We start from the raw sequence: 72,089 nt of genomic DNA on the forward strand, positions 1-72,089 counted from the left end.
AGAAATTGTATTCCCGTGTTTGGTTCATAGGAATTGACAAGGAAATATACAAGGGAAATTAACATAAGTTATGATGAAGGGCTAAGATTGACTCACTAAAACTATTCCCTTCCAACTCCCACCCCCTCCCCGTTAATAAAATGGTGGGAGTTGAAGTCTCAAGTCCCATGACTATTTCCTTATGAACTCCCAATCCCCTCAACCAAACAATAGATTTGAAGTCTCGTACCCCTTCAATTCCCATTCCCTAGCTCTAACTACCCCCAACCAAACACGCTATCAAGGCCGGGCTTGGGTATACCTGGGGTCTGGTGAGATAGGGTGGGAGCCGTCCGATTAGTTTCGAAATTTGTGCTGCAATATGTTGGTGTTGTGGGCACGGTGTATGGATCGAGGATTGCGAGAGATGGGAAAACGGGAGGTGGCAGCAGCCAGGCGGGGTTTAGGATCTATCACTTGGCGCATGTTTGGTTGCCTTTAGGCCTATGCAGCATCTTTTTGGCGCCGCGTTGTTTGGTTGTTTACATATACTATTGAGCTTGCATGACACGTTTCTTAAAGCATTTTTAGGTCTGACTCATTGAAAATATCTTAATCGACAGTTTCCAATGAGTTAAGCCCAACCGATGCTTTGTAGCGCACATGGGTGGCTCGCTAGGAACGTGATTAAGTCGTCCTCTTCCTCCTTCCTATCATGGCGGTACCTCACAATCTACCTCACCTTCCAGCCCATGAACCACTCCTCCGCCTCGCCAGCCGTCGAACTCACCCGCTTGCGCGCCCGATCCGGCCGCTGGGCCCGCCACGGCCGCAATGATCGCTGCGTGCAAGCTAGTCGACGTGCCCGTTGCCGCCGCGCTACATCACCTAGGTGCTGCTCCTCAAGGCGCATCATGCCGCAGGGTAGCTCACTAGAACGCCACCGCCTTATCGGTCGTCGAACTCGCCCGCACGCGCGCCAGATCCGGCCGCTGGGCCCGCCGCGGCCGCAACACTCGCTGCGTGTGAGCTGGCCAAGGCACCCGTCGCCGCCGCGCTACATCACCTGGGTGCTGCTCCTTAAGGAGCATCGCGCTGTGGGGAAGCTCATGGGGGCCGCCGCCACATTGCTCTCCATGGTGGTCCCCCGCGGAGGCGGATGGCGGCGGGCCGGACCGACTCCGACGCCGATGCGACACCTAGGAACAGCCCCGCGCTGCACACCAGGTTATACAGCTTCCTCGGTGCCTCCTCATCCTCCTTTCCATGCTCCTCCTTGCCGCCGATGTTGCCGCCCGCGCCCAAGGCTCGCACATCGTCACGCTCCCCGGCCTAGAGGTCGTCAAAGGCCTCTTTTTTGCCGCTTACTCGTCTTGGATGCGCGCCCGCACCGCCTACCTCGGTCTGTCCATGTGGTTCCTCACCAACGCTTGTGTCGTGTTAATCCTCTGTCTCTGCTGCTTTTGGATCGAGCTCGGGAGAATCAAGCTCGTGCCCAACACCGCCGGCAAAGGCTCAGACGACGTCGAGGTCGGCATCCCGGAGGATTTCCCCATGGTGCTCATACAGATTCCAACCACGAGAAGGAAGTGAGCTGCACAGATATACTCCCTCCGTTCCAAAATAGATGACCCAACTTTGCACTAAAGTTAGTACAAAGTTGAGTCATCTATTTTGGAACGGAGGGAGTAGAACGAATTTCCACTTCACTTCCTATTTTTTCTGTGCCTGAAGGTGAAATCAAGGTTATGGGAATGGTCGTCGAGCGCCCTAGCCGGCCACCTTCCTCTCGACGTCGGAGCCAGGGGCAGCGTGACCGGGTCACGCATGAGTTGAAGCGAGATCGGACAAAGGAAGTAGGACGGCACCTCGGTGGGAGGCGCACTCAACATGTTTGAGGAAATGACCTACCACAGTCCAACAAGGTCGCCGACGTGCTCGGCACTTTTCGTGCCGTCGTCGAGCTTCCAGAAGACTGCTTTGGCTGCTGGTACACCGGCGCCGACGCTCACGCTGTGGTTCCCTCTGTTGTAGTCGCTCTGCACGTACACTACAATCTTCCTCTTCGGTGTAGTTGTTAACTCCTAATCACCATGCATGTATGTAACCAAACATTGGGTGAAAATTGCTTTCCTATGACAAGACCCCATATGCAAGCAACTAAACAACACGCCAATGTCATATTTTACCCTGTATTTTCTAAACCAGGCCCTACTCAGCCTGTCCCTTTTTCTCCTCCCAACCATGCTCGGCTAAGAAAGTAACCAAACACGCCCTTGAGCATGGACTGATGCAGGACCAAGCCCCTTGTGTCTGATTTTCATGAATTCCAGATGTGTTTGAGGATGAACACGATGAGCACATGGGGAAGTTAGGCGTAATTGAGTACACAGGACATCACTACTGCACTTACATCCAAAGTCCTCTGCTAGCCTGCTATACATACTGAACCAATTACTAGAGCTCGCGCACACCAGTTAAATTACCAGGTATTTTCCTTGGTAATGATTCCGATGTTCATGAGAATATGATGCTGCTTAAATTGGATACATTCCAATTACTAGAGCATGCGCATGGACAAGAAAGATGAACATTGGAGTAGGATCAAGCATAGAGACGAAGAACGCGCGAGGGAACAAGAACGGAGTTACCAGTGAAGTTTTCAATACTTTGAAGTTACCATAATGATATATGAGGGCATGGACGAAATATACAAGATAGCCTTTCATAAGTTTCGTCCATAGCTTATTGTAGGTGTTGCGCTTATGTTTAGGCCAGATTCATGTAATTTCAAAATACATTTAAAATGTCGTTTTCAGAGTCTGTGTTAATAGAAAAAAATACTTAGAACATAATTTAATTCCACCTTATCAAGGGTGGACAAAATTCCCCTATGTACCCCCACTTTGATCAGTAAGGTTTTCCTCCTCAATTCGCAATATTCGGATTACAATCTCAGTTTATTGTTTGTTCTTTGTTTGTGTGCAGGAAACAGAGCCTCGTGGTCACGTTGATCGTGCTCCGGGCATGGTCAATAACCACTCAGAGTTGGTTTAGCGATTGCTAATGCGACGTCTTCGCACGTTCATAGTCGGATCGTTAAAGTTGACTTCTACCGAAAACTATAGATGCATCTCATCGAAACATCGGGACACCTTCGCTTCTATCAAGTGGTATCAGATTTTTGAGTTGCTCGGTGAGATTTTACCAGCTTTTCATAGTCTAGATCGTGTCTGCTTTCATACCTACAGTCCACGAAAAAGCCCCAAAAAAATTAGGGTTAGTTCATCATATCCAAACCAATCTGAGCCTTTTGTATAATCTTTAAAGTGTTTTGCTTTGTTGAATTTGCAGTTACATCGTCGTGTCGAGTTATTGGTCTTAGCATCTAGTACTTTAGATTTTTGAGTTTTGTTCACAGGTTGTCACGCCGCCGCCACACCATCTTCATCACCGCTGCCATATACCACCACCGCATATCTGCCGCCAGTCCGAGTCCATATACACCACCATATATATGCCGCCATCACACCAATCCGAGTCCACCTCCAACACATATATGCCACCATCACGCCAATTCGAGTCTAGCTCCAAAGCATATATACCACCAGTCCGAGTTTCACCAGATTCATCTCCGCCACCAGTCCGAGTTCCACCAGATAACATCTCCACCACCAATACTACTCCGAGTTGATTATTCGCTTCTATGTTATTGATTTCTCGATCACATCATACTATGTGTCGTGATCATGTCGGACTCCCCAAGTTTTGTACCACTCGTGGAAGAAAAATGGTTTCAAACTAAAAAACTATGCATGGAAAATTCTGGCTAGACAGTTTTTAGACCATTCATAAACAATTTTGAAATTTTTTGTTGCTGAGCAAAAAAATGGAAAAAAAGTGAAAAGAAAAGTTGAAGAAAAGTGAAAAAAGAGTGAATAAAAAGTGATTCAGAGTGTGCTTCTCCCTTGTTTACGTGGCGCGTCGTGATTTTGTTAGTGTTATAGGCTCGCTTCTTTAGAATGGTCTAGCTTAGGACTAGTAGAGTACCGTCATTGAGTGTTTATTCAACTTTACATTTCTAAATTGATTATTGATGACCTTTTTACTACCATACTGTAAGTTATCCTAGGTCCATGTACAACTACTTTGTGTATTTGACACCACCTGGCAATCGCTCTATCTAAAATTGAGAGTTTTGACTACAACTGTTGCAAATCACCATCTACTACTTGGTAAGAATGGGTAAGAATTTGTGATTCGCTTGACGTACTGTGATTTTCCACCACACCACATCCTATTAGTAGTCTATAGGACCATATTCTTGTGTGTTTCTATTTTTGCTAACCATGACAGGATCACAAGTTGATGAGCTAGACTGGGAGAACATGACGAATAAGGAGCTACATGATAAGTTTCAGCAAATGATGGGTGAACATGTCCAAGACATGATAAACATCTTTGGACAGACCATTGAGAGGATAGATGGCATTGAGAGACAATCGACACCAAGCTGGAGGCCATGTTTAATGAAGTGCTCGCGCGTCTACCACTGCTACTTGTGAGCTGCATTGGGATTTAAGGGTGAAGCAATATAGTAGCGGTCAGTATTTCCCTCAGTGAGAACCAAGGTTATTGAACCAGTAGGAGAACCACGCAAATCATAGTGAACAACAACTGCACACACAAGAGCAAATACTTGCACCCAACACGGGCAAGAGTGTCGTCAACCCCCTTGAACTCGTTACTTGCAAGGATCAAATCTGGTATTGGTAGAGATATAAATGAAAAGTAAAATAAAATAAAGAAAATTGCAGCAAGGTATTTTTGGTTTTTGTAATATGATAAAAGTAGACCCGCGGGCCATAGTTTTCACCAGAGGCTTCTCTCTCAAAACATAGCATACGGTGGGTGGACAAATTATCGTTGGGCAATTGATGGAAAAGTGCATAGTTTTGATGTTATTCATGGCAATGATCATGTATATATGCATTACGTCCGTGACAAGTAGACCGAAACGATTCTTCATCTACTACCATTACTCCACCAATCGATCGCTATCCAACATACATCTATGGTATTAAGTTCATGACAAACAGAGTAACGCTTTAAGCAAGATGACATAATGTAGACAGAATAAACTCAAGCAATATGATTGAACCTCGTTGTTTTACCCTTAATGGCAACAATACAATATGTGCCTCGCTAATCTTACTGTCACTGGGTGAGGACACCGCAAGATTGAACCCATCAGAAAGCACCTCTCCCACTGAAGATAAATCAATCTAGTTGGCCAAACCAAACGGATAGATCGGAGAGAAATACAAAGCTATAACGATCATGCATAATAAAAGTTTAGAAAAGACTCAATTACTTTCAATGAGTAATCTGATCATAAAGCCACAATTCACTGGATCCCAACAAACGACCACAAAAGAATATTACATTGAACCTATCTCCATGAAGATCATGGAGAACATTGTATTGAAGATCAAAGAGAGAGAAGAAGCCATCTAGCTACAAGCTGTGGACCCATAGGTCTGTGGTAAACTAATCACACATCTTCGAAAGGCAGCAAGGTTGATGTAGAAGCCATCCGTGATCGATTCCCCTCTGGCAAAGTACCAAAAAAGGCCTTTAGATGGGATCGCGGAAGAACAGAAGCTTGCGATGGTGGAAAAATTGTTTCGGGTGGATTTTTGTGGTTTCAGGATTTATGGGAATTTATATGCTTGGAATTAGGTCAAACGGAGCTGCATGGGCCCACACACTTAGGTGGCGCCTCCCTGGGGCCGCGCCATGTGATCTTGTGGCTCTGTCATATCTCGTCTGATCTCCTCCTAAAGCTTCTAGTGTCCCTTCTTGTCCAGAAAAAATCACCGTAAAGTTTTATCGTGTTTGGACTTCGTTTAGTATTGATTTCCAAAAAACAAAAAACATGCAGAAAACTGGAACTAGCACTATGTTGGGGAACGTAGTAATTTCAAAAAAAAAAACTACGCACATGCAAGATCATGGTGATGCATAGCAACGAGAGGGGAAGAGTGTTGTCCATGTACCCTCGTAGACCGTAAGAGGAAGCGTTATGACAACGCGGTTGATGTAGTCGTACGTCTTCACGATCGACCGATCCTAGTACCGAAAGTACGACACCTCCGCGATCTGCACATGTTCGGCTCGGTGACATCCCACGAACTCACGATCCAGCAGAGTGTCGAGGGAGACCTTCGTCAGCACGACGGTGTGATGGTGCTACCGGAACAGGGCTTCGCCTAAGCACCACTACGATATGACCGATGTGGATTATGGTGGAGGGGGGCACCGCACACGGCTAAGAGATCAATGATCAATTTGTGTGTCTATGGGGTGCCCCTGGCCATGTATATAAAGGATGGATGGAGGACCGAAAACTATAGATGCATCTCATCGAAACATCGGGACACCTTCGCTTCTATCAAGTGGTATCAGATTTTTGAGTTGCTCGGTGAGATTTTACCAGCTTTTCATAGTCTAGATCGTGTCTTCTTTCATACCTACAGTCCACAAAAAGCCCCAAAAAATTAGGGTTAGTTCATCATATCCAAACCAATCTGAGCCTTTTGTATAATCCTTAAAGTGTTTTGCTTTGTTGAATTTGCAGTTACATCGTCGTGTCGAGTTATTGGTCTTAGCATCTAGTACTTTAGATTTTTGAGTTTTGTTCACAGGTTGTCACGCCGCCGCCACACCATCTTCATCACCGCTGCCATATACCACCACCGCATATCTGCCGCCAGTCCGAGTCCATATACACCACCATATATATGCCGCCATCACACCAATCCGAGTCCACCTCCAACACATATATGCCACCATCACGCCAATTCGAGTCTAGCTCCAAAGCATATATACCACCAGTCCGAGTTTCACCAGATTCATCTCCGCCACCAGTCCGAGTTCCACCAGATAACATCTCCACCACCAATACTACTCCGAGTTGATTATTCGCTTCTATGTTATTGATTTCTCGATCACATCATACTATGTGTCGTGATCATGTCGGACTCCCCAAGTTTTGTACCACTCGTGGAAGAAAAATGGTTTCAAACTAAAAAACTATGCATGGAAAATTCTGGCTAGACAGTTTTTAGACCATTCATAAACAATTTTGAAATTTTTTGTTGCTGAGCAAAAAAATGGAAAAAAAGTGAAAAAAAAGTTGAAGAAAAGTGAAAAAAGAGTGAATAAAAAGTGATTCAGAGTGTGCTTCTCCCTTGTTTACGTGGCGCGTCATGATTTTGTTAGTGTTATAGGCTCGCTTCTTTAGAATGGTCTAGCTTAGGACTAGTAGAGTACCGTCATTGAGTGTTTATTCAACTTTACATCTCTAAATTGATTATTGATGACCTTTTTGCTACCATACGGTAAGTTATCCTAGGTCCATGTACAACTACTTTGTGTATTTGACACCACCTGGCAATCGCTCTATCTAAAATTGAGAGTTTTGACTACAACTGTTGCAAATCACCATCTACTACTTGGTAAGAATGGGTAAGAATTTGTGATTCGCTTGACGTTTAGCCCATTTGCGATTTGTAAGAATGTACATCCCATTTTTTAATTCTAATGAAATTTACTACAGCCCATTTACAGTTTGTTAAAGGTACAATCCAACTTCTAGTTAGGACAACGATTAATAATTTCAAACAACCGTTCAAAACAGAATTAAAAAAATCCCACATTTTGATGGGATCCGAAATATTTGTATCCGGAATTTCTAGTCAGCTTAAATATAATTTCGAAATAAAGTTGTATTACGTTAAAATCCAACGAAATATTGCGCGCGCAACAAGTAATGAAATTAAAATTTTCAAATTCAAAAAATAATATATTTTTCAAACTAATTACGTGTTTGGTGCATAGTAACTGTCCAGTTATTATAATTACGTCATATTTATTATTTCTTAAAGTCCATTTTATTGTTAAGCCTAATGCATACCTCGTAGGAAAGTTTGCAGCTCAGGGGGCGGAGAATAACAAGTTGACCCAAATATTGTGTACAACTGTCGGCCCAGTTGCATTGCTGATATTGAAAAAAAGCTATTTTTTATACACACATTAATTTTTTTTGTATAGATAAGGAACATTTTTTATACACACATTTAACAATTTTTAAATACATGATTAACACTTTTTAAAACATATTTTTTAGTCAACAGTGGGCCTACAGCGAGCGGAGGAGGTCACAATACACATATTTTTTAAATACATGATTAACACTTTTGCAAAAATAATTAGCCCACAACGAGTCAATTAGCTCCAGTCGGCCAGCTGTAGGCCGACTGGAATCCAATCGGCCTGCTGTAGGCCGATTAGGCCCAGTCGGCCTGCAGCGGGCGGATGGTGTATTGTTTTTGAAAAAAAATTACCAAGCGTAATATTTATGAAAATTAATAAAAAATATATTATTTAAGAAAAAATAGCGAAAAAGACCTGTGTAGTACAGTACAACCTAACATGGTTACTCAGCCCACATTTAGCGACGCCGGAAAGGCCCAAACAAGGGCTATGTATAACTTTTTGAAGTCACTGAGCTCAATTAATAACTTAAGAAAAAAGTTAGATTAGAGTGGAACCTAATTAAAAACTGTCACGAGCAAATAAATAATTCAACGGGTCCCACTTGTGCATGTGCGCGCGCGCGCGCGTGTGTGTGTGTGTGAGAGAGAGAGACCCATCGGCCGATGCTTGTAAATACATCTTTCAGCCATATGCATTGTTGATGCTCAGTAAAAACTTATATAGTTGACACAATCATATAGAACATCATAGCACACTGAACTTGCATACAAAATTTCACACACGCGGCACAATCAGGATGGAAGCAGTGGATCGCTACGGGAAGGGCTATGTTGAAACCAACGAAGTCGTACATAAAGGTTCATCGTCTTTATCAATGACGGGAAATATCTTGAATGTTGTGCAAAGAAAACAGACAGACAACACAATAAGTTCTCCTAGCATATTAAGTTGACGTACAACCCTTTCTAAAAAAAGTTCAGGTACAAAATTAGAACAGGTCACAATCAAATGTACTGGCATATCAGTGCTTCACACCCATAGCTCGGATTTAACTAGTGTCTGACAAGATTCAGTTGTTACCTCAAACTAGAGCACATCCAGGCAGCCAGCCCTACCTCTTCTCCCAAAGAAGCAGTGGCCTCTGCCGCGCGATGGAGTAGGCCCTGTGCCATCCATCGTTCCAAGCAACACGGGAAAAGTCTGACGTTGACTCCTGTAATGGACGTCGTCGACGGACCCTGGCACCAGCGGCGGCGGCAGGACTTCGATTGATGGATTGACCACTTCTTCGACATGCACGAACACTCGATACAGGTACATCCCTAATGTGGTCCGCGGCAGCCTTGGTGGCGACAAATAGTACAACCCCGGTTCCTGCACCGGTATCTCAACACCAATCACCTTCGGTATGGTGGATGGATTCTTCATCCATGCCATAGCCGTCAGAGCCCAGCTGTCTGGAGGAACAAACATACTTACGAGCTCACCTCCAAGGTCGTTGATAAGCTCGTTCATGGACTCGTTGTTCCAAGCACGCCGAGGCATGCCGTGGAGGTAAGCTTTGTTAAAAACTCAAGCTCAGAGGGCACCGAGCCCCATCCTGGGTGCCACCGATCAAAGCTCACCAGCGCGCCATCGCAGAACAAACACCGGGAAGATTCGAACACACGACTGCAGTCGAAAGTTGTCCGGAACCTGACGAAGAAATCAGCCGGTGGCGGACAGACTTCAACGAGCAAGTCACTTATTTGGATGCCATGCGCAATGCCAAGAGCTTTGACAAGGTCATCCGGCGAGACGGGAGGCCGGTCGCCGTTGATGGTTACCATCAGCACTTTGCCGACAAACTGGTCATCAAGCGCCGCCATGCCACTATTGAGCGACAGCACGCAGCGACCGAAGGCAGGACGGACCTCAGGATCTCCGGCTTGGAGATCCACGTTGACCAGCGACATGATAGTGCGCTTGAGTACAGGGAGTACAGGAGGGGGATTTGGGGGAACTGGAGTAGGAATCGAGATTCCAGAGGTGGGGGAGGGGCGGGAGACTGCGGATGAAAAGGTAGCATGAATTTCGAGCACGCGCCAATATGCTCTCGGCGCGCAAGCGCATGAAAACACTGGTGGCGCCCACATGTCGGCCTAAGAGTCCTTATTCATTATTTTTTGGAGAGCCCGACCTTTTTAAGGATCTTTTGAGAGCCCGGCCTGAGAGTCATAATTGACCTGTTTGGCATTGCGTTACTACTCGGCCCATATTCAACGACACCTCACTGGCCCAAACAAGTGTACATCATCGAAAAGACACCGAGCTCAAATTATATAACTTGAAAAAAGGAGATGTACTCTGAACACTGGAGAATGGTGATGCCCTCATTTAGCCCACCAGTAGTTCGAGATAATAAACAGTTCAAAACAACGATATATACAACATTCAAACACTGACTAGTGACTACTACTGACATAAACAGCAAGACATGATAGTTCATAAGAAGTCTTGCTACACCACCAAAACGCACCCATCTGCAGCGCTCACACTCTCGTGATCCAGACGAGAATGACATTCTAAACAGAAGCAACTATTACATAGTAAGAGTGACATAGACGAGGATGACCAAATTACAAGGAATATGCATAACAAAAGAAAGAACTACCCATCCAGAACCAGCAGCAAAGACAACAAAGTCATTCGAAGAGATGATCCAACACCATCATAATTTGCAGCCCCGCTTCAGCGACCAGTGATCCGGAGACACCAGTACTCCACCCTTTCGATGCAACAGCCCAATTACCTATCAACCTGAAGGCTCGAACCAATCACTGCCTGTCGTAATTGAGACATCCAAGGATCAAAGTTAATCCGGATGCCTTTGTCATTCTCACCTTCTTTTGGTTGCATGCTGTATCGTTGACAATCAGGGGAGTTTGCTCCCGAACTCCTAGGGCTCGCCGTGTAGACACAGTTTTCCATAGCAAACAGAGCCTCTCTGCCATCAAGGTCCTTGCCAACGGTGATCTCCTGGTTAATCGGATAATTGAGTCCGAGAAATAGAGAGTGTGAACCAAGGTTGTTTACCCGCCTCCAACTAAAAAATCCTAAAGGCCCCAACAAGCCGGTATCCTGCTCATAGACGTAACAACCACTGTCCGGATACTCACGTATTACACGGTGCTTGTATACAGTGGGGTTTTTGCAATATAACTTTTCCGGCTCATGTGTCCGAATGATCATCAGTCTTTTGCCGTCGTCTGATCGAGCGAGGAACCAGTTGTGCTTCCCTGTTTTTGGCAAAGGTGGTGTGATTACAAAGGGGAGTAACTGTAGGGACACTGCATCATATCAAAAAGGACAGGCATTGTTAATGTAAGATCAACATTGTTCAGAGTATGAGTAGGATAATGCAAGAAATGGCATTGATATGTCCCTGTTGGAACTGGGAGGAAAATACAGGGGAATGTATACTGGGTTCGAAAATATAGAAGTGCCATGCATGGTTATACTCATGTTATCTCGCAATCGATTCTTCACAGGAAACTACCATGTCATGCATGTTATGTAATCATGTTCTGTCCTCACAAACAAATTCTTCAAGGTAACTAACAGACTATGCATTGTTATATACTCGTGTTCTGTGGGCAAAATTTTTGTGAGGATATTATTCTAGCCATTGATTGTTGAAGGGCGAATATAGGTTTGTACACATGGTAAGCATTGCAGGATTTCACTACTTCCAAATATAGAGTTCTCCATATGCACATTTACTTCCCTAATGTATGGTTAGATGAAACCAACAGTGTGGTGCATGTTTCTACATCATGAAAATGAGGAAACTAACATGGCCATTGATACACACTCATATTTAGTAGTAGTATATAGATTACTGTAAAATAAGGATAATATCCATATATTCCTAACCGTTTGATTATTCAGGGTACAAATTGGCTGTAATGACATGGTCACAATCGCATGAATTAACTCATTCCAAATATAGCTGATTTACGGCGTCTCTAATACATTGCCATAGTTCTACTCAAATTCTGCTCAAAGAGAGATATGCCAATCATCACAAAAAGTTCAAACAGTGTCATGGCGTCATCATTAACATGAGAGGAAACAACTTACACGCGCCGTCCCAGCAATACATGGTGCCATTTGCTTTGTCGATCGCGTAGATGATGCCATTGTGTTCAATAGCATCACAGAAGTGTGTATCAGCTTTGACGATGATCCACTGCGAGCCGAGTTGTCTCTAGCTAAAGAAGGCACCGGCGTAAAGATAGGCGAGTCCGCGGTCGAACAAGGCAATTAGCTTGAAGTCTGCGTAATTCGCATGTCGTGTGGGCACTTGGCAGATTACAATCTTCTGCAAAACAAGGTCCGTCCAACTGACGTAGTAATCTAGATGACTTGGACCGCGATGGTAATACTCTATATAATCCAACGGAGGAAGGATAATCTCATGGGAGGTCTGGAAGTTCACGAGCACCAACATTTTACCGTTTCTCTAAAGGCAACCATCCAATGGGAGTTCATGTCGACCCAATACATACCTGCCAAGAAGTTTCGGGTGATGGTGATCGGATCGATGTCGAGGGAAATGATGTACGGCGACTGTTGGGGATATTACCACTGGGCGTAAACCGGCCTACTTGGGCCGGGTTAACTTCATAGTGGTATAAGCAGGTGAAGGCCCAGGGCCTATAGTCAGTCTAGAATCTGTAGCTGTAAACCGACCTGATGTATAACTTGTATTGTAAGTTAGGAATAGAGAGATACCGACCGGGATACGAATATGAACCGGCTGGGACTCTATGGACCGACGGGCGTCACCCGTGTATATAAGGGGACGACCCGGCGGTGGTTCAAGGGAGACAACAACAACTCGAGCCTAGGCAAAGCTTGTTTGCTCCCTAGCCATCGAGATCATATCAATTCCACCACAACTAGACGTAGGCTGTTACCTTCATCGAAGGGGCCGAGCTAGTATAAAACCCTCGTGTCTTTGTGTCCGCTTTAACCCCTTCAAGTAAACTCGTAGCGATGGCTCCACGACTAAGTCCTTTCGCTAGGACACCTGCCGTGACAAATCCACGACAGTTGGCGCCCACCGTGGGGCTATCGCACGATAGTTTGACGATCTTGGAGGGCAAGCTCAAGGGACTCGAAGGCTATGTAGTGGGCCAGATGACCAAGAGTCGTCGGGGCAGGATCTACATCGATGATGCAGGATGGGGTCCCGAGGCCGATTCGATCGAGTATGGGTACCGGGTCCCCTTTGGCAGCATACACGTCTTCATTGGCAAGATCGGTGAGCCTGGGCCTGAGGCGAACATCTACACCGACCCCGTCGAGACGGCTCAACGTGCGAGATCTACCCAGGTTAAACCGGCCATGAAGCGTGCCTTCGTTGGAGTCATCTACGGAGGAGAGCGTGAGGACGAATCAGAGCACGGTAACGAGACCGTCGTCTATTCCGGCGACGAGTCTTCGACCGGAGAGACCGAGTCGCTATACCGGATGCAAGACGATCAGGTGAGGGGTTGTTCCGATGGCGATAGTATTCCGGACCCCCTAGGCCAGATCAACCGGGTTGGAATATTCATGGCTGGCACCCAGGCGGCGAATTATTCTTCGACTGCCGCAGCAATGCTCTCCGGATCCGCAGCGGCAGCGGCAGCAGGGGCAGGAGGCCTTGTGCGCCCGCCGGTTCAAGTTCTGTCTGATCTGTTTGACGCACTAGCCGCGCTTATGACAGAGGACGATCCGGCAGATCAAGAGTCTCATAATGCAGAAATTGCGAAGGTGAGAGAGCAGATCGTGCAAGCCAAAGCGGATCTGGCAGCGGAAAAAGACCGGATGGCTGCAGAGCGGGCCGCTTTGGACGCACAGGCCTATAAACTCATGCTTGACCAGAATGCATCACAGGAGGTTTTGAAGCGGAAGCACAGATCACGCCTGCCGTTAGGGTTTGACCCCCGAAATCTCTTTCACACTCCAGGAGCTGGACCCAGTAATCCACCGCGGTATCAGGAGACAAACCGGATTGAGGCGCCAGGGCCAGGAGCGGCGGTCCAGCCTCGCCTGATGGACCCCCCTCGCCAAAATATTGTGGTCCCTCCACCGGTCCAGACGCCCCCGGGTCATTATTCGAATCCTATGGACAACCTTGTTGCGGCCGCCGCACAGTTAGAGGCCATCCCAGTCGAAGGGGATTCTCCGCAAGCAATAGAGACGCGCCGGGTTAAGGAGCTTCTCCGGGCCACGCTGATTCGGCAGGAGGCATACTCATACAGCCGTGATCGGGTTCATTCTACGCCCGTCCGAGCCGGAGCTATAGCAGGCGCATAGATGAACCGGCCATATCAAGCAATGCGCAAGGCCGTGAAGCGGCCCGTGGTGATGACCCGGCAGGTGGTATTGTCGATACTCGGGATGCGGTGAACCGGGCCCGGGCGCAAAGGGAGGCCGAGTTAGCAGCACAGGATAATGCGGGCCAACTCACACTGGTTCGCTCTGCCGGGCCATGAATCACATCCGCTCTGGGAGTGCCTTGCTTGGTCCCTGCTTTACATAATGTGCGCCTGCCCAAAGATTTCAAGGGTCCACGCAAGGTGCCGAATTATACCGCTGATTTACCCCCTGAAGCATGGATAGAGAGTTATGAGATGGCCATGGAAATGCTGGACGTGGATGAGGCCACATGTGCAAAATATTTCACCATGATGCTTGAGGGCACGGCTCGTACTTGGTTAAAGAGCCTACCGCCCAATTCTATCAGCTCATGGGCCCAGTTGCGGGCCCGGTTTATACAGAATTTCAAGGATACATGTAAGCAGCCCAAGTCCATAGTAGACCTGGCGGCTTGTGTTCAGGAAGAAGGAGAATCAACGACCCATTGGGTGCGCCGCGTTTCGGAAATTTTGCACTCATCTGACAGGATTAATGCTGACTCTGCGGTCTTAACTCTGGAAGGCAACTGCCGGTTTGAGCCTCTAAAATTGAAATTGGGACGCATGAAGCGGTTCTGTAATGACATGGGAACCCTCATGGCTGCTTTAGTGAAGTATGCCGATTCGGCCAGTACCAAGGATCCCGAGCTTAATGATGATGAAGCAGGGAAGGGAAAGAAGAATAGCAACTCCAAACAGCAGCAGAACAAACTAACGGGTCATGGAAACGGAGGCAAGCGCAAAGCGGACGGCAGCGTGGACTTTGTGGCCAACACTAACACACAGGACAGGGGGCAGCGGCGCAGAGGTAAAGCGGCAAATCGTAACGGGGCTCCCAATCCTAACGCAAGCCGTTTGAACTATTTGTTGAATCAGCCTTGCCCGAAGCACGGGACGAAGGAGGCGCCGGCTAACCATCTTTGGAAAGATTGTTATATCATGTAGGAGTTCAAGAACTCTGATGCTTTCCGGTATGATCACGGATCAGGTGGCGGTTCAGGATCCGGTTTCCATGGGCCGGATCACGATGGAGCTTCCGGTTCAGGTCACAATCACCAGAATAATCAGAACAATCAGCAGCAGCAGCAGCAGTCAGGTTATCAGTGCCAGCCAAAACAGTTGAACAATGGGCAATATCATGTTTTCACAACTAGTTTGGATAAGCGCGACCGAAAACTCCACAAGCGAGCGGTGAATTCTGTTGAACCGGCCTTACCACGTTACTTGCACTGGTCGGAGCAGCCTATCGTGTGGAGCAGAGAGGATCACCCGCCCCGGGTTGATAACCCGGGCCAGCTTGCATCAGTGGTAGACCCTCAGGTGGGGGGTTATAAATTCACCAAGGTACTCATGGATGGAGGAAGCAGTATTAACATACTATACTATGAGACATTCCGGCGCATGGGACTAACAGACAAGGATCTCAGACCGTCGAATACGGTATTCCATGGTGTTGTGCCAGGCAAATCTGCATATCCTGTTGGTAAGATAGCCCTAGATGTGGCCTTTGGGGACGAGCACGACTCCCGGTCGGAAAAACTAACATTTGAGGTGGTGAAGATCCGGAGCCCGTATCACGCCTTGTTTGGCCGGCCGGCTTACGCCAAGTTCATGGCGCGGCCTTGTTATATCTACTTGCAGCTCAAGATGCCGGGTTACAAGGGGACCATAACGGTTCATGGGAGCCGTAGGGTCGCTTTGGAATGTGAGGAAGGTGATGCGGCTTATGCAGAGTCAGTCTGTGCCACAGAGGAGTTGAAGTATTATAAGGACAATGTTGATCCGGCAGATATGACCCCTTTAAAGAAGCCAACTACAGAGCATGATTCAGATCTGAAGTTCAAATCGACAGCTGAGACCAAGCTTGTTGACTTCGTGCCCGGCGATTCGTCCAAGCAGTTCACTATCAGTGCCAACCTAGATCCCAAATAGGAAAGCGCGCTCATCGAGTTCATCCGTGAGAATCGGGACATTTTTGCATGGAAGCCGTCTGACATGCCAGGTGTACCGAGGGAACTCGCTGAGCACACTCTTAATGTGGATCCTAAGTATAAACCGGTGAAACAGTTCCTCCGCCGGTTTAACGAAGAAAGACGCAAGGCCATTAGAGAGGAAGTGGCCAGGCTTTTAGCAGCTGGGTTTATTATTGAGGTGTTCCATCCAGAGTGGCTTGCTAATCCGGTGCTGGTTCTTCAGAAAAACAGCACTTGGCGTATGTGTGTGGATTACACAGATCTTAACAAAGCCTGTCCGGCAGACCCTTTTGCCCTCCCCCGTATTGATCAGATCATTGATGCCACAGCGGGTTGTGAGCGTTTGAGTTTATTGGATGCATACTCTGGATATCATCAGATCAAGATGGCGGTTAAGGACCAGGAGAAGACAGCATTCATCACTCCTTTTGGAGCCTTCTGCTATGTATCTATGCCCTTCGGGCTCAAGAGTGCCCAAGCCACCTATCAACGGTGTGTACAGAATTGCCTGCATGAGCAGATCGGCCGCAATGTGCACGCATATGTGGATGATATTGTAGTAAAATCAAGGCAGAAGGAGACACTGGTGGATGATTTGAAGGAGACCTTTGACAACTTGCGAGCTTACAGGATGATGCTTAATCCGGCCAAGTGTGTTTTTGGTGTTCCAGCAGGCAAGTTACTGGGTTTCTTGGTGTCTAACAGAGGAATTGAGGCTAATCCGGAGAAGATTACGGCTATTACATCTCTAGCTAAACCGGAGTGTATCAACGATGTTTAGCGTTTGGCGGGCCGAATCGCTGCGCTGAGCCGGTTTATCAGCCGCCTCAGGGAGAAGGCTATCCCTTTGTACCAAATGCTGAGGAAGACAGACAATTTCGTCTGGAGTCCAGCTGCTGACGAGGCATTTGAGGACCTGAAGCGGCAGTTAGCCAATCCGCCTGTTCTTGCAGCTCCGGTCGACAAGGAGCCACTATTATTATACGTAGCGGCTAATGCTCGGGCAGTTAGCGTGGCTATTGTGGTGGAGCGCAAAGAGGCAGGCAAGGAATATCCGGTTCAGCGGCCGGTTTATTATTATCAGTGAGGTGCTGATTGAATCCAAGCAAAGGTATCCGCATTGGCAGAAGCTGGTCTATGGTGTTTTTATGGCCAGTCGGAAGTTGAAGCAGTATTTTCAAGGGCACCCCATCACAGTGGTCAGTTCAGCTCCCTTGGGTGATATTATACAGAATCGGGAAGCGACTGGCCGAATTGCCAAGTGGGCTATAGAGCTGGGGCCGCACGGACTGAAGTACGTGCCTCGGACGGCAGTGAAGTCTCAAGCACTTGTTGATTTTATCAATGATTGGACGGAATTACAGGCACCAGAGGAGAAGCCGGATCACACATATTGGACCATTCATTTTGACGGATCCAGACAATTGGAAGGCTCGGGGGCTGGAGTCGTATTAACTTCCCCACGAGGTGATAAGTTCTGTTATGTTCTCCGCTTAATGTTCCCTTGTACTAATAATGCAGCTGAGTATGAAGCCTTGCTCCATGGTCTGCGGATGGCTAAAGAGATGAATTTAAGCCGGGTTAAGTGTTTTGGTGACTCGGACCTAGTGGCTCAACAGGTGTCCGGCACTTGGGACTCTAAAGACCCGCTCATGGCTGCATACCGTCGGGAAGTGGATAATATTGCAGGTTGTTTCAAGGGTTATCAAGTGGATCATGTGGACCGTCGGAAGAATGAAGCGGCGGATGCTTTAAGCCGGTTGGGCTCTCAGCGTAAACCGGTTCCGCCTAACGTCTTTTTGGATGTGTTGCACAATCCGTCAGTCAAGCTCCCAGGTGAAGCGGATTTGGCTATTCCTGATCCGGAGTCCCAATTGGTGGCAGCCTTGCGTGTTATTCCGGATTGGACAGTTCCTTATCTTGCGTACATGACAAGGGGGGAGTTGCCAGAGGATGAGATTCTGGCCAGGCAGATAGTCCGGCGATCCAAGTCTATGACGATTGTCAATGGTGAATTACATCATTGCAGTATATCAGGGGCGTTTCAACGTTGTGTTTCTCCTGAGGAAGGCTGTGAAATCTTAAGAGAAATCCATGAAGGGGATTGTAGGCACCACGCTGGTTCAAAGTCTCTGGTTGCAAAGGCGTTTCGTCACGGGTTCTACTGGTTGACAGCGCATGCTGACGCGGAGGACTTGGTTAAACGGTGTGATGGATGTCAGAAATTTTCAAGGCATGCTCATGTGCCGGCTCAGGAATTGAGGATGATCCCAATAACATGGCCGTTTGCAACTTGGGGGCTAGACATGGTTGGACCTTTTAAAAGATCCAAGGATAAGAAAACTCACCTTTTGGTGGCAGTTGATAAATTTACCAAGTAGGTTGAAGCAGAGCCTGTCAGCAAGTGTGATGCAGCAACAGCAGTACAGTTCATCAAGAAGGTGATTTTCTGGTTTGGTTTTCCACACAGTATTATTACTGATAATGGTACCAATTTATCCAAGGGCGCTATGAAGGAGTTTTGTGAACGTGAGCACATCCGACTTAATGTGTCGTTAGTGGCACACCCCCAGTCCAATGGACAAGCAGAACGAGCTAATCAGGAAATCTTGCGAGGCATCAAACCCCGGCTTTTGGTCCCATTGCAAAGAACACCAGGATGTTGGGTTGAAGAGCTGCCATCTGTATTATGGAGTATCAATACTACGCCAAACCGGTCCACAGGATACACGCCATTTTTCATGGTCTATGGAGCAGAGGCAGTTCTCCCTAGTGACATCCGGCACGATTCGCCTCGGGTGGCAGCTTATGTTGAAGCAGACAATGAGACAGCACGACAAGATGCTTTGGACCTATTGGACGAGGAGCGTGATATAGCGGCTGCCCGTTCGGCGATTTACCAACAAGATCTTCGTCGCTATCACAGTCGCCGGGTTAGAACCAGAACTTTTCAAGAAGGAGATTTGGTGCTTCGATTCATCCAAGATCAAACGGATATGCACAAGTTATCCCCACCTTGGGAGGGACCTTTCATAGTCAGCAAGAATCTGCACAACGGGTCGTATTACCTGATTGATATTCGAGAGCATCAAGACTCACGTACGTCAGAGGAGGAGACCGGCAGACCGTGGAATATAGCTCATCTTCGGCCTTACTATACTTGAGCCATTGGCTCTATCTATGTACATATCATGACAATGTATATATTATCTTTGATATATTAAATCGGAGCTTCAGCTGAAGCGGGGTCTCTGTCTGTCTCATCATGCGAGGTTATACAGAGTGGTTCTGTTTAAAAGCGGCCTCCGGTTTACCCCTTGATATTTGTTTTTATATATCACTGGGAGCCTTGGTCGTGTCCGAACCAACGAACACCCTTTGATAGGCGACAACCACCAGATCATTTGGGGACTTGGTCAAGTCTGAACCAGTCACGCCTCTTGGTCGGCCTAAGGCCACAAAATCATTTGGGAGCATGGTCGGGCCCGAGCCATTGCTACGCCTCTTGATCTGGCATATATGCCACGAGTCATTTGGGGACCTGGCTGACCTGCATCATTGTCACTCCTGTTGGGGGCCTTGTTCCTGTCCGACCATGGTAATGCCATCTGAACATCTCAGTATAGCATATTTTTGCAAATGGTTTTCTTTATTACTTTTGCTTCCATGGTTTGTTCGTTTTTTGTTGGATTTCTTTATGTCAACAAGTATATTTCTTCCGGGTCAGCCAATGATTTTTGGTCCCCCTTCTAATCCGGAGGATTCTGCCCGGTTTACCTTTTCCCTGTTCACATCATGGAGTAACCAGGGGGCTCGTATTAAGTCAGTACGGTTTGTACGGGGGCTACTTTCTCCCTTTTTGACGGTAATGGTTTATAAAAATCACCGCTTCAGGCTTGGATAAGCCAGCTTTATACCCAAACATGGCAGTTCAAATTTTTCTGATTGCAGGAAATAGGAATTAAAGTTTTTCAAGCAAAAACTTCAGTACTTATGCACGAAGGCATATTCCAGGCAGAAGTTTTAACTATCCTATTACAAGGCAGCATGGTGCCCAAACAAAATCATTGTTTTTGTGGAAGGATGTTGCAGATAGTTCTTCAAACCGGCTTCCGGTTCAAGCCTGCTCCTCATCCTCCGCCGCTTCAGCTTCCTCGTCTCTACCCATTGGCTGGAAATCAACAGTGGTCCAGTCGATTCCCATTAAAGCTTGGAAAACAGCTTCTTCATGGATCAGGGAAGACGGTTCAATATCAGGGGCGTAAGTGTGCTTACGGATTGGAGGAATCAGATTCTCCGCTTCAACAGTTGGGGCAGGCACTCGCTTGTTTTGATTGTTATATTGCGCTTGATAATGCGTCAAATCTGCCTCTTCAGCTAACTGGCAAGCAAGAGGGCGCACTGCACGGTTTATGGCCCTTAAATCTTCTTCGTTGAACTCAGAGCCATCTTCTTTCAGACTGAGATAGCCTTGAGCTGCTTCCACAGGATCAAAGTCGGGCACCCATGCCTTTGCCCGGATTAAGGCATTGATGGCTCCGGTTCGGGCAGCGGATTTTTTCAGCTCCTCAATCCGGGCTGGAAGCATTGACAACTTGCTAAGAGTGTCCTGGATTAAAGAGGGCGCCGGGTTGTTGTGAGAAGCTGTGGTGATGATCCGTTGGGCTCCGGTATACAATTGTTCTACCAAGGTGTAGGCAGCTTTCAATTTCTTCCACACATCATTTCCTAAGTGCCCAATACGTGTGCCTACAACAAGATTGGAATGGTCTCAAACCGGACTTACGATACAGAAGATTCAAATTCATCACAGAAGTTACAAGGAGTTTACCAAAGATTGCAGCAGTCATAGAGTGTATTTGTCGCTGTACGGCCGTCAGTTCATCCACCACCGGTTTAAGGGCCGCTTCAGCATGTTCTGCTCTTTTGGTTAAACCGGCCTTCTCAGTGGCCCAGTCAGCCCGCTCTTTCTTGAAACTTTCTTTCAGCCGTTCCGCAGTGTTCAAAGCGTTGGTTAATTCTTGCTTGGTTTTATCTGTTTCAGCTTGCTGGGTCTTCAGGGCCTCCTGCAAATCGGCAATCCGGTCCTCCTTGATTTTAATCTCAGCCTGCATACAGATGGCATTTTAAAACTTTGCACAGGCGAGCCAAGAAATCGAAGTATCAACCACATAACAAAGTTATATGCCTGATACTTGGGGGCTAATGTACCTTCAATTTTTTGTATATTGCTCGATTACAAAGTCCCAAGCTCAATACAAGTATTCAACTTGGCACTTGGGGGCTAATGGCTATTTGATCAAGTTATGTTCTAAGGACAACTTTTTATTTTTTAGCCCCGGTTTGCTTATGCTAAACCGGCCCTCGAGGGTTATGCCGACGGATTTCAAAAAATATATATTCAGGATCAAGTCCCGGTTTGACCAAGGTCACAAACCGGCCCTTGGGGGCTACCGGGATGAATGCAATGGCAGAAAAGAAAGAAGGAATTTACCTCAAATTTATCCCTCATCATTTTGACCAGGCCAGCTTCACAGTCACGGCTAGTGTAAAGCCGGTTCAAATAGCCAGAGTGAAGATCTTGAGCATTCAGAGCGGCATATGTTTCTAATTCAACATTCCATTTTCCTTTGTTCAAAGGGGAAGAATCCTCTTTCATGGTATGCCTGGTAAGGGTGGCAGGATTCCCGGGTTCAGAGCGGCCTACACCGGTAATCACAACATCATCATCTTTTGACTCGCTGGTTTGGGTTGGTGCGGCCGTTTTGTCAGCAGGAGTGTGGGATTTCTCAATCTGGACAGAGCTGGCAGGCGGATCAGCAGATGCTGGAGTATTAATAAGACCTTCTTCAGGGATAATGTTGTCTTGCAGAGGAGGATCATTGGGGATATCTTCAGAAGTAAACATTTCACGATCCGGCGCTTGGTCATGTTCTGGGGCCACATTTTCTTCAGTCGCTTTATCCAGGCGGGCCTTCTTGCTTGGTTTCGGTTTAGCCCTGGAAGAAAAGATAAAAATTAAGGAAAAGTGTAAACCATTGCGCAGTATACTAGAAGCATATGTTCGGTTTAACTTACCCAGCAACTGTTTTCAAAGGTGGTAGCTGGGTGGCCGACGATTCACCAGATGATGAATGAGAAGTGACCTGATAATCGGAGTCGGATGGATTAAGAGGTTGACAGAAGAAACCCGCTTTACGATTTAAATCAATAAAAAGGTCGGAGACCTCGGAGCAGCGTTTTCGAACCGGACTATTTGGTAAACCGGCAGAGGTAACTACCTGGCCACTGTGCCGGGTTGTGCGGCGAGCTTCGTGTTGCTGGGTCTTCATAAGAAATTGGGAATCCAGATAAGCAAGAGGATGAGAAAATTTAACTTTCCGGTTTGCCCGGCGAAATTTTGGCAAAGGCAAGATTTCTGAATCGGAAGAGAGAATGGTTACCTCAACGAAAACCGCATTGCTGGCTTCAGCGTCATCCTGACAAATATCATCATCAATAAGGCGTGTAAAAAGTAAGCCAAGTGAATCAAGTTCTACCTCAAGATCCGGATTACCCACATCATCATCAATAGCTGGGTCAGAAGAAGCGGTGATTTTTCTCTTATGAGCTGGTTTCTTGATAACCTTGGTTTTGGGCCGGGTTGGCCGTCCTGCCTTCTCCGTTTTGTCTTGAGGAAGTTTTTTACTCCAGAACGGATTATCACCCTGGATCAGCAGCAATTAAAACATTGAACGTATAAAATAGTAAACCGGTTCAACAATAGAGCAATTGAAATATTACCGCTGGCGGTTTGTTAGTGGTGCAGTAAGGAAGCAGACCGGTTTGAGCACAGAGGTGCTCCGGTTCATTCAGCATCTTTTTCACAGATTATGTGACTTCGTCCTCAGGGAGTTGGATTTTAGTGTGTCGGAGTGGGTCATCGACACTATCAGTATACTCACACATCAAATTTGGGCGCCAGCTTAGAGGCAAAATGCTCCATGATATCCAGCAGCGTGCAAGGTCTATTCCTGTTAAACCATTGGCCATGAAGGCCCGGAGCTTGGACAGTTGAGGAGCATATTTAATTCTCTCCTTGGCGCTTAGCCTTTGTGGAAAAGGGTGAGTGTTGCTGAGCCGTTCTGGACGAAAGCCAGGCAAGGGATTTTCATTGTCAGGAGATGTATCCTTGCAATAAAACCAAGTTACGTTCCATTCTTTGGGGTGCGTATGGAGTTTGACGTGAGGGTAGGTGATTTCTTTCCTCTTCTGAATGGCCATACCGCCCAGTTCGGTATTAGGGCCGTCAGTGAATTCAGTACGGCGGTTCAGATGAAAGAGATCTCTAAATAACTCGACGGAAGGCTCCTCTTGAAGGTATGCCTCAGAAAGTACTTGAAAATGGCATAGATTGGTTACGGAGTTGGGGCCAATATCCTGTGGGCGGAGTTGAAAGTTGGCTAATACATCCCGATAAAATTTGGATCCGGGCGGTTTGAAGCCCCGGGCCATATGATCTGTGAAGACCACGACCTCTCCTTCCTGGGGTGTAGGAGGACATTCATCTCCAGGAACCCTCCAATGAATCGTGTCTTTGCTATCCAAAGCGCCAATCAGGACTAGATCGTTCAGCTGTGATTCTGTGACACGGGAGGGAACCCAGTTGCACTCGTACACTTGTTTGGCCATGACGAGATCTACAAGAAATAAGTGATCCGGTTCAAGAACATGCCGGATGAAACGGTGTTGATCTAATTACGGTAAACCGGGGGCAGTACCCATAAACCGGTCTTCTACAACGCAGCATCAGATGGATTCTGGCGGTTCAACCAGGGAACTAATGACATATATACCGGTCTAGTAATTTTTTCTCTATGGTGAAGTTAAACCGCCTGGCCTAAGCATCGGAAGCAATTGAAACTATGGATAACTGGTTATGCAGAAACAAGTTTCACAAAATTATGTTACAGCCGCGGATCTACAGCAAGCTCATAAAAAACAGGAAAAATTTCGAAGACTAAGGCGGAAACAGAAGTGAACTATCGAGCAGATATGTGCAGGAGATTTATGAGCTTGGATGAGAAATAGCAAGCGGATACTAAAGGGATCGCTATTAAGCACAGTAAAAGTTCACAGATGCATTCAAGGACAGAGAACAGCCATGAACACGCAATGAACATAGCAAGAACATGAAACCCTAAGAACAGATCTAGGTTAAGAAGGAGAGAAGACTTGCCGGGAACGGAGAAGATGCGGAAAGACGCCGCAACACTCTGGTACGTACAGGTTGATGCAGCGGCCTGAGACGAGGCAGAGGTCGACGGTGGTGGCGGAGCTCCAAAGCCGGCGACGTGAGGAAGAAGAAGAAGAAGAAGGGACGAGGGGGAAGAGAAAGGAAATGACCCTTCGGTCTTATTTATAAGGCAACTAAGCTAGGTCAAACGCGCGAATCCAGGAGCTGTCATTAAGAGGGCGTTATGAATTTCATAATGATGTCATGCCGGTTTATAGTAGCCAAAACTGATGACGTCATGCCGGTTTACAGCAACCAAAAATGATGACGACATGGAGATTTGCCAATTAACAGAAGACATCCAAGACGCAAGATGGTGTGAAGGATTGACATGAACCAGTTCAAATCAATCTGGGGCCTAATGTTGGGGATATTACCACTGGGCGTAAACCGGCCTACTTGGGCCGGGTTAACTTCATAGTGGTATAAGCAGGTGAAGGCCCAGGGCCTATAGTCGGTCTAGAATCTGTAGCTGTAAACCGACCTGATGTATAACTTGTATTGTAAGTTAGGAATAGAGAGATACCGACCAGGATACGAATATGAACCAGTTGGGACTCTATGGACCGACGGGCGTCACCCGTGTATATAAGGGGACGACCCGGCGGTGGTTCAAGGGAGACAACAACAACTCGAGCCTAGGCAAAGCTTGTTTGCTCCCTAGCCATCGAGATCATATCAATTCCACCACAACTAGACGTAGGCTGTTACCTTCATCGAAGGGGCCGAACTAGTATAAAACCCTCGTGTCTTTGTGTCCGCTTTAACCCCTTCAAGTAAACTCGTAGCGATGGCTCCACGACTAAGTCCTTTCGCTAGGACACCTGCCGTGACAAATCCACGACAGCGACCCACTACATACCTGCAAAGAAGTTTCGGCTAATGGAGATCGGATTGAAGTCGAGGGGCATCATGCACGCCTCCGTATCATGGTGAGCCAATCTCGCAAGACTAGATAGCAGCAAGCAGGGTGTCTTGAAAAGCTTAGGCCTCGCTTCGATGATGGCCGTGTGCATGTCCCTCGAGCATGCAGCCAGCCGCAGGGCGCTCAACATATCCATACACGAACAACAGGGGTCGAGGATGTCACTGGGGAGATTGCTCCAATCACGGCTCATATGGATGCTGCGCGGTTCGCGTTCGGCCATGGTGGAGTTTGGAAGGGGGCTTGATTTACGGGGGAGAAGGATGTTGGTGCTGGAGCGGCTAGCGAGGGAATAGTGTTACTGGGGGAGGCGAGTGAGGCGACGGTACACGGGGGCACAGTGAGATGGAGACGGAGAAGGAGATGGAGATGGAGTGGTGCTATGGGAGCGGAGAGGGAGACGAGGCGAGGCGCCAATGTGTTGTACAGCGGCGGTGACAGACTGCACTGTGCACAGGGTGAGGCTGACTTTGGTAACCCGAACACGCCGCCTGGACTAGTGTCAGGCGCAGGGTGTTGTCACTTCACTGTGAGGACCGGATGAATAGTATTTTGACCATCAAGTGTACCACAGTTGTACTACTACTACTACTAGTAGTAGGTACATGAGTACTCCAGTATTGTATAGCGTAAATAGGTCTCCCGTGCTAGCATGCTTGTTCACTTCATCGTTCAGGTATCATCCATATTGCGAGCAGAACCAAATTCTCGTGCATGCCCAATCAACGCTCTGCCGTGATGCATGCAGTGGTCATTCTGGTGCATCAAGGAAGGCATGCAGATCGTTCCACACTTGAGAAGAGGAAAAATGGAAAGGTAGAACGCGGCAACAGAGGAAGAGAACACTGGCTAACGAGGCAGGGAGGGGATCGAGCAGGAAGTTAATGCTCCACGCCTAAAGGTTTTGGGAAAACCTGATTTTCATAAGGTGACTTATACTCACCTAAACGGAGGGAGTATTCCTTAACCAGAGAATGTTGTGTCTCCCACTCACGCACTCAAAAAAAACTATGACACATTTTTTTATCTGTTTGCATAGGTCCCAGGATGGGCACGTACACGAACAGGTACGACTCATCAGTCTACCCGCATAGCCTTTTCGTTTAGTCTACCTAGCCGTCTAATCAACTGCCTGCACGCCACTTCAACCATTTACTTCCCCATCGGGAACCGATTCTCCTCGGCTTCTTCACCTCCCCTTCGTCTTCATTTGCATCCAAACCCCACCGCGTTCACATTGTTTTAACCTCTTTAAATAATCATCTACTACTTTAGTTAGACTAGCCATCTAATCCTAATTCTCCAAACCATAGCCCTCCGTTCCAGCGGTTCCAAATGGCGATAGAGATCGAGATGCAGGTTTTTAGCGTCCAACATGTCCTCGTGGAAGGCTCGATGCGCATAGTTTCCACCGTCACCGTCCACCCAAGGGTTGTTCGGCAGTGGATCAACAATGTATCCAACTCCCTCAAAAAGGTAGAGACGAGGGTCATCGGTCTCGACGCAGAGTACACGGAGCGTGCCCCTGGGAAGATCCAGCGTGCTGCCGTCCTTCATCTGTGCTTCGAAGATGATGTTTTGGTGTACCACATCATACACTCACCCTCCATACCAGGTGAGCTTCATGATTTCTTATCTCGGGAGGACGTATACTTCTGTGGGGCAGCCATCGAAGGGGACAAACAGAAACTGGAGCCGTACAAGCTTGATTTGAATAACATCGCTGACCTACAAACCAGAATCAAAATTCCTGTAGAAGTTTGTGATAAACAGACACCATCCCTATTCGACGTAGCAAATTTTGTGCTCGGTACAAATCTTCAGAAGGGTGACGAGACGGTGGCATTAATGTCGTCTGGATGGGAGAATTATCCCTTGACGTACGAGCAGATAAAATATGCTGCCCTCGATGCCCGTGTGAGTTTCGAGATAGCTGCAAGGTCCAAAGAGCTTGTTGCAAAGCCGTCTCCCACAGAGAATGAGAACAAGAACAAGAAGAAGAAGAAGAAGAAGAAGAAGAAGAAGAAGAAGAAGAAGAAGAAGAAGAAGAGGAAGAGGAAGAAAAGGCTACACCAGCAGGAGGGCATTATGGATGGATGAACTATTTCCTCTCTTGTAAAAAAAATTATTCCCTCTCGGTGTATATTGATATAGATGGACTATTTCGATGGTGTGCATGTCTTTGGAACAGAGTAGTAGCGTGGGTCTGCTTGACTATAAGGAACTATTTATCCGCATATATAGCTTTCTCTGCTACTCCTTCCAGTGATCGGTATGCAGTGCATGTGTCCGTAGACATGACAGCTTGTCCATGGAAGTTCAACTACGGCGACCATCACGTTTCATCTCGCAATTCCCACGACGCCTCTCCAACCCATGGCACCACGCCCCCCGACGTGCGCCTCACCCCTCTCAGCCGCACCGCCCCTCTGCCTTTGTGTGCATGACATGTGGGCCACCTAAAATGCGGCGAGCATCAATTTTCTACCACAGCCACCCGCGATTCCCACGACGCCGCTCGAACCCATGAAGCCACACGTCCCCCGACCTGCGGCTCACCCCTCTTGGCCCCACTGCCCCTCTGCCTACGGGAGCATTACATGTGGACCAGTCACCTATCGGGTCCACATATTATTGACTCAAAGGTAGGTGTAGTAAGGCACTGAAGCTCAGTCCCGACGGCCCTGAGAGGGAAATGTAACTCTTGCGCCAGGGCTTGTGGTGCTCCCGCAGCACGAACTCGTGCCAAACTCGAGATTTGTTTCTTTACTATACATGCACGCAACGATTTAATGGACATTGTAATCTCAACATGTGATGGGGAGCTCTAAATTTGAATTTGAAACTTATAAAACGAAAAGATTCAAAACAAATAAACTGGGAGAGAGGGAGTATATCGTAGGATGTGTCCCATACAAAATAAGTCCCCTGGTTTGTCACCGCGCAGATGCGGTTAGAAAGCAGCACAGGGTCTTCCTACTCGTACGGCAACAAATCGGCCGCAGACAGCATGGTCCGCCTTTGACCGCCATGTGCAAGGTTCGTGCTATCTTATTCAATCTCACTGTGGTTCCATCGTACCAATTCATGCGGTGGCCCGTTGCATGGCTGATCCCAATGTTGGACAAAGGTTCTACGGGAATGGTTTCACCGTTGTAAATGTTGTGCAAATTGATGTTGGTACCCTCCCGTACATATGCAAGCCAATCTCCACTCGCACCGAGCCTAACTTGTGAAACAGTGGGCAGGGGGAGAATTAGGAAATGGACACGGAAGTAGTCTTTAGAATGCATTTACTACGTGATCAAACTCATCTTACCTGCTCATCGGAGGAAATCCGAGTGCCCCTCAATGTCGGCATCTCAAGGGGCGTCAACTTGCAACTACGGCCACGCCGCGCTGGAGAAACCCCCAAGGAAACATCCTCGTGCGTTCCATGGAACATCAAGATGCATTTGTATGAGTAGTTTATCTTGTGAGAGAAAAGGATGAATGAGGGAAGGCCTCTAGAGATAGAGATGGACACTACTACTACCAATGTGCTGGCATGTGCGTTGCAATGGATCCAAAGTAGTAGAATAATACTTGTTCACGTGCTTGAAATATAAACACTCTAGTTTTGATATACATGTGTCAGCAGACATGACAGCTTGTCCATGGAAGTTGAACCACGACGACCATCACGTTTCTTGTTTCTACCACTAAGCCACCGAAGTTCGGTCCCGTGGGCCCCGAGAGGGAAATGTAACTCCTGCGGCAGGCCTTGTGGTGCTCCTGCAGTACGATCTCGTGCCAAAACTGGAATTTGTTTCTTACTACTACCAACTAGTACTAGTAAGGTACACGTGCATTGCACGCATGAGATTCTGGTGGTTTGTGCATTATGCTTTTACATGTGGAGCTTTCTGGATTCTAACATGTGGCAAAATCTGGTGGAATGTAAGGTTAGGCAAGTTTGATTAACTTAGGCGAGTGTTTGATTCAAGCCACACCTTAGGCAAGCCACACTAAGGCCCCACATGACATACACACAAAAAATGTGGCAAGATTCCCTTAGGCTTGCCAACTTGTTTCTCTCGTTTTGAAGAACTAATAACTTTGCCTAAGCTTAGTTGTGGCAAAGTTAGGGTCTGTTTGATTCAAAGGATTTTCATAGGATCTTTGAAGGATTATAATCCTTAGGAATTTTTCCTACGTTGGTCGTTTGATTCGTAGGATTGAATCATGTAGAATATTTTCCTAAGGATTCATTTGTACTACGTTTCACAGGAATTCTAACATGCACTCCAACCTCTTGAAAGAAATCCTTTGTTTTCATGTGACACAATCAAACAAACTCAAATCCTATAGGGATCCAATGAACATGCCATTTCAATCCTACTTTTTTCCTATTCCTGTGTTTCTGCAATCCTATGAATCAAAGAGGCCCTTGGTCATGATTTAAGTTCAACCATGGAGTCTTCTAGATTATACATGTGGCAGAATCTGGTGGATGATATCCAACGACCAGTAGTGCTCGGATTTGCCATCTTTGTACCGTCGGATTGGCTTCATCCAACGACCAACTTTCAAAGTTTTTCACACACTATATAGGGGGTATAGATATAGATGTGCCGGTCCATTGCAATGGATCCAAAGTATATATATCTATTTAGTGGAATGCACTCTAAACACATTATCTATTTATTTTTCTCTAACCTTCCGTAGCCATGCAACCAAGCCACATAAGCTTCATGGGTGCCCCCACATCATATTATTCATACTACGTTGATTGAAAAATAGATAAATCACCCAAAACAAGATCTTCCCATTTTTTGTTCCTACGATGTTGTGCCATGCACGTACCTACTAGTTGTATAGTGGTAGTACTAGTAATATAGTATTAGGAGTACAAACTTGGTACTAGTAGGAGTAGTACTAGTACGGAATGCTCCTACTCTATCAACGAGCCCCGTCTGACACCAAATTTCTTGGCTTCCGTGCTACAGCTAGATCTTCCCCTCGTTTCTTTTTTCCAACCCGGCGGCGGGCGGGGTGTCGGTTTGCTCAACGGCGGTCCAACATGAAAGTGAAAATGCTAGGCAACATGCCATCCCTAAGCCATGTGTCGTGCCGGACGGGCCGTGTTGTACTCCCGATTCCCGGGCGTGTGGGGGTGCGACGCGAACGCGGCAGGCCTTTTCCTTTTACCAGCAATGTGCTCATGTGTTGCGATGGATCCATAGTAGAATAGTAGTATTTGTTCACAAATTTGAAAGAAATCACTATTGTTTTGATATACTCCTAATATATTACTCCCTCCATACCTAAATATTTGTCTTTTTTGAGATTTCAAATGGACTATCACATAGGGATTATATAGACATATTCTAGTGTTTCTAGCAAGATGCCCGCGCGTTGCACGAAGTTGATGGAAAAGTTAAGCACAACTTATAAATTAACGGATGGAGTACTAGTTACAGTGATGCATATAATTAAGCAAAGGGATCGCACATGTCGGTATTGACTGGAACGAGAATGCAACAGCACAGAATTAAGGCCACGATGATGTGATCGCAGTGGTGGTTACAGAAGGCAAGAAGAAAGATGGATCCACAAATGTACGACCTCCTCCTCCTCAACTTAGTGCGGCGGGCCACCGACCGGCGGCTAAGGAGCGACGACTTTTGTGGCGAGGTCGAGGTGCTTCTCAGCAAAGGCATCCAAGGCTTCCAGCCGATTGAGGAAGGCCAACATCGTAGCGTCCTCACTGGCCTTGTAGATACCTATGTACACGATTTCCTCGTACATGTGGATGTGTAGGTCGACGAATTCTTGCAGGGCGAGGCGCCTCGCGGCGAGCGCGACCTCCAGGTGGACATTCTTCGTGGCGTCGGCGGGCAGTCGCAGGGCCACCAGTGCTTGAAAGAGGTTCCGGCCATGGAGGCCGATTAGGGTGGCAGGCAATGAGGATCCCGGGCGCGCGGGCTGGAGGAGTACGGCGATGTCGTCCGCGAGCTTCTTGAGGACGGTGAACTTGTTGCTGGTGGCAACGATCATCTGGTCCAACTGAGAGTCGTAGTTGGCATCGAAGGCGGCCATCCACCAGCCAGTCTCCAACACCGTCTGGAGATGATCCTCGGCACCATGCCGCAGGCCGGCGTCGTGGACCATCTGGCGCAGCCGCTGGCCGCTCACGAGCATCACCGCCATGGGTCTGGAGTGAGCTCTTTTGCGCTTAGTGTAGGTGCTTAGGCAAATGCTTAGGTGCGTATGATGTGGTAGATGCATTGGAATGGAGAGGCGCCTTTATATGAGGGCAATGAGGGCAAACTGCGTTGCATTCACATCATGCAGCCTCTTTTCCCGGACCTCCTCCCATTACTTCCCTCATGCATTAATTGAAGAAGGATGCATTGGCCGTTCAACATATCGGGAACCGCTACTCCCTCCCTCGTCTGCATTAAAGCCGTATCAGGAACTGCGCCGCCCGCTGTCAAATCGAATACTCCCTCCGTCTAGGTGAGTATTAAGTCATCTTACGAAAACGAAATAGTAAACACATAGGCATGGTGCATTAACTCTCACGTTGTTTCTTATTTTTTGACATAAATAGAGGAATCAACCAAGAAGAGATGTGGGGCTTGTATGCTTTTAATGACTTGAGACTATCAAACATGACATGCAGTGGTCAGTTCGTTGCACAAGAACAAATACAACCCATGTCAGCACACATGCATCTTATATAGCATCACATCCAATGGCTATAAAAGATGAATGATACCAAATTATATCTCATCTAGATGAGTTCTAGCAAAACTATATTAATAATACTTAGTACTCCTGCGCCATGTATCATATATTAGTATCATGCAGTACTTTATTTATTTATGAGGTATCCAGATGGCACTGCACCACCAAGAAAAGAGGGTAACATCAAAATTATGGACTACTTTTTTGAGTATGTTGGTAAGGTCCGGTCATAGTCACTTGTTGAAATCTCTAAAAAGACAAATACTCCCTCCGTCCGGAAATACTTGTCATCAAAATGGATAAAAGGAAATGTATCTAGACATATTTTAGTTTTAGATACATCTCTTTTTATCCATTTTGATGACAAGTATTTTCGGACGGAGGGAGTAGAAAACAGAGTTGGTGATGATGGTGTGCGTGCCATCCTGCAATATAGGCCGTCGGATTTATATCTAACGGATAGGAAAGAAACTATGGCAATTTTGCGAAAATATACCCACACGTCTCTCCATGTTCGCAAATAAGGCCTTCCCTCGTTCAACCTTTTCTCTCACAAGATAAACTACTCATACAAATGCATCTTGATGTTCCGTGCAACGCACGGGCAGCTAGCTTATTTCTTTTAAAATAGTTGCTGCGATAATTGGGTTGAAGTGATATATTTTATGTCTGCCCCGAATGATTTCAGATTCACTAGTAGTAACAAAGAAAAGGTTGCCTTGTTAATTAATATAAAACAGGGTGAAAACTATCACATGATGCCGGTAAAAACAAGGCACACTGGGTTCAACATCATCGTCACTACAGCTGTGCGCGCGTGAGAAGTCTACGTATCGAGGGGGCTACCGAGCGAGGCACCGAGACACAATGTTTGAGAGAGAAACCAATTGACAGATTATGATCAGATCGAGTTGTCACCCTTCTGCTGTCATTGTTGGGGGGGGGAGAGAAAGACGTATCGAGAGTGTGCGCGGTAGGCACAGAGGCACAACTAGCGTGTGTGTGTGTGTGTGTTTGAAAGAGGAGTAGATATATTATTATCAAGATCGATGTGCCACCCTACTAGCTCCTTCGGTGCCGGGTAGTGTGTGTGTGTATGTTTGAGAGAGAAGCCAGTCGATAGATTAGTATCAAGATCGAGGTGTCACCCTACTCCTTCGGTGTTGGAAAGTGTGGATGTGTGGGGAGGGGGGCAGTGACACTCACATATCTCTACTCTTATAAAAAACAGAGTTGGTGATGATGGTGTTCCTGCCATCCTGCAATATAGGTCATCCAGTTTATATCCGACGGACAGGAAGGAAACTATGGCAATTTTACAAAAAGATACCCACACCCCTCTCCGCATTTGCAAATAAGGCATTCCCTCGTTCATCCTTTTCTCCCACAAGATAAACTTCTCATACAAATGCATCTTGATGTTCCGTGCAACGCATGGGCATCTTGCTAGTAGGGAGAAGAAGTTTGTGTGACACATATCTAGCTATATTAAGGGATAGGTAGATAACATATGTGTGAGAGACATTAGTGGCTGTGGGTGGGCAGAATTAAAGGGGTGGGTGTGTTAGACATAGAGAGCGTGTGTGTTTCTGTGTGAGAGACTTGTAGGATGGGGTAGAAAGACGAATTTAACCCTGAAGGAGGGAGAGAAATACACGAAGTGCGCGTGTGTGATTCCGATGCCCACAGGGAAATGAGATATGTATGCGTGTGAGAGAGATTGCACAATTCATTCACGTATCACTATCTAGCGATCGTGGACGTGCATCGCTTGAACATAAGTCAATATCTACTTCGTATCATGGCCAAAGGTACAATATCGATTCAACGCTATAAAGATTGGACACTCACATATCACATTTTTTTCTATTTAAATAAGCCTTTTTAGTTGTGCATGCCAAAGTTACAGTGATGTTTCTTCAAACAACCAATGTAGCTATCATGAACATGCACCATTGTTACTCTTGCATTCAAATTCATTAGTCTTGGATGATTTAAGTTTCTATTTTGAAGTAATATATTTAATATTCATATATGAATTCAACGGGTACACAATTTATGAAATGGAGGCTATGTAATCATATGAGGTAACACTTTTAAGTAGCTGACTACAATATCCATTTCTTTTTGTGCGCCTCTACACTAACACGTCAATGCATTATGTTTAAAGTAAATAACCAATGGCACTAAATTATCTATTTACACGAGAAATACATAGGCTGAGCGTTTGATCCCTTTTTTTGTGAACACGCCACTACACCCGTATGATTGGTCGCGCCCGTGTGAACGTCCAAGTTATCGGCGCATCATCCCGAGTTATTGTCTTTTTTCTGGGGTGGACTTCACACCAGTTATTAACTGCTGACGCATGCCCCGTGTACACAGTCTAGCATGACCTTCCCACTAGCACGGTCCAAAATTAGTTGAAACTGGATACGAACAATCCCGCGGGCGGCAAAATCTCCCGCCTCCTTCTAAAATTTCCGCCACCTTAGTCTTTAGCATGTGAAATCCCCCTTTTGTCCTTGGTGCATGGACACCAACAATTACAATACCGCCCTCATCTACATGATAGGTCGGGGCTGCTTTGGTAACTTCCGGTTCCCCCACTACACGGCACCCCCATTTCCTCTTCCCCTCCCGCAAAAACGACTAACTCCACAACACCAGAGCATCTTACATCATGTCGTCCGTACTTCATCGCCCTTTCTCCCTTCCCCTCTCGAAACCCTAGACTGCTCATCCACCGGCGTACCATAGCCCATTCACTACCGGCGGCGTCCACCTCGCCGAATCTGCTTCTGCGGCCGCATCTACCCCTCCCACCTCCCCTAAAAACAAGTAGACTGCTCATCCACCACTGTACCACAGCCCATTCAGTGCCAGCCTTGTCCATGGCCCCGGTTCTGCTTCGCCGGTACTCTCGTCAACCGCCGCGCATCTACAGCGGCTCATTCATACTCCCCATCGGAGATGCTTCGTCCACACCCCCCGGAGCCGCCCCACCGACGCCCCCGTCGACGGCCTCTGGTCCTCTTCGCCGACACCTTCCTCAACCCTACCGGAGCCGCTTCGCCAACACATTCCTCAACCCTACCGGAGTAGCTTCGCCTATATCATTCTCAACCCTACCCGGGCCGCTTTGCCAACTCACAAGTCCACGGCCTCAGATCCGCTTCCTCGCACCCTCATCCAACCTGCCGGAGCAGCTTCTGACGCCCCATCCACGGCTGCAGATCCGCATCGTCGACACCACCCTTAACCCAACCACCGGAGCAGCTTCTGACGCCCCGTCCACGGCCGCAGATCCGCATCGTCGACACCATCCTTAACCCAACCACCGGAGCAGCTTCACCTATGCCCTCGTCCACGGCCATAGATCCGCTTCGCCCACACCGTAGTCCACCTTACCGGAGCCGCTCCACAAACACCCTACTCGACGGTTCTAGATCTCCTTACCGGACCCCGACAGCCAGCACAGCGTCATCACCCTCGATGTTTCTAACCTGATTCCCACAGTCTGGAGAGATGCCAAGCACCCGCCACGACCTAGGTACTTGTCACCTTTAAACCCGTCCAGCATCACCTGCCCGATGTACTTCAAATATACTAACCGGTCATTGTTACCTGTTATGCAGCTGGCAAAAACTACAAGGACGATGTTTCTTCTGGATCTAACAGCTTGGCCAACCAAGATCCTGGACTGAGGCATTGCTATGATCTTGTAAGCGCGTCTCTCTCTCTCTCTTGTATTGTTCTGTGCCTGCCAGCGTGCTTTGCTAGGATTTTTGACCAGTAATCCCTTTGTGCAGACAATGATTTCTACTACTGGCTACTAAATTAGATATGTAGATGTCATACATGATACTACCTCGTACCTCCGTTCCTAAATATAAGTCTTTCTAGAGATTCCACTATAGGCTACATACGGAGCAAAATGAGTGAATCTACACTCGAAAATGCATCTATATACATCTGTATGTGGTCCATATTGGAATTTCTACAAAGACATATATTTAGGAACAAGGGCAGTACATTACACAAAATCGTAGGTGGCATGTAGGAATTCCAGTGCACTATATTAGGCTCCCTTAGAGTGCCCGCTAGTCCAGCATACAGAGTCATGGCTAGTTTATGGTACGCACACAATCGTTAATTGGTGGTTTAAATATGCGCAAGGGATATGCAATGTAGTATCATGCAGAGATGTCTGAAATTAGCCGTGTCAACTTGCAGATAGGGTTACACAATGAAAAAGTACAAGATGTATGTGGCAATTTCATGGAACATCGCAAAAGAAGGAGAGGCAACGGTGAGCTTATAAAGTGTGCCATGGTACGTCACTCCTCCATTGCAATCATCATGACATGTTATTTGTATGCCAGTTCTATTAGCCAAGTTTCTTAGAGACAGTTATTACGAGTTATCCTAAGAAAATAAGCACCTCTGAATATAAGCTCCATGTAATAAGCCAACCAGTTATTTTCATTGCGTTTTCAGCTTATCTTTGGTATGATCAGTGGAAAGTCTAGATTGCATTTTTTTTTCATTTTGTTGCCCATATGGAAATTAATTTGACTTGCAAACATCACAAATTGAACCCAGTGCAGTAATTAATATGATAGGAAAACAGACCATCACTATTTGCTCAAAATGCAAATACAAAGATACCATCTACTTGGCACAATCTACTTTGGTCAATGTTTTCCATAGAGATCCCATTGCCTAATTTAAACGAAGAATGCATGACCCACATTTAAATGAAGAACAATTATTTATTGAAATTCGATGGTCCAATTGGCTGGTTATTATCGTATAGCAGCACCACCTGAAAGCATCATATAGCAGCAGCAGCTCATAGCAACTCATCATACAACAGCAGCAGCAGTCTACAATTCATCATATACCACCAGCAGCTCATAGCAATTCATCATATAGCAGCAACAGGAGCAGCTCATAGCAATTCATCATATAGTAGCAGGAGTAGCTCATAGCAATTCATCATATAGCAGCAGCAGGAGCAGCTTGTAGCAACTCATCATATAGCAGCAGCAGGAGCAGCTTGTAGCAACTCATCATATAGCAGCAACATCAGCTCATAGCAATTCATCATATAGCAGCAGCAGCAGCTCATAGCAACTCATCATACAGCAGCAGCAGCTCATAGCAGTTCATCTTATAGCAGCAGCAGGAACAGCTCATAGCAATGCATCATATAGCAGCAGCAGAAGCAGCTCATAGCAATTCATCGTATAGTGGAAAGGGGAGAGGAGATGCAAGCGGGCAGGGCAATGAATGCTTGCGTGTTTGTTTTTACTTGAGGGTCAGGTGTGACACGGGCGTCAGCAGTTGCATTTTGAGTGTAATATAGGCAGACAACCGAGTCATTTCACTATTCCCCTTCCCTTCAATTTTTAGTGAGGTTCTACCCGAAACACCCCCCCCCCCTCCAAAGAGAAATTAGTTAAGCCCATGCCCATAACTCAAAAATGACTTCTTTACATCTTTTATGGCTTATTTTGACAATATGCCCTGAAAAGGCAGAATCGAACTGGCCCTTAACCTGCAATTCAATTGTGCGTGCAATGATGAATCACTCCTGCCTGCTATCTGTACATTTAGGCATCATCCTACATGGCATAACCTAATACATGTGCATTCCATTATAGAATCTGGAAATATGCAATGTTTATGTTAGTTCATACGTTGCACATGATGTTTAAATGCCCTTTAAATCTGGTCAGTCAAGTGATGATCTTTAAGCCTCCTTCTTTGCTTCTTTTCTTGATATGTAAGATTTGCTCACACATCTGTTCAATTGCTTGTTTGCATCAGCCAACCATACTAGGACTGTTTGCTTTGATTACTTGCTGTTCTTGACATAACACTCTAACAGAGCTTGTCAACGATTTAAACACTAAGGGCTGCTGTAGTGGGGCCTTGTCTAACTCATAGGTGACATTAAGGTTTGGCTGTACACTACAGTAGGCTCTCCAAGAGTACCTGGAGATCCAGTTCGAAGGTATGCCTAGTTTTTACATAGTGCAGACATAGTAAATGCTCATTTCATTGTGTGCAAGTGCAAGAGATGCGGCATGTTTCATTATGTGGTGTTGTTTTGTTATAATCTCATTCTTTTGTGTTCACAGACTGGAAAGTATGCATATTTATCTTCAAAGGAGACGAGTAACTAGTTTGTGTCACCTTGTAGAGGGGGTGCAATGAAGATAAGATTGAGGATTTCCAAGTACAAGATGTTAGGAAGGAGCCTTGCAAGAGAAGTAGGAGCTGCGCTGAGCCTCTTCAACCTGCTAAGGTAAGTCACTGTATGCAACTCAACAGTTCAATTCCTTGTTTGTTTCAGGCATAGTTAATTTTCTCTTTTCAATTGCTTTATTTGTCCTCAGTTAATGAGATGCCCAAATAATCATGCCTGATGTTCGGTACTTGTATCACTATTAGTTAACATAATTAAAGGCCTTATCATTTAATTACTCTGCCGAAGTGTGCCTGAAGCTTTGAAGTCTATTAACCAACTATTATTGCATGAGGCTCACAATCTAGTTTATACTACGCTAATGATTGCATAGTTTTGCCTGCTATAGTATGTTTGTATGAAACCCTCTGCTGTTCATTATGCTCCCTAAGACTTTAATTGAGACACAGAATGGCCAACTGCTTGCTTACTTATACGCAACATGCTGTCTAAATTTGTAACTTGTCTGTGTTTTCGATTGGGCCTCAACATCATGCTCCTCTGGTGAGCTAAGAGGGATTTCTGTATGCAGGCTGCACAACTATCTTTTTTATAATTTTTAAAATATCACCTGCTTATGCTTCATGACGTGTAACATTTTTTTTGAAAGTGACGTGTAACATTATGTTAGTCCCGTTTTGCCATGTAGTACAAAATAGTGTCTTGTTCGCTTCACTATTGTAACTATATTTTTGCCCTAGTCATGTGTACTTACAGAAACATTTTAGGATGAAGTGACATCAACACAAAGATCTGCGAGTAGTGCGGCATGGCCGTTACCGAACGATTATGGATTGGAATTGGAATGTGCTGATGTTCTCGAGCATCAACTAGAGGTGGCAAGACAACGTGTAGATGATTGTCAACGTATAATCAACAAGTTGAGACTGGACATGCAGGTATTAGATGCAGAAGTCAAAAAAATGAAACAAGACACTGAGGTAACCATGAAGGAATTGGAGATTTTGCAGACTGAAATTTGTGCTATCTGAATCCGGCCAATCCTATTTTCTGAAGAGATTATAGTTCAATTGGAGTTAAGTTGATGCGCGTCCATGATGTATGAGCTGTATTTGCCCAGTGTATGTAATTTGCTCTTTGTGTATGCTTTATTATCACCTGTGCCGAACCATAATGCCCAGTGGGTATAATTGGCTGTAATTTCTTTATTGTATAGTGTAGGATTATTCTACCTTTCTATGCCTTGATCTCTTTGTTGTAATAGTGTAGGCTTTTTAGAGGTGATAGTATAGAGTAGGATAATTCTTTGAATATGCTATATCGTTCAAATGGGGGCCAATTCGCCCGACCATGGCCCTTCACGGGCCGTCGGATCCATGGGCCTTCTACGTCTCATAGGATCCATGGGCCTTCTACGTCTCGTAGGATCCATGGGCCTTCTACGTCTCATAGGATCCATGGGCCTTCTACGTCTTGTAGGATCCATGGGCCTTGTATGTCTCGTAGGATCCATGGGCCGCCGGCTCATTTATGGGTCTTGTACGGGCCTTTAATGGGCCGTAGATGGGCCTTTACTGGAAATCATAGTTTTATGGGCTAACCATAACGGGCCGTTAATAGGCCGTATTTGGTGATGCTATGAAAATGACCCAACAGACTAACGGTCCGCAAACGGGCCGACCGTAACGACGGGCTGAATTTGGCCCACAAACAGAAAATGACAGTAAGGGGCCGTAAGTAACCGAATGCTACAAATGAGCATAAGAATAAATGGGCCCTCAGAAGGCCGAAAGTTAACTTGGGCTGGAAACGGCCCAACGGAATAACGGGTCGTTAATGGGTATAAAGTGATACACTGTTCATTACGGGCCAGTTTCACCACGGGCCGTTAATGGATGTAAAGTAATACACTGTTCATTACGGGCCAGTTTCAGCACGGGCCGCTAATGGGCCAAGAGTTACAAAGGGCCTCATATGGGCCGAAAGACGTCATGGGCTATACATGGGCCAGAAGTGAAAACGGGCTGGAATCATATTGGACGGCCCAGATGACGCTACTGGGCCTAATTCGGATAGGGCGTAACGGGCCTTGGATTAGCGGGCTGTAAATGGGCTATATGCGAATAGGCCGTTAACAGGCTTTCGATGGGCCGGCCCGCCAGCTTTTGACCAAGTCAAATGGGCCGGCCTTTTCACAGGAATGGGCCACTGTTGGGTCGTGCCACGTGTCGACATATCATAGGCGCCTTCTGTCCAGTGAGTGGATGACATCTGTCCCAACGATGAGCCGACACGTGTTTCCTCTAGCCAATGATGATTTTACACGTGGAAAATCCCCATTGGTCGGGGATGTTAACGGGTTATCGGATCCAAAAACCGACCCGATAGCTTAACGGCGTTCCGTTACGGTGGATGCCACGTGTCGGTCACCCTTGACGAAAGCACTTCTGTGACGCGCGATTTATCGTCATGGAAGTGGACACTTCCGTGATGATAATTTTGGTAATGTCATGGAACACTTCTACGACAGCACAGGTATGACTATCTTGATTCTGTTATAAATTTGTCATGGATGTACATGCATGACAAAAAAAGCGACCTACTGTGACAAGCACGTATCATCACGAAAGTGTATTTTTTTTGTAGTGATAACAACCCTCCACTTCACGTTACAGATCAATTAGGACGACCGAGGCGTGTTCCCCTTGAGCAAGGCTAACATTTTGGTGGTGCTGCTACTGCTTCTGCGTCTCTTGCTACTACTGTCGAGCAGTACTACGACTACAAGGATGAGGTTGATCCATATCAGAACTACATGCAACCATATGGTCGCCTACACGCCTACAATCAAAACGGAAGGCCTGCACCACCACCTCCGGTATGAGCTGATGAACATGTCCCTAAACTGAAATTAAATATTCTGCCATTTGAGGGTTGGTACATTCCTAATATATATCTTACTTGGGAGTTAGAAATTGAACAACATTTTACATGCTTGCAAAATTACGAGGATAGACATGTTCAAGCTGTTGTTTGTGTTTTCACTGGTTTTTCTTGTGTCTGGTGGTCAGAACATTGTATTTATATCATAATAATGTTCAAAATACTTGAGTTGCTTTAAAAGATGCTATGTGTACTCGTTCAGTTCCACCATATTATCAACGTGAATTACTTCAAAAATTGTTGCGTTTACGACAAGGAAAAAATTCTGTAGAGGAATATTATCAGGAATTACAAACTAGATTGATTCGATGTGGTATTGTTGAGGATAATGAAGCTATGCTTGCACGTTTTATGGGTGAGTTAAATAGAGAAACTTAAACCACATTAGAATATAAGGACTATAACAATGTCACTCGCTTATTCCATCTTGCTTGCAAAGGTGAACGTGAAGTGCATGATCGACAGGCAACCATGGCATGGACTAACTTTTTTGCAAGTCAAACTTCATCATGGACATCGCGTGCGTCTTCTAATTCCACACGTTCTGCTACACCACCGCCTGCTTCAGCCCCCAACTCCAACCGCGATACAAGAAAATAGGCACCATGATGTAGAGTGGGGCCGATCTTTCATGATTGGAGTGGATTCTGTGAAGAACACGAGGGGAAAACACAAGGGAAATCACGAGAGGAACACTCAAATAGGCAATATGCCATCACACGTGTGCTAAATCCACATACATACGACACGATCCAAAGTCAACAAGGGAGGATACACGGTAGCTAGTTCATCCCAATCCTTGAAGGAGTTGAGGTCTTGAATCTTAGAAGGATCTTCCCATGATGGGGTCTTGAATCCCTCATGATCTTCTCGCATGGAGGTCTTGAACTCCATGGGAGTGGTCTCTCTCTCAAGAAAAGAGTAGGTAGGAGCAAAGCTCAACTAAGATGAGCTGTTGCTACCTCTTGAGCACTGTGTTGGATTTCCCCGAAGAGGAAGGGATGATGCAGCAAAGTAGCGTAAGTATTTCCCTCAGTTTTTGAGAACCAAGGTATCAATCCAGTAGGAGGCTACGCTTGAGTCCCTCGTACCTACACAAAAACAATAGCTCAACGCAACCAACACGCTTAGGGGTTGTCAATCCCTTCACGGTCACTTACGAAAGTGAGATCTGATAGAGATGATAAATAATATTTTTGATATTTTTGGTATAAAGATGCAAAGTAAATAAAGTAAAAGCAAAGTAAAAGCAAAGCAATAATAAAGTCATGGAGATTGATATGATGAGAAAGAGACCCGGGGGCCATAGGTTTCACTAGTGGCTTCTCTCAAGAGCATAAGTATTCTACGGCGGGTGAACAAACTACTGTTGAGCAATTGACAGAATTGAGCATAGTTATGAGAATATCTAGGTATGATCATGTATATAGGCATCACGTCCAAGACAAGTAGACCGAAACGATTCTGCATCTACTACTATTACTCCACTCATCGACCGCTATCCAGCACGCATCTAGAGTATTAAGTTAAAAACAGAGTAACGCCTTAAGTAAGATGACATTATGTAGAGGGATAGTTTCATGTAATATGATAAAAATCCCATCTTGTTATCCTCAATGGCAACAATACACTACGTGCATTGCTGCCCCTTCTGTCACTGGGAAAGGACACCGCAAGATTGAACCCAAAGCTAAGCACTTCTCCCATGGCAAGAACAACCAATCTAGTAGGCCAAACCAAACTGATAATTCGAAGAGACTTGCAAAGATAACCAATCATACATAAAAGAATCTAGAGAAGATTCAAATATTATTCATAGATAGACTTGACCATAAACCCACAATTCATCGGTCTCAACAAACACACCGCAAAAAGAAGATTATATCGAATAGATCTCCACAAGAGAGGGGGAAAACACTGTATTGAGATCCAAAAAGAGAGAAGAAGTCATCTAGCTACTAGCTATGGACCTGTAGGTCTGAAGTAAACTACTCACACTTCATCGGAGGGGTTTGGATGATGATGTAGAAGCCCTCGGTGATCGATGTCCCCTCCGGCGGAGCTCCGGAACAGGCCCCAAGATGGGATCTCGTGGATACAGAAAATTGCGGCGGTGGAATTAGGTTTTTGGCTCCGTCCCCGATCGTTTGGGGGTACGTGGATATATATAGGAGGAAGAAGCATGTCGGTGGAGCTTCGAGGGGCCCACAAGGCAGGGGGCGCGCCCTAGGGGGGGCGCGCCCCTACCCTCGTGACCACCTCGTGGCTTTCTTGACGGAGGGTCCAAGTCTCCTGGATCTTATCTGATGAGAAAATCACGTTTTCGAAGGTTTCATTCCGTTTGGACTCCGTTTGATATTCTTTTTCTTCGAAACCCTAAAACAGGAAAAAACAGCAATTCTGGGTTGGGCCTCCGGTTAATAGGTTAGTCCCAAAAATAATATAAAGTGGATAATAAAGTCCAATAATATTTAAAATAGTAGATAATATAGCATGGAGCAATCAAAAATTATAGATACGTTGGAGACGTATCAAGCATCCTCAAGCTTAATTCCTGCTCGTCCTCGAGTAGGTAAATGATAAAAACAGATTTTTTGATGCGAAGTGCTACTTGGCATAATTTTAATGTAATTCTTCTTAATTGTGGTATGAATATTCAGATCCGAAAGATTCAAGACAAAAGTTCATATTGACATAAAAATGACAATACTTCAAGCATACTAACTAAGCAATTATGTCTTCTCAAAATAATATGGCCAAAGAAAGTTCATCCCTACAAAATCATATAGTTTAGTCATGTTTCATTTTCGTCACACAAGAATGCTATCATCATGCACAACCCCGATGACAAGCCAAGCAATTGTTTCATACTTTAGTAATCTCAAACCTATAAACTTTCACGCAATATATGAGCGCGAGCCATGGACATAGCACTATGGGTGGAATAAAATATAATGAAGGGGGGTTATGTGAAGAAGATAAAAAGGAGAAAGTCTCACATCAACGAGGCTAATCAATGGGCTATGGAGATGCCCACCGATTGATGTTAATGCAAGGACTAGGGATTGACATGCAACGAATGCACTAGAACTATAAATGTATGAAAGCTTAACAAAAAAAACTAATGGGTATGCATCCAACTTGCTTGCTCACGAAGACCTAGGACACTTGAGGAGGCCCATTTAAAAGATAAAAGAGGCTAGACAACTCCCCTCCAGAAGGCTCCCCCGATTGAGCCTTCGTGGGTCGTCGGATCTGGCTCTCGGACACGCCTGAGCCGTTGGATCTTCACGACGGTTAAATCAGTTTTCATGTTTTTCACTAGCCAATGACGGGTGGGCTCGCGCGACACGCTGGTTGGCTGGGTCGCCTGTTTCCGCGTGCAGGCCGTTTTGCCCAATCCCCACCACGCGCTCCGCACCCAATCCCCCGTCTCCCCAGGCCCCAGCCCCCACCGGACAAACCCTAGCCTCACCAAGCCCCACATCTCGCGCTCCTCCCTCCTCCATCCTCGTTAGCCGCCGCCGCCGTTCTGCCTCCCTCCTCTCTCCCCTACAACCACGTCGCCGGGAGGAAGCCGCTGTTCGTGGCACCATGCCGCTGCCGGGGTGTTGCGTACGCTTCGTTCCCCACAGCCCCTCCCTCATCCTCGCTCATCACCGCCGCTGCCTGCTACTCCCGGGGCGGCCGAGCGCCAACGATGCGGCAATGGCTGTTCCAGGAGGCGAGGGTGAGGGCGCGGGAGTTGGGCATTGGGCACGTGGACAAGGAGGGAGGAGTCAACTTGAGGGAGGAGATGAGAGAGGTGAGGGTTGGCAGCTATTGCAGGGAGAGGAGGAGGAGTCTGGAGGCAATGGACGATTTTTTTAGGGTGGTCGGCGACCTACAGCCTACAGGCAACGGTGAGCTCTCCCTTTCCCCGACTACGCTCCTCTCTCACATCAGATCGGATCGGACCCCTGATTTCTTTTTCTGTTCGATTCAGTCCGTAGTAGCAGCAGGCGACCTGCAGCAGCTCCTTCCTACCTTCCATGGATGAGCTCTTCGGAGACGCCGTCCAGCCCGACCACGACCACGACTACCCCACGCACAAGGTCCCTTCCTGCCCCCCCACCTTCTTCCATGGATTAAGACACTACATACACTGCTGCTGCTGTTTTTCAAATGAATGAACGAAACTTCCTTCCTTATTTCTAGAGGAAGGTTGATTCATTTGTCAAATTCATTCCACCGAAGCCATCTGCTCCGCCCACCAACCCGCCCAGAAAGGTAGTTACAGTGAATTGATGTTCGCACTGAGGCCGGAGGCGAGAGGCGAGGGCACGGAGGTCGGTGGCAAGTGCTCAGGAGAGAAGAGGAAGGCGGCGGCGCTGGGCGGTGGCTGCGGTTTACACGAGAGGGAGGTGACCCGCCCAGAAAGGTAGTTACAGTGAATTGATGTTCATATGAACTTCAATGATGTGAACTTTTTATTAGATCTGAGTTGCAATCCTCAATTTTTTTAGGTTTGAGTAGCAATGCTCCTGCTCTACTAGCTATGACATTTTCCATGCTTTTTCTTCTAATATCATATAGCGTCCATGCTTGTGGGTTCAACTTGACGAGCTTTTTTCACCTTCCATCCTGTTTTAAGCTCTGTTGATGGATGATTTCTGCCATATTTATGGAGGGGGAGGACGCCAACTACTAGGAGAAGGATCAGTTTAGCAAGTACAGGATGTAATTCTCTTATGATTGTGGGTAGATGCCTCCTTTATTTAGTTACCAGAGTTGTTCACTATTGAATATGCAAATTCAACATCCTTTATATAATGGGATCTTATGAACTCTTTTTGAAGATTGCTGAGAAGCGCAACCTTTTGATCTTGGAGAACCGCAAGTTTGCTGACATTAAAAACACATTCATTATGCAAGACGAATGGTGAGAAATGTGTTATTCCCTATCCTTCCATTCTATTTGCATATTCACGCAGTATGCTTAGTTTTTTCCTTTCAAGATGAATATTCTACACATGAGAGCAATATACTTGGTATTATTGATGCTCATATAATTCCTGGACCTGGAATTGTTGATGGCTTGAGGCTTAAAGTATGTTATGTGTTGCATACCTAATAAATATTAGCAAGCTAATGTTGCAGCTTGACAGATGTTGTGATAACTTCTCCTTTTTCTGTTTGTTAATATCCACTTCGAACTGAGCAGCCATGATCCGGATTTCCTCTATGTAGCTATGAGATGCATGCAGTTCGTTATTGTGTATCATGTGCTAAAACATTGATTATTTGACAATGAACACATGGCAATGCCTTAACTATTCAACTTGCCTAGCTCAGTATTTTAACCAATAGAGAAGTTTTTTTTGTTGCTTTCCCTTTTGTTAGATATTTTGCTTTTTGTATGTTGAGGGGAGATGGATATGGCCTCAGGACTAAACGCACAGACCACATGAAGTGATCTGATGGTAGGTAAAGTATTTTTTATTGGCAATGCTAATGTCTGGACCAGCTCAATGGTTTTAACTCTATGATGTTCAGTTTAGCATATCGCATGTACAAATGCATATATACAAATTGTGGTGGGCAACTCACTATTTAGACGACGTGACTATTCTCTTGATAAGGAGAGTCCCACCATACTCATGTGAGAGTTAGGCGTGGTAGTGGGTAGTGTTTTCTCATCATCCATTATGTGTTTCTTCTGTCTAGCTCGAAGTTGCTTAGTTAGATAATGATTCGCAAATTCTAGCATTGCATGTTGCCTGACACTTTTGCATTAGCATTGAATTGCAGCCTGCATTTTTGCAGCCCGCGAGGCGTGTAAATGTTGGACTATTGTTTCTCCGCTGATGCACATGTTTCGCCACAGAGACAGTACTCTGTGTGTGTGTGATCTCTGGAATTAGTTTTTATGTTTCTCTATGTTGAGTACTTTTGTAATCTCCACGGGTGTGTTTCGTATTTTCTATGTACCCTCTGTCATTCTTTTAAGTGTTTAATGTTTTCTTTTGTAGTTTTTGATATTTAGGTGCAGTCACGTTTCATTTGTCGCAGACCTGCACCCGTTAGGAAAATCATAGTTTCATTTCGATCATGTTTCTTTAAGTTGTTCAGTGTTTGTTCATTATGTAGTAGAGTAAGCAGTACATTTTGTCCATCAGTTAAATCACTCATGTCACATTCAGTTGATTGATTAGGTTTAGTTTTTGTTCCTTTCTCTTTGTTCCTTCAGTTTTTTGTTCCTTTATTTAGTCATTGTGCTTGCATCATTTGCCAGTATTTTAGTCCATCTCAATAGACCCCTATGATTCTTCATAGTTTATCTCTTTCGTAGATCAGACTTTTCCACTTTGTTAGTTAGGCTAATTTATGCTTTTTTCAGTTTTTAGTCTTTACATGATTTAGTTGGACAGTGTGTTTGGTATTTCAATAGTTCAGTAGTTTCATACTTTCATTTAATTAAATAGTCTTATTTTTAGTCTCAGTACTTCAGGTTTAGTTTCCAAACAAGTACTTTTTTACTCATGTGGTTTTCGGTCTTTTGACTATATGTGGTTTTCAATCTTTTCATCTCTTGGTTTACTTGTCATTCTTTATTTATCCGCCTTACTATTCTCAGTCTTGTTTTTTATTGAGAGACACAACCTTTTCAATACACTTCTATTTTAATTTTTCATAACAACGGCTGTTTTTTTGTTTCAACTTTGACTCTATGCTATTAAAGTAAACCAAGTATATTAAAATAAACCAACTATATTCATATATGCCTCAGTAATTGGTATAGCCGTTTTTTATCGAGAGAGACAACATTTCAAAACACTTCTATCTTCATTTTTCATACCAACGAATATTTTTTGTGCTGACATGTGAGTTAATTATTTGGAAAAAATATAATTATATATGTATTGCCAACAATTTTTATGTTTAAAGCAACCAATTTTGTGAAAAGAGTGGAGAGAAAGATACATGTGCAATTTCTTGATGTTACAGCGGATGGATACTCGATCTTTAAACATAAGCACACATGAATAGGTACAAATTCGAGGAAAGGCCAATGAAATAGTTGTCTGTACACATATGTGCCAGTTTTATACCTGGTTGTCTGGTTGCATTATTTGTCCGGTTTCAATTCAGTTTGAGTAGATTGTTATCCGTGAGCGATACTTGCTACTATTTGTACCCATGCACCAATTTGCATACCTATTTTAGGCACAGAAACCAACCATGACTGAAAATCATGTATATATAATTTACTATGATTCATGGTGAGAAAATCATGATTTAATAAACGAAAGGTGGTTTGTTTTGCTAACAGTACTGAGTATAAATGTAAATCGCAGATCGTACGCTGCTGCTACGGGCTCCATGTTGTTTATGCTAGACAACACAACGGTGCTTGTGTTATCTATAGTTGAAGTCGCAGTTTAATATTCTTTGCTTTATGCTTGTGTTATATGTGGTTGAAGGGACATCCTTGTTAGTTTGCATGGTCTATGTAAGAAGGAGCAGTACAATGCTTGTCAAGTTTGTTTATATTCTGATGGCTGTTGAATTCTGGACAATGGAGACGTGAATTTGTTACGTACATAGGTACTAGGCATAGGATACTTTACTCATTGATGACATGTAGTTTTAGAGAACTTCTGAAAATTCCAATTCAGGTTTTCTGTGTTCCATTCAGGAAGAACGCACAGTCTACACTGGGGTATAAAATTATCTACTACTTACCTTTGTGTCTCGACATATGCTTGTGATGCATCGTGCTGCCAGAGGCCAACATTATCCAGTATCATAGCGATGCCAAAAATGCCTATTGGTTACTCCGCATATTCTCATCTGATTTCTCACATATAGATATTAATTTCCTTTCATGGGAGACCTTCATTACATTTCAGCGGCGGTTGCGGATGTGATTGGCGGTTGAGGGAGGGTCTCCGACTAGAGCAGCAGGAGCAAGGTGCTCGAGGAAGTTCAGGTTTGCCTCTACATCCTCTCTCTTTCCTCCACTTTGTTCTTGCATTTAGATGATACAATTTGTGATCATGTGTATGTGCATTTATGAGATCTTTGCTGCTAGGCACAGAGTTTATGGTTACTGAAATTGGGTAATAGAACATGGTTGTTGTGCCTTTTTCCCTTGTTCTTTTGAAATGCAACATGACAGTAGCCAATGTCATATATCAGGGTTGTAAACCTATTAGATTTGGGACAAAGGAAAGTATGAAGATCTTCTTATTATTGCAAAGTAAAAGTTGATATTAGTGCCAACTTAGGTGATCTGGTCTGAAGGGGTATCTCAGCTTTATGAGTTGATAGTATATTTGCATCTAAGAATAAACCTTAGCTTTTAGATAGAATTTATGAGTGAAAGTATTCTGGTGTATACCATCCTTTGTGCAGGATTGTCATGGTTATTGTGTATGTCAATTTTGTTGACAAAATAGATCCAAATGATATCTTTTTCGGTGTCTTATGGTAGATATATTTGGTCTGCTGTTTCATGAATTCTTTGGCTTTATGATTAATATTCCCAGATATTTGAACAAAATTTAGCTATTAAATATACATCCCAGGAAATTTACATTATTACAGTGGGGCACTCCTTTGCACGGTTTTCAGTATAAGAGATTTAACCTTTTTTGCAGTATCATTCTCCCTGACGAATTACATGTAGGTTGTTGTTCTAATTACAAGCATGCTTTCAGCTCATGGTTCTTATATTTTTGTATTTTCCATAGGACAATTTTCTGGATTAATATCTATACTGGAGATCTAGGAGTCCACCCGAATTCAGTCTCCAAGAAGCCGTTCATCCAGGATCCACCAAAATTCAAATGATATGTGAAAAGCGTGTGCTAGATGTGGCCCCTATCCAGCGTTTTGATCTGTCCACTCAGGTGCTTTTGTCTAGGTGGTAACACAACAAGCTGCTTATCTTATACTCCCTCCGTTCCAAAATAGATGACTCAACTTTGTACTAACTTTTAAAGTTAGTACAAAGTTGAGTCATCTATTTTGGAACGGAGGGAGTAGAAACTTATTATACGTACAGTCCTATGTTCGTTCTGCTTGCATGTTAGAGAAAGAGCTTCTGCCCCTATGTAAGTAATCCTATGGGAATTAGCAACGTTGGCTGTACTTTCAAGCGGGTTGAATCCAATGCAAGTTTTTGGAGCAGTTGGGTTCCAGAACAAACGACTAGGTATTCCCAAAGAGGTCATTCCACTGGTGGCTAGCATAATATCTTCATGTCGGGACAAGTAAGATGACAGATCATTTCTCAAATAATATGCCGATGTTCTCAATTTTTATTTCCTATTCTTTTCTGCTACTTGCCTCACTAACTATGACCTCAACGATCTTTGGTGCAGCGATCCAAGCAAGCAACCATCATTCTACCAGCTCTTGTCATCGCTGAAGAAATTACAGTGGTTACATTGTTACGGAAAGCCTATGACAATTTGCGAGTGTTGTTTGTGCAATATACTGGTTTTATGGCAGGTGCATGTATGAATTCAGATGGTAGTGGTCTCCTTGTTTACAGTTATAAGAATAATAAAAATATTGATAATGGTCTTTCCACTATTACAATCTCATAGATTACATTACCTGCTTCCATTAGAAAGGAATTGTGGCTCATGGGTTTACTGGATGATCTTTTTGATAGACATTTTAAAAATAGCATGGTTTAACACATGGGCTTTCTATTACGAGTATCGAATATGTCCTTGCAAAATGAAACTATTTTCATCAACAACATGGCTTTAGCGGGTCTCTACGCCATTTTACATGCATATGCCTCGGTAATTGGTACAACCGTTTTTTATTGAGAGACACAACCTTTTCAATACACTTCTATTTTAATTTTTCATAACAACGATTGTTTTTTTGTTTCAACTTTGACTCTATGCTATTAAAGTAAACCAAGTATATTAAAATAAACTAACTATATTCATATATGCCTCAGTAATTGGTACAGCCGATTTTTATCGAGAGAGACAACATTTCAAAACACTTCTATCTTCATTTTTCATACCAACGAATATTTTTTTTGTTTCGGCTTTCACTCTATGCTATTAAATTAAATCAACTACTTTAAGATAAACCGGCTATATTATATCTTTTTTCCTTAGGTTTCTTATCTTTCCCCCTCTTTTTTCTAAGAAATATATGCATGCCCAAGTTTTCCATCATGATAACCGTGTTTTCAAACTTGCTAAAAAATACAACCAAGCCAACTTTGCTTTCTCATCATACTGCATGTTTTCAAACTTGCTAAAAAAATACAGCCAAGCCAGCTTTACTCTCTCATCATCCCAAGAAATATATGCATGCACAAATTTTTCATCATGATAACCATCATTTCAAACTTGCTAAAAAAAATACAACCATGCCAACTTTACTACCTTGTCATAGTGGCCATTTTTTCAGATTGAACATTTTCATATTATGCAAAATTTCCCTTTTCCCAGACTATGGTTTAGTTCAAGGTTCTTGCAGCATGAAACTATTTTCATTGACAACATGTCTTCAGCAGGTCTCTGCCCCATTTGGCGCAACGGGTCAACTAGTTGGTGGAATATACAAGCCAAGTTCTATAATGAAAAATTCCCACTAGTATATGAAAGTGATAACACGAAAGACTCTCTACTATGAAGATCATGGTGCTACTTTGAAGCACAAGTGTGGTAAAAGGATAGTAACATTGTCCCTTCTTTCTTTTTCTCTCATTTTTTGGGCCTTTTGTTATGGTCTTTCTCTTTTTTTGGGCCTTCTTTTTTTATGGCCTTTTTTTATTCCTCACTTGAGACAATGCTCTAATAATGATGATCATCACACTTTTATTTATTTACAGCTCAATGATTACAACTCGATACTAGAACAAAGATGACTCTATATGAATGCCTCCGGCGGTGTACCGGGATATGCAATGAACCAAGAGTGATATGTATGAAAGAATTATGAATGGTGGTTTTGCCATAAATACCATGTCAACTACATGATCATGCTAAGCAATATGACAATGATGAATGTGTCATGATGAACGGAATGATGGAAAGTTGCATGGCAATATATCTCGGAATGGCTATGGAAATGCCATAATAGGTAGGTATGGTGGCTGTTTTGAGGAAGATATAAGGAGGTTTATGTGTGAAAGAGCGTATCATATCACGGGGTTTGGATGCATCGGCGAAGTTTGCACCGACTCTCAATGTGAGAAAGGGCAATGCACGGTACCGAAGAGGCTAGCAAGGATGGAAGGGTGAGAGTGCGTATAATCCATGGACTCAACATTAGTCATAAAGAACTCACATACTTATTGCAAAAATTTACAAGACATCAAAAGACCATCGCTCGTCCCTGACCGCCACTCATAAGGAAGACAATCAAATAACACCTCATGTTTCAAATTTGTTGCATAACGTTTACCATACGTGCATGCTTCGGGACTTGCAAACCTCAACACAAGTATTTCTCAATTTCACAACTACTCAACTAGCATAACTTTGATATTATTACCTCCATATCTCAAAACAATCATCAAGCATCAAACTTTTCTTAGTATTCAACACACTCATACGAAAGTTTTATTATTAATCTTGCATACCAAGCATATTAGGATTTTAAGCAAATTACCATGCTCTTAAGACTCTCAAAATAATCTAAGTGAAGCATGAGAGAACAATAGTTTCTATAAAATAAATCCACCACCGTGCTCTAAAAGATATAAGTGAAGCACCAAAGCAAAACTATAAAGCTCAAAAGATATAAGTGAAGCACATAGAGTATTCTATCAAATTACAAATCATGTATGGCTCTCTCAAAAGGTGTGTACAGCAAGGATGATTGTGGTAAACTAATAAGCAAAGACTCAAATCATAAAAGACGCTCCAAGCAAAACACATATCATGTGGTGAATAAAAATATAGCTCCAAGTAAAGTTACCGATAGAAGTAGACGAAAAAGGGGATGCCTTCCGGGGCATCCCCAAGCTTTGGCTTTTATGTTCCTTAGATTATCTTGGGGGTGCCATGGGCATACCCAAGCTTAGGCTCTTGCCACTCCTTGTTCCATAATCCATCAAATCTTTACCCAAAACTTGAAAACTTCACAACACAAAACTTAAAGTAGAAAACTCGTGAGCTCCGTTAGCGAAAGAAAACAAAAGACCACTTCAAGGTACTGTGATGAACTCATTATTTATTTGTATTGGTTTTAAACCTACTCTATTCCAACTTCTCTATGGATTATAAACTATTTTACTAGCCATAGATTCATCAAAATAAGCAAACAACACACGAAAAACAGAATCTGTCAAAAAGAGAACAGTCTGTAGTAATCTGTAGCTAGCGCAAGATCTGGAACCCCAAAAATTCTAAAATAACTTTCTGGACGTGAGGAATTTATCTGTTAATAATCTTCAAAAAGAATTAACTAAATATCACTTTCCAAATAAAAATGACAGCAGTTCTCGTGAGCTCTAAAGTTTCTGTTTTTTACAGCAAGTTCAACAAGACTTTCCCCAAGTCTTCCCAACGGTTCTACTTGGCACAAACACTAATTAAACACAAAAAACACAATCAAAATAGAGGCTAAGTAATTTATTTATTAATAAACAGGAGCAAAAATCAAGGAATACAAATAAAATTGGGTTGCCTCCCAACAAGCGCTATCGTTTAACGCCCCTAGCTAGGCATAACAAGCAAGAATAGATCTAGGTATTGCCATCTTTGGTAGGCAATCCATAAGTGGATCTCATGATAGATTCATATGGTAATTTTATTTTGTTTCTAGGAAAGTGTTCCATGCCCTTTTTTCATGTAAATTGAAATCTAATATTCCCTTCCTTCATATCAATAATTGCACGAACCGTTCTAAGGAAAGGTCTACCAAGAATAATAGGGCAAGAAGGATTGCAATCTATATCAAGAACGATAAAATCTACGGGCACATAATTCCTATTTGCAACAATAAGAACATCATTAATTCTTCCCATAGATTTCTTAATAGTGGAATCCGCAAGATGCAAGTTTAGAGAGCAATCATCAAAATCACGGAAATCTAGTAAATCACACAAAGTTTTGGGAATAGTAGAGACACTAGCACCCAAATCACACAAAGCATAAAACTCATAATTTTTAATTTTAATCTTAATAGTTGGTTCCCACTCATCATAAAGTTTTCTAGGGATAGAAACTTCCAATTCAAGTTTTTCTTCATAAGATTGCATCAAGGCATCAACGATATGTTTAGTAAACGCTTTATTTTGACTATAAGCGTGAGGAGATTTTAGCACGGATTGCAACAAGGAAATACAATCAATCAAAGAGCAATTTTCATAGTTAAATTCCTTGAAATCCATAATGATGGGTTTAGCAACATCTAGGGTTTTAATTTCTTCAATCCCACTTTCATCAAATTTAGCATCAAGATCAACAAATTCCGGATTCTTAGAATGCCTTCTAGGTAAAGGTGGATCATATTCAGTCCCATCATTATCGAGATTCATATTGCAAAACAAAGATTTAATAGGGGACACATCAATAACTTTTAGATCTTCATCATTATTTTCATAGGAATCCGGTTTAGCGCCATCTTATTAACTAAGGTAGCTTGCATATCCGAAATTTCAGCATTTAATTTTTCAAGATGGGCAATTTGGGACCTTATACCATCAAATTCTTTAGACATATCATCGAGCTCTTTATTCATATAATTCATGAAACTTTTTTGTTCCTTAAGCTCATTTCTAAAGAAATCATTATGCTTAAATTGCAAAACCATAAACTTCCCGACGTAGTTTTCGATCTGCTCTAACCTTTTAAGGTGAAGATCACAAAATCTAGGTAGAGCCATCACGACAGACAAGCAAACTAACACACGAGCAAACAAAAAGCAAACGGGCAAAAAGGAAAACGGAGAAAGAGAGGGAGGAAGAGAGAGAGAGGGCGAATAAAACGGCAAGGGTGAATTGGGCGGAGAGGAAAACGAGAGGCAAATGGCAAATAATGTAATGCGGGAGATAGGGATTGTGATGGGTACTTGGTATGTTGACTTTTGCGCAAACTCCCCGGCAACGGCGCCAGAAATTCTTCTTGCTACCTCTTGAGCACTGCCTTGGATTTCCCCGAAGAGGAAGGGATGATGCAGCAAAGTAGCATAAGTATTTCCCTCAGTTTTTGAGAACCAAGGTATCAATCCAGTAGGAGGCTACGGTCGAGTCCCTCGTACCTACACAAAAACAATAGCTCAACGCAACCAATGCGCTTAGGGGTTGTCAATCCCTTCACGGTCACTTACGAAAGTGAGATCTGATAGAGATGATAAATAATATTTTTGGTATTTTTGGTATACAGATGCAAAGTAAATAAAGTAAAAGCAAAGTAAAAGCAAAGCAATAATAAAGTGATGGAGATTGATATGATGAGCAAGAGACCTGGGGGCCATAGGTTTCACTAGTGGCTTCTCTCAAGAGCATAAGTATTCTACGGCGGGTGAACAAATTACTGTTGAGCAATTGACAGAATTGAGCATAGTTATGAGAATATCTAGGTATGATCATGTATATAGGCATCACGTCCGAGACAAGTAGACCGAAACGATTCTGCATCTACTACTATTACTCCACTCATCGACCACTATCCAGCATGCATCTAGAGTATTAAGTTAAAAAATAGAGTAACACCTTAAGCAAGATGACACGATGTAGAGGGATAGTTTCATGCAATATGATAAAAAAACCATCTTGTTATCCTCGATGGCAACAATACAATACGTGCCTTGCTGCCTCTTCTGTCACTGGGAAAGGACACCGCAAGATTGAACCCAAAGCTAAGCACTTCTCCCGTGGCAAGAACAACCAATCTAGTAGGCCAAACCAAACTGATAATTCAAAGAGACTTGCAAAGATAACCAATCATACATAAAAGAATTCAGAGAAGATTCAAATATTATTCATAGATAGACTTAATCATAAACCCACAATTCATCGGTCTCAACAAACACACCGCAAAAAGAAGATTACATCGAATAGATCTCCACAAGAGAGGGGGAGAACACTGTATTGAGATCCAAAAAGAGAGAAGAAGCCATCTAGCTACTAGCTATGGACCCGTAGGTCTGAAGTAAACTACTCACACTTCATCGGAGGGGCTTGGATGATGATGTAGAAGCCCTCCGTGATCGATGCCCCCTCCGGCGGAGCTCCGGAACAGGCCCCAAGATGGGATCTCGTGGATACAGAAAGTTGCGGCGGTGGAATTAGGTTTTTGGCTCTGTCTCCGATCGTTTGGGGGTACGTGGATATATATAGGAGGAAGAAGTACGTCGGTGGAGCTTTGAGGGGCCCACGAGGCAGGGGGCGCTCCCTAGGGGGGCGCCCCCTACCCTCATGACCACCTCGTGGCTTTCTTGACGGAGGGTCCAAGTCTCCTGGATCTTATCTGATGAGAATATCACGTTTCCGAAGGTTTCATTCCGTTTGGACCCCGTTTGATATTCCTTTTCTTCGAAACCCTAAAACAGGCAAAAATAGCAATTCTGGGCTGGGCTTCCGGTTAATAGGTTAGTCCCAAAAATAATATAAAAGTGGATAATAAAGCCCAATAATGTTTAAAACAATAGATAATATAGCATGGAGTAATAAAAAATTATAGATACGTTGGAGACGTATCAGCTGTCATATTTGCTAACCCTAGAAAGAGGGGGAAGATGGTCTATTTATAGTCTAAGCCACGAAGTGGGGGGGGGGGGAGGGATACATGGGCCTCTGGATTGACTCTGCGCGCAGGCGGGTGCTAGATGTCCGGGCTGGGGGCCGGATGTCTGGCTTTTCGCGAGACGCCAGATGTCCGGCCATTTTATGGCCATAGTTGTTGTACTACTCTACCGGATTTCTGGGGGAAGGTTCGGATGTTCGGGCGTTGGTGAGGTGCGGGATGTCTGTGATCGCACCGGATGTCCGACCGCTGATGCCTTCGGTCGTTTGTTGGTGCAGCACCTGCGTGGCTGCATAGGTGCCGGATGTTTGGCCCTTGGCCCGATTGTACGGCCGCCGTAGCTTACGTAGCTCTGCCTTCTTCCGTCATTGCTTCCATGCTTCCCTCGTGGATGGCGTAGTTGTACACTTGCACTCGCACTCCTCCTTGTCGTGTGTGGTGTTCCGACAATACCTATGTATGCACACAAGTGGAGTGTCAAGTAGTATACCATCCTCGAAGGGGTCAAGTGAACACGTGTAAAGGAGAAGATTCACCTTTGTGCATGTGAAGTAGATGTCGCACGTGTCACTTCATGAACGGGCTCTTGACATGGTGATGTCCGTAGGATGCTCCGCATCATTGATACGGCTTGAACTACGTCGGTATTTTCCCCAAAGAGGAAGGGATGATGCAGCACAACTACAGTAGGTATTTCCCTCAGTGATGAGACCAAGGTTATCGAACCAGTAGGAGAGCCACACAACACCACATAAACATCTCCTGCACACAAAGAACAAATACTTGCAACCCGACATAAGAGAGGGGTTATCAATCCCTCACGGGTAAAAAGATAGGTAAAATTGTAGTAGATTGGATAAATAGATCTCGCGGGAACGTGAGATAAAATAAATAAATAAAAATTGCAGCAAGGTATTTTTGTATTTTTGGTTTAATAGATATGAAAATAAAAGCAAATAAAATAGATCACGAAGGCAAGTGTAATAAAGAAGAGACTCGAGGGCCATAGGTTTCACTAGTGGCTTCTCTCAGGAAAAATAGCATACAGTGGGTAAAGAAATTACCGTTGGGCAATTGATAGAACTTGAAATAATCATGACGATATCCAGGCAATGATCATTATATAGGCATCACGTCTAAGACTAGTAGACTGACTCCTGCCTGCATCCACTACTATTACTCCACACATCGACCGCTATCCAGCATGCATCTAGTGTATTAAGTTATGGAGAAACGGAGTAATGCAATAAGAACGATGACATGATGTAGACAAGATCTATTTATGTAGAAATAGACCCCATCTTGTTATCCTTAATTAATAGCAATGATACATATGTGTCGGTTCCCCTTCTGTCACTGGGATCAAGCACCGTAAGATTGAACCCATCATAAAGAACCTCTTCCCATGGCAAGAAAAATCGATCTAGTTGGCCTAACTAAACCAAAGATTCGAAGAAGAAATACGAGGCTATAAGTAATCATGCATATAAGAGATCAAAATACTCAAATAACTTTGATGGATAAAAACATAGATTTGATCATAAACTCAACGTTCATCGGATCCCAACAAACACACAGCAAAAAGAGTTACATCAAATAGATCTCCAAGAGACCATTGCATTGAGAATCAAAAGAGAGAGGAAGCCATCTAGCTACTAACCACGGACCCGTAGGTCTACAATGAACTACTCACACATCATCGGAGAGGCACCAATGAGGATGATGAACCCCTCTGTGATGGTGTCTAGATTGGATTTGGTGGTTCTGGAACTTGCAGCGGCTGGAATTGATTTTCATCGACTCCCCTAGGGTTTCTATAATATTGGGGTATTTATAGAGCAAAGAGGCGGTGCGGGAGGCCACCGAGGTGGGCATGCCTGGGCCCCCAAGCGCGCCCTGGTGGGTTGTGCTACTCTCGGAGCCCCCCTCAGGTACTTTCTTGGCCCAACAGGTGTCTTCCGGTCCAGAAAAAATCACCAAAAAGTTTCGCTATGTTTGGACTCCGTTTGGTATTGATTTTCTGTGAAGTAAAAAACAAGCAAAAAATAGCAACTCGCACTGGGCACTATGTTGATAGGTTAGTCCCAAAAAATGATATAAAGTTGCTATAAAATGTTTGTAAAACATCCAAGAATGATAATCTAACAACATGGAACAATAAAAAATTATAGATACGTTGGAGACGTATCAGCATCCCCAAGCTTAATTCCTGCTCATCCTCGAGTAGGTAAATGATAAAAACAGAATTTTTGATGTGGAATGCTGCCTAACATGTTCATCACATATTCTTTCCTTTTTAGCATGGACATTTGGACTTTTATATGATTCAAAGCAACAGTCTAGTTTGGACATGAAGATTTCAATACTCAAGCATATCAACAAGCAATCATGTCTTTCAAAATATCAAAACTAAAGCAAGTTATCCCTAGCCCATTATGCTCAATCATTGATCCATTCATGAAACACACTCGCATATTAGCTACACCCAATGCTCAAGTACGATCGTAGTGCCCCTTAGTTGGTGCTTTATAAGAGAAGATAGAGACTCAAATAAAAATAAAAATTGCATAAAGTAAATAGAAAGGCCCTTCGCGGAGGGAAGTAGGGATTTGTAGAGGTGCCAAAGTTCAAAGCAAAAATGATAGAGATAAAACATTTTGGGTGGCATGCTTTTCCTGTCAACGAAAACGATCGAGTAGTTCCCAATACTTTCCATGCTAGATATATCATAGGCGGTTCCCAAACGGAAAATAAAGTTTATTCATTTTTCCACCATACTTTCACTTTCCATGGCTAACTGTATCCACGGGTGCCTTCCATACCAACACTTTCCACGGAATTTATTATTTGACAACCTAAAGTAAATTCATTTTTCATTTCGAGACTGGGCATCCCTAATACCTTTGCCGTACTCTCGTGCAATGATAAGTGAATAAACACTCATCTTGTGAAAAACACATCTAGCATGGAAATATATCAGCCACCCCCTACCATTTCATGAGCGGTACGAGCACACAAAAGAGAAATTTATTTTGAAGATTAGAGATGGCACATACAAATTTGCTTAGAACGGCAAAAGAATACCGCATATAGGTAGGTATAGTGGACTCATATGGCAAAACTGGTTTAAAGGATTTTGGATGCACAAGTAGTGATCATACTTAGTGCAAAATGAAGGCTAGCAAAAGATTGAGAAGCATCCAACCAAGAAAAGAAAAATCTCATAAGCGAGCATTAAGCATAACTAACACTGAATAATGCACCACAAGTAGGATGTAATTTCATTGCATAACTATTGACTTTCGTGCTTGCATAGGGAATCACAAACCTTAACACCAATATTCTTACTAAAGCATAATTACTCATCAACATGGCTCCCATATTATATCATCTTATCGCAAAACTATTACAAGGAATCAAGTTTATTTTGTCCAATCATCTTCATTAAAGTTCTTATTATATCCCTCTTGAATATCTAGCACTTTGGGACTAGTTTCATATGTTGCTTTGATAGCTCAAACAAATCTACGTGAAGAACATGAGCATAAAAAGTTTCTTCTCTGAAAATAATTTAAGTGAAGCATGAGAGAATTTCTTAAAAAAATTACTAACTCTCAAATAAATCTAAGTGAAGCATGAGAGCATTTATTCAAAAATACTAAAGCACACCGTGCTCAAAAAGATATAAGTGATGCACCAGAGCAATTCCATAGCTCATAAAGATTTAAGTGAAGCATAGAGAGCAATTCTAACAAGTCATAGCATAATTTTGGCTCTCTCAAATAGGTGTGTCCGACAAGGATTCATGACACAAAATAAAAAAGCAAAACAAGCAAAGACTCATATCATACAAGACGCTCCAAGCAAAACTCATGATATGTGATGAATAAAAATATGGCTCCAAGTAAAATACCGATGGTCGTTAGAAGAAAGAGGGGATGCCACTCGGGCATCCCCAAGCTTAGTTGCTTGCTTCTCCTTTGATAATAGCTTGGGCATACCCAAGCTTAGGATCTTCTTACTCCTTATTCCTTCATCCATCGCGATCTCACCCAAAACTTGAAAACTTCAATCACAGAAAACTCAACAAAACCTTCGTGAGATCCGTTCGTATAAGAAACCAAAGCACTACTATAAGTACTATTGAAAACCCATTCATATTTTATTTTTGCATTATATCTAATGTATTCCAACTTTTCTATGGCAAAAACTCTTCAAAGGAAACCATAGAATCATCAAAACAAGCACACAACGCAAAGAAAACAGAATCGATCAAAAACAGAACAATTTGTAGCAATCTGAATATTTAAAATACTTCTATAACTCCAAAAATTCTGAAAACTTAGGAAAACATGAGAAAGTTGTATATAATCTTCTGCAAAATGAATCAGTATTTTATCGCTCTTCTGTAAAAAATGATAATTATTTTCGTGAGCGCAAAAGTTTTGGTTTTCCAGCAAGATCAAATCAACTATCACCCAACATGATCCCAAAGGCTTTGCTTGGCACAAACACTAATTAAAACACAAAAACACAATCATAATAGTAGCATAATTAGGCAAATACTCAAGAATAGAAAGAAAAAGACAAAAATAAATTTTAATCATTGGGTTACCTCCCAACAAGCGCTATCGTTTTATGCCCCTAACTAGGCATAAGATTTCAATGATGCTCGCATGAAAGATAGTAATTGAAACACAAAGAGAGCATCATGTAGCATGTGAAAACACATTTAAGTCCAACATACTTCCTATGCATAGGCATTTTATAAGCAAACAAATTATCAGAACAAGCAAAGACCAGCATATGCAAGGAAGAAGAATAAAACATTGACAATCTCAACATGAAGAGAGGTAATTTAGTAGCATGAAAATTTATACAACCATATTTCTGTAGCGACCGACCTCAAACGGTCAAGTCTCTATGCTTCAGTGTCATCCCTGGATCGGTAATGCTGACACACACAGTACTCGAAGGATTTATAACAGAGTAGCAATCACACACTTATTACATCGGATGTCTCAAAAGAGAACTCATTACAATAAATATGGCTTAAGGCCATCTAATACGATAACAACGGAAGGCTTGGAAGATAAAGCAAGTCCATCAACTCCAATGGCATAGCTGAGCTGCACGACAATGACCTAACGAACCTTACTCCTCGGCTGAAAAGTCTGCAACATAATACGCTGCAGCCCGAAAACGGGTCAGCACATGTAATATGCTGGCAAAGTAACACAGTAGAGCAAGAACAGAATAATGCTAAGACTATATGCATATATGGCTGGTGGAAAGCTCTATGGTTACAGTTTTTTGCGAAAAGCCAATTTTTCCCTACAACAAAGGAATAGATTTTAAATTTTACTATCATGGTAGTTGAAACATCATTGAGAAGGTTCCTCCAACTCAATCCCAATTAAAGTGATTAACAACCCAACAATATTATTTAAGAGTGATGAGATACTTAAGATACTCCAAGTACTAGATACTCAAGATTGTCCATGACCGGGGACACGGCTAATCATGATTAGTTTGTACACTCTGCAGAGGTTTGCACACTTTTCCCCACAAGACTCGATCACCTCCGTTGAATTTCTCGCACTACATGGTGTTTGAGAAATGGATGACCGAGACACAGTCTTTCAGAAACATTAACTCCCTACTCCGGGTAGACCATACCAAACCTACAAACCCACTACTTGTTGATCTACCTCTTCAAGAGCTTCACGTAACTTACTCAACTATGCTAGATCCCATAATAGCTTGTGGCTGCACACGGAAGTTTCTAGCATGAATAATATCAGTTCCCTTTGAGCCTGGGTGGCGGTCCATAGGAAGATCACACGGGTACTCCAGGATTTCCAAAAAAATACAGGCAACACTCGGTACTCCGGGTGCCTCAATCCACCCAGATGTAAATTTAAGTTGCCACCTTAAGTTGAACCATTATTAACAATCTCACATCTGTCATGGATTTCACTCACCCAAACCATGTCTACAAGCATAGCATAGCAGTATAAGCAAAGCGTAGAAGTAACTCCCAAGGGTTTGAAGGTAACAGGGTAATAGGTTCTACCTCATCAACTACTTCCCAACCCACAAGTTAATGTCACATCCTAACCATGCAATGTTTGAGGATTGGAACTAATGCATAAAAACCGGGTGATAAAGGGATATGATCAAAGTGTTACTTGCCTTGCTGATGATCCACGTAACCTAGAGACTCCAAATAACACGCTTCGCACTCCGGGAATTCTATCGCAAACAAACAATAGCATACATAATCAACTAACAAGAAGCACGGTTAAAACCCAAATGAGAAGGTCTAACCGGAAAGTTCAACTTAAGAACTCCGGTTTGCAAAAGGAATCAAACCGAACGGAGCAACGAAACTCAAACGGCGAAAGAAACAAGACCCGTTTACTAATCTGGACCTAGGTCAAATTTTACAGTACCAAAATCTTGTTCAAGTTGGTTAAGCGGAAAGAGGGTCTCGAGACGAAGATCTAGGCGCTTGAATCGCCTGATTCCGACTAACAAGCGAAAAGAAAAACTAAAACGAAAATCGGATCAGAAATCGCGATCAGAAATAATCACGGATTAATCTGATTAAAAGAAAACGGACGAACAGACTAACGAACGAGCGTTCGTTAGCTGTAACTAACGGGCGAAAACCGTTCGTTAAAATGAAAGTACGGACAAATGTCCGCAAAATAGAAGAACCGGGAAAAAACCGGCGAACCGATCTAAAAAATCAAACTAGGGTTTCTAAAAAACCGAACGGTTTTTTTTAAAACCGGCGGCTCGGATCGGCGCGGTACCTCGGCGAGGCAGCTCCGGTGAGGCGGGATCGGGCGGCGGGGCTCGGCGGCGGCAAGGCGGCGGCGCGGGGCTGCAGCGGCGCGGGCTGCGGCGACGGGGTTGCCGGCTGCGGTGGTGGTGGCAAGGGGGCAGGGCGGCAGCTATATAAAGGGGGGGGGCTTGCTTGGGCGAGGGGGCGTCCGGGGAGGAGTCTGAGCCGGACTCTCCTCGGCGTCCGTGCCGAGCACGGCGGCGCGCGCGAGGGGAGGCGGTGCGCGGGGTGGGCCGGCCTGGCTCGGCTGGGCTTCGGCCGAGTCAGGCGCGGGAAGTTTTTTTTAAAAAATTCCGCTGAACTCAGAAAAATCCTAAGAAATAAAATAAAATTCTAAAAATGACAAAACAAATTTTCACCGTCTAAATAAAATATTTAGAACAAGATGAACATTTTCTTGGCCCTAAAATGCAATTTTGAAAAACGTGCAATTTTTCTAATTGCAAATAAAATCTAAATAAAATCAAATAAATGATTTTAATATTTTTCCTCCAATATTTCAGTTATTTTGGAGAAGTCATATTATCTCCTCTCATATATTAATATGAAATATTTTCGAAGAGAAAAATAATTAAAACCAAAATCCTCGTTTCACTATTTGATGAAAATCAAATAAGGAAACCGGGAAATCCCCAACTCTCTCCGAGGATCCTTGAGTTGCTTAGGATTTTGAGGATTGCGAGACGAAAATGCAATAAAATATGATATGCAAGAATGATCTGTGTATAACATTCCAAATTGAAAATTTGGGATGTTACGAACCTACCCCCCTTAAGATGAATCTCGCCCTTGAGATTCGGGTTGGCTAGGAAATAGGTGTGGGTGGTCCTTGCGGAGATCATCCTCTCGTTCCCAGGTGGCTTCATACTCGGTATGGTGGCTCCACTGAACTTTGCAGAACTTGATAACCTTGCTGCGGGTGACTCGGCTGGCAAACTCCAAAATCTTGACTGGCTTTTCCTCATAAGTCAAATCACTGTCCAATTGAATCGCCTCCAAGGGTACTATATCTCTCAACGGTATATCGGCCATCTCTGCATGACACTTCTTTAACTGCAAAACGTGGAACACATCATGAACTCCTGACAGTCCTTCAGGTAACTCCAACTTGTATGCAACTTCCCCCATCCGTTCTAAAACACGATACGGTCCTACAAATCTCGGGGCTAACTTTCCCTTAACTCCAAAACGTTTTACTCCTCGCAAGGGTGATACTCGCAGATATGCCCTGTCTCCAGCTTCATAGGTTACCTCCTTGCATTTTGAGTCTGCATAACTCTTCTGCCTGGACTGAGCAATTTTTAGTCTATCACGAATCAGCTTAACCTTCTCTTCAAACTCCTTGATCAAGTCTGGTCCAAACAACCATCGGTCTCCTACATCATCCCACATTAACGGTGTTCTGCACCTCCGTCTGTACAGGGCTTCGAACGGTGCCATCTTCAAACTGGCTTGGTAGCTATTGTTGTATGAGAACTCTGCATAAGGCAAATTGTCATCCCAACTAGATACATAATCTAGCGCACAGGCTCTCAACATGTCCTCCAGAATCTGATTGACTCTCTCGGTCTGTCCATCTGTCTGCGGGTGAAATGCTGTACTAAACTCCAATATTGTTCCCAAAGTTTGGTGCAGCTGATGCCAAAACTTTGAAGAACTGTGTCCCTCTATCTGATACGATGGTCCTCGGAACTCCATGCAGACATACGATCCTGGTCATATATATCTTGGCCAACCTCGCACTGGTATAAGTTGTTTTCACTAGGATAAAGTGAGCCACTTTGGTCAAGCGATCAACTACTACCCATATGGAATCATATCCTGATTTGGTCCTGGGCGATCCGGTGATGAAATCCATGCCAAGTTTATCCCACTTCCATTCGGGTATCGGCATAGGCTGTAACTATCCTGCCGGCTTTTGATGCTCTGCCTTCACTCTCTGACATACATCACATACGGCTACATACTCGGCAATATCCTTCTTCATACCTGTCCACCAGAAACGTTCTTTCAAATCCAGATACATCTTGGTGTTTCCGAGGTGTATCGAGTATGGTGAGTCATGAGCCTCCTATAGTATTAACTTCCCGATCTCTGTGTTATTGGGCACGTATATCTGGTCCTCAAACCATAAGGTATCGTGCTCATCCTCACAAAAACCTTTGGCCTTTCCTTTGCTCATCTTCTCCTTTATCTCGGCAATCTCTTTATCATCCTTCTGAGCCTCTCGAATCTTGCCCAACAATGTAGACTGAACCTCCATTGTTGCAACAAAACCTCTTGGGACAATCTCTAATCGAAGTTCCATAATATCCTCTGCTAACTCCTTTGGCACTCCCTTACTCGCAAGGATATTAGCATAGCTCTTCCGGCTCAAAGCGTCTGCTACGACATTGGCCTTTCCTGGATGATAGTGCAGCTTCATGTCATAATCCTTTATAAGCTCCAACCATCTCCTCTGCCTAAGGTTCAGCTCCTTCTGTGTGAAGATGTACTTCAAACTATTATGATCCGTGTACACATCACAACGGTTTCCAATAAGGTAATGTCTCCAAGTCTTCAACGCATGCACTACGGCTGCTAGCTCCAAATCATGCATGGCATAATTCAACTCGTGAGGTTTTAGTTGTCGCGAGGCATATGAAACAACTCTTCCGTCCTGCATGAGCACACATCCAAGTCCTAAGCGAGAGGCATCGCAATACACTTGGAAGTCCTTATGTATATCTGGCAGTGTCAGCACTGGGGCTGTAGTCAAACGTTTCTTCAACTCCTAGAACTTGCCTCGCAATCTTCTGTCCATTTAAACTTGGTATACTTCTTCAATAGTTCAGTCATTGGTTTTGCAATCTTGGAAAAATTCTCAATGAATCTCCGATAGTACCCTGCGAGCCCAAGAAAACTACGGATCTTGCTAAATGAAGTGGGTGCCAACCATTCAGTGACTGACTGAACCTTGCTGGGGTCTACTGCTATACCTTCTCCTGATATAACATGTCCAAGGAATCCGACTTCCTTCAACCAAAACTCGCATTTGCTGAACTTGGCATACAACTAGTGTTCCCTGAGTTTCTCGTGAACTAAACGCAAATGCTCCTTATGCTCTTCTTCATTCTTTGAGTATACCATAATATCATCAATAAACACCACAACAAACTTGTCCAAATATTCCATGAACACCTTGTTCATCATGCTCATGAAATAGGCAGGGGCGTTAGTCAGTCCAAACGACATGACCGTATACTCGTATAATCCATACCGCGTGGTGAATGCTGTTTTTGGTATATCCTTCTCTCGAATCTTCAACTGATGGTATCCCGATCGTAGATCGATCTTTGAAAACACCTTAGCTCCTTGCAACTGATCAAATAGATCATTGATCATCGGCAGCGGATACTTATTCTTAATCACCACTTCATTCAAGGCCCGATAATCAACAACCATTCTTAGAGACTTATCCTTCTTCTCAACCAAAAGCACTGGGGCTCCCCAAGGTGATGAACTTCTTCGAATGTAACCTTTCTCCAATAACTCCTTGATCTGTTTCTTAATCTCCTCCAGATCATTTGCGGGCATCCGATAGGGTCTCTTGGATATTGGCCCTGTACCTGGCAATAGCTCTATCAAAAACTCGATGTCTTGATCCGGTGGCATGCCTGGTAACTCCTCTAGAAACACATCTGGGTAATCCTTCACTACAGGCACTTCCTCCTGAACAACTCCCGTGAGGGTATTCACTTGGCTCCTCCTAGGCACATGCCTAGATATATACTTAATCCTTTTTCCATCCGGGGTGGTGAGATAAATCGACTTACTAGCAGAGTCAATGCTTCCTCCATAATTTGACATCCAGTCCATGCCTAATATCACATCCAATCCTTGTGACTCCAAGATAATTAGGTCGGATGGAAAAACATGGGTGCCAATGGTTAGGGGTATCTGATCGCACCATCGACTAGCATATATTCTGCTCCACGTGAACTCACTAAGAGAGGGGTCCTAAGGGTTTGGGTTGGTAGTTTAAACTTATCCACAAATCCCCTTGATATGTATGAATGCGATGCACCAGTATCAAAAAGAACAAGAGCGGTAAATGACTTAACCAAAAACTTACCTATTACCGCGTCCGGCTACTCTTCAACCTCCTCCACGTTAACGTGGTTCACTTGTCCTTTGTTAAATGGATTGGGATTCTTCCCAGCGCTCCCATTTCCGTTTCCATTCTTTCCTTCAGGGCACTCCATGGCATAGTGTCCAGTCTTCCCGCACTTGAAGCAAGTTACGTGACTTGGATCTCTTTTGGCGGGTGTGGCTGGATTGGGGCGGTTCTGATTGTTATTGGCTCCATTCCCATTCCCATTCTTAGTACCATTGTGGTTATGCGATCCTCCTCCGGTGTGATTATGACCTCCATGGTTATGAACAAGTCCTCCTGAGTTCGGGGTTAGGTGAGGCTTCTGCTGAGATCCTGAGTTATACCTCCCTTGTCCATACTTCCTCTTACAACTCTCAATCTGCTGTTGCTTCCCTTCAATCATAAGAGCCTTATCTACCAACTCCTGGTAGTTGTTGAAGGTTGCTACCATCAACTGCATACTCATCTCATCATTCAGCCCTTCCATAACCTTCTCCTGCTTCACGGCATCTGTGGCCACATTGTCAGGGGCATAGCGAGATAACTTGCTAAACTCATCCACGTACCGAGCCACAGTACGGTTCCCCTAGCATAACTTATGAAACTCACGCTTCTTCATACTCATAGCTCCAGTTGAAACATGGGCTGTGCGGAAAGCTTGCTGAAAGTGATCCCATGTAACCGTGGCTATAGGGTAGGTGACAATGTAATTCTCCCACCATGATGCTGCTGGTCCATCTAACTGATGTGCGGCAAAATGCACCTTCTTAGCATCAGTACATCCTGTAGTGGTCAACTCCCTTCCGATCTTGCGGAGCCAATCATCTGCTACTATAGGCTCGGTGCTACTGGAAAACACCGGCGGCTGCAATCTCAGAAAACGGGCTAAGTTGTCAACTGGTGGAGGTGGTGGTGGATTGTTGTTGTTGTTGTCCTGGTTCTGAACTAGCAACTGCATCAGGGTATTCTGCTGTTGGATCAACCGAGTGAGCTCCGCCGGGAAGGCAAATCCAGGGTCACATCTCGGAGGCATCTGATGGGTTTAGAGGGAAGAGATTAGAATAGAATGGGGTTTAATGAGAAGGCACTACCCATATGCACATGAGAAAAACACAATCATTTCACTCAATCAATCAAGCAAGGCATACAATCGATCTAACTATCATAAAAGTGATCGGACTACTTTATTTACATGGCGGAATACTACTACTGATATGGTGGTCTACTAAAAATATTCCTCGGTTGCAGATTCCATGATATCTGCTCCAGCTTCGTCTTCAAAGTCATCATCGCTAAGGTCGGAGTCGGTGTCGTCGATGATGATGTAGTCCTCTGGGCAAATCTCCTTGGGTTCTTCATCTTCTTCTACTGGAGTGGGGTCTCCCATAAATATTCTAATCTTCTTAATCAGGTCGTCATTCTTCTCCAATAGTGTTGCAATTTCCTCCTCATATCCATCGCGGGTAGACTTAAGTTCTTCTTCCAGCTCGATGATCCTTGTCTTCGCCTTCTTCAAATCTTTCATGTCTGCGCACATCTGATTCTCCTGACGTCGAATGTGCTGGTTTAACTCCTCGACAAAAGCTGCAATTGATCTATCCTTCCTGGTGCTGATCATCTCCCATTGCTCGTCTCGGCGCCCACATATCTGGTAGATAGTGTCCTTAAGATCCTTGTGATATACTTCTCCAATGCGTCCCATGGTGATGTGAGCTGCCATACTCTTTCCTAAACTCCAGGTTGGCGCGTCGAAGGAAAATTCTATGGGCTTAGTGACTGGCGTGAATGTCCTTCCTGGAACTTGAACTTGAATCATCCATCGTTCCTCTTCTGGTAAAGTGGCGCTGTATGTCCCGGTGAAGCTTGGTATTCCTATGTTCAGGTACCTAGTGACTTCCTTCAAGTGTCGTCCAAAAGGTGCGTCTTCATCCGGTTGTGCGAACTTGTTCTTCGTCTCCGCCATCCTAAAGAGTAGAAAATGAAGAGGAGTCAGAAATGAGTAGAGAAGAGTGACCTAGGGTTTATCTTAGTGGACGTGTCCTACACTCAGCGTGTGCTTTGATACCATCTTTGTAGCGACACGACCTCAAACGGTCAAGTCTCTGTGCTTCAGTGTCATCTCTGGATCGGTAATGCTGACACACACAGTACTCGAAGGATTTATAACAGAGTAGCAATCACACACTTATTACATCGGATGTCTCAAAAGAGAACTCATTACAATAAATATGGCTTAAGGCCATCTAATACGATAACATCGGAAGGCTTGGAAGATAAAGCGAGTCCATCAACTCCAACGGCATAGCTGAGCTGCACAACAACGACCTAATGAACCTTACTCCTTGTCTGAAAAGTCTGCAACATAATACGTTGCAGCCCGAAAACGGGCCAGCACATGGAATATGCTGGCAAAGTAACACAGTAGAGCAAGAACAGAATAATGCTAAGACTACATGCATATATGGCTGGTGGAAAGCTCTATGGCTACAGTTTTTGCGAAAAGCCAATTTTTCCCTACAACAAAGGAATAGATTTTAAATTTTACTATCATGGTAGTTGAAACATCATTGAGAAGGTTCCTCCAACTAAATCCCAATTAAAGTGATTAACAACCCAACAATATTATTTAAGAGTGATGAGATACTTAAGATACTCTAAGTACTAGATACTCAAGATTGTCCATAACCGGGCACACGGCTAACCATGATTAGTTTGTACACTCTGCAGAGGTTTGCGCACTTCTCCCCACAAGACTCGGCCGCCTCCGTTGAATTTCTCGCACTACATGGTGTTTGAGAAACGGATGATCGAGACACAGTCTTTCAGAAACATTAACTACCTACTCCGGGTAGACCATACCAAACCTACAAACCCACTACCTGCTGATCTACCTATTCAAGAGCTTCACGTAACTTACTCAACTATGCTAGAGCCCATAATAGCTTGTGGCTGCACACGGAAGTTTCTAGCATGAATAATCTTAGTTCCCTTTGAGCCTGGGTGGCTGTCCATAGGAAGATCACACGAGTACTCCAGGATTTCCAAAAAAATACAGGCAACACTGGGTACTCCAGGTGCCTCAATCCACCCAGATGTAAATTTAAGTTGCCACCTTAAATTGAACCATTATTAATAATCTCACATCCATCATGGATTTCACTCACCCAAACCATGTCTACAAGCATAGCATAGCAGTATAAGCAAAGCGTAGAAGTAACTCCCAAGGGTTTGAATGTAACAGGGTAATAGGTTCTACCTCATCAACTACTTCCCAACCCACAAGTTAATGTCACATCCTAACCATGCAATGTTTGAGGATTGGAACTAATGCATAAAAACTGGGTGATAAAGGGATATGATCAAAGTGTTACTTGCCTTGCTGACGATCTGCGTAACCTAGAGACTCCAAATAACACGCTTCGCACTCCAGGAATTCTATCACAAAAAAACAATAGCATACATAAGCAACTAACAAGAAGCACGATTAAAACCCAAATGAGAAGGTCTAACCGGAAAGTTCAACTTAAGAACTCCGGTTTGCAAAAAGAATCAAACCAAACGGAGCAAGAAACTCAAACGGCGAAAGAAACAAGACCCGTTTACTAATCTAGACCTAGGTCAAATTTTACAGTACCAAAATCTTGTTCAAGTTGGTTAAGCGGAAAGAGGGTCTCGAGACGAAGATCTAGGCGCTTGAATTGCCTGATTCCGACTAACAAGCGAAAAGAAAAACTAAAACGAAAATCGGATCAGAAATCGCGACCAGAAATAACCGCGGATTAATCCGATAAAAAGAAAATGGACGAACAGACTAACGAACGAGCGTTCGTT

General features: G+C 44.2%; 1 protein-coding gene and 1 long non-coding RNA gene across 15 annotated transcripts; both read left to right on the forward strand.

The window, feature by feature from the left end:
• Positions 1-636: 636 nt before the first annotated feature.
• On the forward strand, positions 637-2,147 carry LOC119300790 (probable xyloglucan glycosyltransferase 1). 2 transcript variants are annotated; one of them, XM_037577679.1, is made up of 2 exons: positions 637-1,536; positions 1,714-2,147. In XM_037577679.1, the coding sequence occupies exons 1-2, from the start codon at positions 1,246-1,248 to the stop codon at positions 1,813-1,815; spliced, it is 393 nt and encodes a 130-aa protein (XP_037433576.1). In that variant the 5' UTR covers positions 637-1,245; the 3' UTR covers positions 1,816-2,147. The 2 variants fall into 2 exon arrangements, with proteins under 2 accessions (XP_037433576.1, XP_037433575.1); XM_037577678.1 differs by having other exon boundaries at positions 637-1,206.
• A 42,843-nt stretch (positions 2,148-44,990) lies between these two features.
• Positions 44,991-51,169, forward strand: LOC119300791. Of its 13 annotated transcripts, none has more exons than XR_005146751.1 (8): positions 44,991-45,456; positions 45,540-45,648; positions 45,752-45,974; positions 46,188-46,294; positions 46,393-46,475; positions 49,447-49,526; positions 50,290-50,811; positions 50,923-51,169. It is a non-coding gene; the product is annotated as an uncharacterized LOC119300791 (long non-coding RNA). The 13 variants fall into 13 exon arrangements; XR_005146753.1 differs by having other exon boundaries at positions 46,188-46,273; XR_005146752.1 differs by having other exon boundaries at positions 45,752-46,290.
• Positions 51,170-72,089: the final 20,920 nt, after the last annotated feature.

The sequence above is a fragment of the Triticum dicoccoides genome, chromosome 5A (assembly GCF_002162155.2).
Source record: "Triticum dicoccoides isolate Atlit2015 ecotype Zavitan chromosome 5A, WEW_v2.0, whole genome shotgun sequence".
Lineage (NCBI taxonomy): Eukaryota > Viridiplantae > Streptophyta > Magnoliopsida > Poales > Poaceae > Triticum > Triticum dicoccoides.

Excerpts from the sequence above, each read along its gene's own strand:
- LOC119300790 (XM_037577678.1), top strand. The coding sequence starts at position 732 with ATGAACCACTCCTCCGCCTCGCCAGCCGTCGAACTCACCCGCTTGCGC. Across the intron at positions 1,207-1,713 it reads AGCCCCGCGCTGCACACCAG|GTGAAATCAAGGTTATGGGA; the intron begins GTTATACAGCTT and ends CTGTGCCTGAAG.